Source organism: Calonectris borealis, chromosome 25 (assembly GCF_964195595.1).
Source record: "Calonectris borealis chromosome 25, bCalBor7.hap1.2, whole genome shotgun sequence".
In the NCBI taxonomy this organism is placed as follows: Eukaryota; Metazoa; Chordata; class Aves; order Procellariiformes; family Procellariidae; genus Calonectris; species Calonectris borealis.
Genome location: NC_134336.1, coordinates 7,490,235 through 7,559,369, shown reverse-complemented (window position 1 = coordinate 7,559,369; position 69,135 = coordinate 7,490,235). Strand labels below are relative to the sequence as shown.

General features: G+C 62.1%; 1 protein-coding gene across 1 annotated transcript; it reads left to right on the top strand.

Moving 5' to 3' along the window:
- Positions 1–12,037: 12,037 nt before the first annotated feature.
- Positions 12,038–51,462, top strand: FOXO6 (forkhead box O6). Its single transcript, XM_075173171.1, has 2 exons — positions 12,038–13,091; positions 47,463–51,462. Exons 1-2 carry the CDS (start codon positions 12,657–12,659, stop codon positions 48,873–48,875), a joined length of 1,848 nt encoding a protein of 615 aa, XP_075029272.1. The 5' UTR covers positions 12,038–12,656; the 3' UTR covers positions 48,876–51,462.
- The last annotated feature ends 17,673 nt before the right edge of the window (positions 51,463–69,135 follow it).

Genomic DNA, 69,135 nt, shown 5'->3' with positions numbered 1-69,135 from the left:
TGACACAGACTCCCTAGCTCATTGCCAAAGCCAGCCGAGCCCCTGATAGGCAAGAGGAGCGTTTTTAGGGAAGTGCAGCCTTTGCACTGAGCCTTGGGGAGAGGCAAACCTCAGGAACACAGCGTGTAAAGCCCAGTTGTCGAGGAATTCTGGGTTTCCGCCACTGCTTGGGGAAAAATAGGCACGAAATTACTCCCTCTGAATTCACTCACTACCCAGGAGAAGTAGCTGAGCTCCTCTGACACACAACACATCTCCAAGGGACACGTCCACAGTTGGCTGGGGGAGAAATGGGCTCCTGGATCCTAATTTACCTCCTTCACTGTCAAATGCCCGTGGCAAGTGGAAGAACAAGACATCTTCTGTGGTGGTGGTCTGGCCAGAGCTGATGGCACATCATGACCTAACCAGGGCAATTACTCCACCACCACCAGGAAGGGTTTCCCCATAGTTGCACCCCTGGCAAAGAGCCCCAGACCAGGCAGGACATGGTGCCCGTGTCACCCACTTTTCCTGGTCTTTGGCTGTAGCCCGTAACCCTAGCAGTAACTGGCCACCAGCCGTCTGCGTGGGAGAAGGATGGGTGGAGAGCAGAACGTGGGCTCAAATCCAATATGAAGGAGTCCCATCCGAGGCTGGCTGGAGGCGGCGCTTCCCAAAGGTTGGGTCAGGAAGCCTGGGCCATCCTGACCCTTCACTGGGCTATGAGATGCTCGACCCCCCCCCACGCTGCACCTCTCCCAGGCTGTTGCTGCCGTACATCTCCGTGTGCTTGGGTGCTGGGGGCATGCCAGGTTTTGCGAGGGGATTGCATGGGTTGGAGTTAGCATGTGTTGGTGCACGTGTGGAGTGAGGATGAGGTCTCAGAGATCCCTTCCTGCCCTTGTCCAGCCGCTTGCCTGTCACCCCTCTGTGCTGCAGCAGTGCCCATCTCATGCACCGCCCTTTGCACAGCACATCTCTTGCAAGCTACACCAGGGTTAGGGGAAACTAAGGCAGGCAGGAAAGGAGTGGGCTGGGGAAGGCAGAAGGTCTGCATTGCTGCAGGCTGGAAGCAAAAAGCAAGTGGCGTGAATTGACCCAGCTGTCCCCAAGGCAATCAGGGAGCAGGTGACCGCATCCATCAGGCTCCTCTGTGCAGGGTGGGACCTCCTGCGCCGGGACCCCAGGGCTAAGGCCGTGCTGTTTATTTGCAAAGCTGCTGGAGAGGAACTGGCGGGTGAGCACAGCCCTGGGTTTTGGGCCACGTGTCAGCCAGGGCGGGGGGGCCAGGCTTGCTGCCGGATGGGTTCGCCTTTTGGGATGTCTTGGGACGGGTGCCTTGTGCACTGCTGAGCAACTGGAGCAGGAGACGCGCCTTGCTTTGGGGCATCCCGGGAGCTGAGCTCTCCTCCGGCGCTCCTGGAAAGCCTGGCGTTTCTTCCTCCCCGTGGGCAGAGGCAGGGAACTGCACGTCCTCTCCCGGCCGACCTCTCCTGCCGGGTCAGCAGGTCCCCGCTGGCCCGAGCCACAGGAATGCTGGAGCACAGGCCGTTCGGATGCCGCACTGGTTAACTTCAGCCCGAGTGCTGTGCTTGTTTAAAAATATCCTCTGACAAATACCTGCACAAACAGGGGAAAAAAAAATCCCCACCTAACCCTTTAAAAAAAAAAGGCATCTGTAATTTTCCACAGGACGAAGACATATTGTTTGGCCTCCCTGTCCTGGGGCTGCTCCGAGTCCCTTGCCCAGCGCCGTGGGGTTTGCAGCCAGCGGGGCCCCTCCGCTGGTGCCTTTGCAAGCGGGGCTGAGCTGGGAGGCTGGAGCGGGAGGGAGCGTTGCCTACCCAGCGTGGCCCCGCAGGGTGAGGCTCGCAGAGATGCGAGCACCCGCCTAAGACTTCCCGGCAAGCCTCTGGCACGGCAGAGCAGGGAGCGGGTCCTGCGCTGACCCGCTCGGCCGCACCCTCCTCCCCGCCTCGCACCGGCTGTTTTCCACTCGGGGTTGTTCCCCGTGCTCCAGCCGGGCTGGCAATGCCTGCGCCGGCGCTCGGCATCTCGCCTCCCTCCCACACGGGTGCGGGTACCACCCCGCTGGCAGCCGTGCTTCTGTGGGAAAGGGCTTCGATGGGCTCCCAGCGGGAACGGGGTCCCTGACCCTGGTTGGGGCTTTGGCAGGTGAAGGATGTTCCCCGGCATGAGCCTCAATTCCAGGTGCGTGGTTTGGAGGTGAGAAATGCCTCTCAGCACCACTTCTGCCCACTAAAGCTCTGGCTGGGTTTCGTGGCACAGGGGGCTGTGGGTGAGAAACTCCCAAAGCATGAACAGGCTGCTCATCCAACTGGGAAAAGGAGGAAAAGCAGCGCCTCAGCACGAGGGGAGAGTGCAGCCCCAGGGAAAAGCCCGGTGGGGACGAGGCACGGGGTGCGGGTGGACTGGGACAAGGCTGGGGTGCCCAGGCTCTGGGTGCAGGACTCAGCCCCGTTTGGTGAGCTGCAGGCAGCCTGGGGACAACCCCGCTTTGTGGACACCCACCAGGCAGCCAGCCCCCGGGCTGCGAGCACCGGCTCGAGGGAAAGAGCCATAGGCTGCCTGGGGAGGGTGTGCGTGTCCCTGCCATAGGGCACAGCCCTCCACCTCACCCAGGCACGGCAGAGGGTCCCGAGGTACGGGAGACACCCAGCCCTCCAGCATCTGGCCCTCCTGTGCCTCCCCAGCTCAGCCCCGTCTCCTCTGCAGGCTTGCCTGGGGCTGTGGCATCACCGGCTGCACCTTTGCCTCTGGATGGGCTCTCCCATCCGTTCCCTGTCCTCCTAGGACCTCCTGCTCTCCCTGCACCCGAAGCAGGGCTGCCCAGGGCAGATGGGATCCTCAGCACCGGCTGGGGGTGTGTGCGGGAATGGACATGGATGTAAGGCTATTGCAGAGACCCAAGAGTGCAACGGCCCTGGCAAATCTCCCGTCTGGCTTCCCAAGGTCAGTGCAGTTCTGGTACGGCGATGCTCTCAGCTCCCTGCCACCTTGGGGATGCAGGATCCACCTGGGTCTGGTGCTGTGATGGGGCGAGACTCCCACGATCACTGTAAGAGCCAGGTTTGTGCCTTTGGTGGAGGTAACCTCCCTCTTGCAGCGTGGTCTTGGCAGCAAAGCCCAGCAAAGTGTCAGCTGGCCGTCCCAAGACATGCCCCGAGCGGGCCAGACGCTGACCCGTGCTCACACTTGTCCCCACGCCGTCCCCCCACACCTCGCGGCACACACTGATGGAAAACACGTTCCCCTGCCGCGGTGACCGGCAGTGCTGCCTCCTCCACCCCCCAGTTGCTGGCTCCCTGCCCCACGCACGCAAAGGATGCTTCATTCCTGGCTGATGACCGAGCCGCCTGCCCGGAGCGTTTGCTCTCCAAGGGGCAAAGGGAGATGGCTGGGCTGCGCGGCTGGCGTGGTGCGGGCACGTGGCCAGCACCGAGGAGCAGCAGGAGCCCAGAGCTCTCCTCCAGGGCTCTTCAGGAAAGCAACAGAGAGCCTTGGTCCTGTCTGAGTGGCACGGGGCTGGCTGTCCCCATGCAGTGGTCAGCATGGCTGGGAGAAGGTCCTGAGCACTGCAGCTGGGTGGTGGGTGCTGGATGCTGGGTGCTGGGTGCTGGATCCTGGTCTGTGCAATGTAGGAGAAGGCTGGGTGGCTGTGGAAGAGCATGGGAAGACCTGGAGCAAGGGGTCTTCAAGGGTCTTGGGGATCCTGGATCATTCCTGTCCTCCTCCTGGCTGCTGTGGGGACAAAGGGACTCGCTGGAGCCCATGGACACAAGGGCTCTGCTTCAAAAGGGGGCACAGCTCTGCTGCCAGAGCAGCGTGGCCCAGGTCAGCCAGAGCAACCCGGCTCGGGGACGGAGCCTGTCCCAGCTGGAAGAACCAGGGCCTCTGAGCAGGTGCATGTGTGTGCGTGCATGGTGCATGTGCATGCGTGTGTGTGTGCACGTGCATGGACATGTACATGAATGTGGGCACATGTGTATAAGTGCGTGTATGGATGTGTGCATGTGGCACGCATGTGTGTGCACATGAGATTGCACACACGGGTGTGTCAGCAAGTGTCTGTACGCGTATGTGTGTGCCCATGCTCCTACAGCCCTGTTTCTTTGCTCCGGGGTCCTGCCCACCTCCCCTTTCAACAGGCAGGGCATGCATAGCCCCCGGACCCTTCGTACAGGCATGTGCTCCTGCTCTTTCCCTTGGAAATGCAGGTATTTATAGTGAAAATATGGAAGCATGTTCAGTCCCTGCTCAGTGACCTTCAAAACCATCCAGCAAATTCAGCTTGGACCGTGAGCCCAGCCAGATGGCCCTTCTCAAACACGCTGGCCGTGCAAACTGGGGTTTTACTCTTGATTCCTGCTCCTGCTCCAAGGCAGGCTCGTGAAACAGCATATTCAGTATGTGCTCTGGGAAGGCAGCCACGCAGCCCTGCTCCGAGGAGGAGGCGGTAGGGAGAGTGCCAAGCCGGGGTGGGGAGGGACAACGCAGCCGCGGGCTGGCGGTCGAGAGGCTTTGGGGTTTGCAGTTGAAATGTGAAGCACAGAGTTAAGTTTGGGGCATCCAAAACTGGAGGGGAGGGGGCTGGGTGCGGGCGTCCGGGATTGCCAGTGCCGTCTCCAGCCGGGGCGGCTGCTGAGTGTGTGAGCAAGGTGGAGGGTGGTGGGAGACATCGCTGATGCTGAGGGGAGCCCGCAGGGGTGATTGGACCGCAGGGAGCTGCGCAGGTCGACGATGACTCCTGAAGCCTGGGAGAGGAAGGAGCAAACCAAAATAACATCACCTAACGGAAGGGAAGAGTTAAAAGACCTGTCAGAGCTGAGCCTCTCTGGAAACACAGGAGGCAGCTGGAAAAGATTTAAATAACCCTTTGCTGTGTGTCTGCAAGCCATGGGTGCCAGCGAAAGGTAGTCTTATTTCTGATAATATCTGGTCTGACACGCTCAATGTGTTTAACAGTTCTCGGTTCACTCAGGCAGATGAGACTAACTAGGAAGCAATCATGCAGGGATTCCTGGATGCTGCATTAGCATGCAACCTCCGAGAGGAATGTTTTCGCCTCTAAATGCAAATAGAGGTTGAAGCTATTGAAGAAGCTGTGACTGATCTCAGTCTGAGGAATCAATCTTGCAAATTCAGGGGTAACCAAGCCCCCGGCGCGGACGCCATCGTGCAGGGCGAAGCCCAACAGGGATGTTGGGGACCTCCTGGTGCGGTGCCTGGAGGGGTGCTGGGGCTGGGGTGCCTTTTTGCTCACCTCCACGCTGGCCACCGACAGCACCCGCAAGGAGAGACACTGCGGGAGGTGGCTGGTGCTGGAAATTTCCTCCAGGCCGGCAGGGCCCTGGCAGGGCACGGGACATGGCAGAGCCTGGGGACATGGGGCACGCTCCCCCGTAGGGACCTGGGAGGTGAAGGGGGCTCCCCGAAGGAGCTCAGCTGCCGGTAAATGCTTCCCATCGGGATTGGCACAGCCCTGCCGACGACCTCACGGGTGCTAATGGCATAGTGATTCATCCACACAAAAAATGAGTCTCTGGCAAGCTTTTCATGCCCTCACCTGTGGGACACCAGTGCTAGGAGCTGACCACATCCCGCTAAGGTCTCTTGCCAAAACGGTCCTCACTTAGATGATGGGGGACTCTGCCTGGGGAGACAGGGACTGGGACAAGTGACTGTGAGCTGTCAGGGTGACGCTGAGCCCAGAGGAGCTGACGCAGCCTTTTGGTGCGGAGACAGGGAATAGTGTGCTGGGCCGGAGGGATTTTACTGCCTTCGTGTTTGGCCAGGTAGCTATGCCAGAAGGTGAGATTAGAGGGTTCATGAACTTGTTGCATGACATACAGTGTTTTCTATTGAGTAAAGGTATATTTAATCACATGGAATTGCTACCAAGAATTAGCATTGAAAACTATTATTAAGCATTACTATTATTAAAGAACAGATTTTTCCCTAAATGCTGTTCTGGCGCAAAATTTAATACCAATAGCATACACCAAATGTTGGTCAGAAATTTTCCACCCCACTCGTATCACATAAAAAATGGAGCTATCAGCTACACGAGGCTATTCCTACAGTGTCTGCTTGGTTTTTCAGCAAAACTCCAGCCCTTCAATATGCAACGATTTCGGTTTTCAACTAAAAACATTTGTTCTTGAAATTTCCCCAAATAAAAGTATGAAAATTTAGTCCTGCTATGATGCACTTGGTTTGACATGATGTGAGCATGAACATGGATGTGAAGGAGGAGACAAACCCTGCTGCTGTTGGACTGCCTGTGCCCCTTTCGTGGACTAAGGGTTCAGCATCAGCCCTTACGAGACGCTGGAGAATCCAACCCCAAGGTGCGCAGGGGTGCGTCCATCCCTCCTCATCCCTCCCTTCCCAGGCAGGACGGAGGCAGCTTTCCCTCCCCGCTGCAGCTCCGGGAAATAACTCGGGTGTCTGGCAAGTAGGTGACCCAGGTCTCTCCTGGAAACCTGCTCTCTGAACAGGGCTGACGGAAAACGTTGTCTGGAACGGTTTTCCATCAGAAAACAGGGTTTTACTGAAATCAAATCTTTCCCTGGGAACTTGTCGATTTTGCTGCCATTTTCTCCAGGAGGAAGTCTAGCAGAATCACTTTGACTTTCTTGTTTCAGCAGTGTCAAAATGTTTATTCCGATCATGTCAAAACACCAAGCTCATTTCAGGAAAGTAAAAATATTTCAATTTGACTTTATCATTTCATTCGCTTAACTTCCACTTTATGTTCCGTGAAAGTATTTTTTAATATGTGCCGCTTGAGATCCTTTTGCGCCGCAACATCCAGGCGCTTTGCGAGGAGACGACGCTGGATCGTCACACGCGGCGTTTCAAAGGCCCGAATTAGCATTCGGGTGAATTGTCATTTCATAGGATGCGCTGCACGTGTGGCTTTCCCTCTCGGTGCAGAGCAGACGCCTTGAACGCTGCTGGGATTTTCTTGGTACTTTTCCCTCTGGCTCTCTGCGGACACCCGTGGGAAATCTTGTCTGCTGATTCCCGTCGGGAGTGGGGGGCTGGCGGGGTGGCCTGAGGTGAGGGTGACGGGCTGCGAGGTGAGATGGGCACCCAGAAGGTGCTCCCCTCTCCCCGGCTGCCCCTCGCTATCCTCTCACCCAGCCAGACCGCGGTGCCAGGGGAGCACCCTTGCAGCCGGGTACTCTGTGTTGTGATGCTGAAAGCTGGATTTTTCCTTGGCGGCGTGACAAATCGGTCACAAATGCAGTCCTTGGAGCCTGCTGGTGGTTTTTTGTGTGGGCAGATATCCCCACCTGCCTTCTAGCAGGGCACTGCCCAGCGCGGTTCCTCCTCAGCTCCTGTGCTGGCTCCCACAGCTCCATCAGCACCCGTGGGGCTGCTCTGGACCCTGGCGCTGCTGGGCACCCCCCAGCAGGGATGGTGAAGGAGATGGGAGCTTCAAAATAGCCCTCAGGTGTAAATCCCGGGGGGAAGGAAGGCAGAGGGGTTCTGCAAGGGATGTTGTGGGAATCATTCAGGTGGAAGAAAGACGGAGGTCCTGCTGGCCTGGTAGGAGAGGAGGTGATGCCAGCACCCGGCAACGACACCAAGCCTTGGCTCTGCCCAGAGCTGCAGGGGAGATGGTGGCGCAGGGGCTCAGGCTGCACTGCCATGCCGGGGATCTAGACAGTGAGGAGATGCCTGGAGCAGCAGACCTCCTCCTCCTCCTTCTCCTCTTGCTCCTCCTTCTCCTCCCACAACTGGCCACTCTCCCTTCATGCCTTCTGTCCGTGGGTCTGCCCCTGCCCCAGCTCTGCCCAAGCCCCACTGTCCCAGTTGCCCCATCACAAGGAGGGTTTGCCCTGGGGAGCAGATGCTGTGGGGCTCAGCATGGTGCACACTGGAGGTCCTCCTGTTCAGATCATTCTGAGACCATTCAGACCAGTTTTGCAGCTGACTTGCAGCAGCCAAGGCACTAGAGCATCCAGCAATCCCCAGGCACCGGAGCATCCATCCGCTGATGGTGGGCACAGATCTGGTGCTTCCTGGGGGGACAGTGCTGGGACAGGGCAGCTACAGCCCCCTCGCTGCCACCCCCACTTGCAAGGAGCAGCTCACACGTGTGTGGCAGGACATATCAGAGCTGGTCCTGCTCGCTCCATCCCCACTGAGCTCCTGTTTTCCCTTTCAGCCTCATTCTTCCCACCTTGGAGGTGCCAGGCACCTTACTGAAGCTGGACACACCTGTGTAAGGCACCCCTTCCCTCGCTCTCCCGAAGCGTGAGCTTCACATGATAAACCAAGGTGTTGAGTGGCATCATCATCATCATCAAGAGCAAAGTGGCTCCTGTCCCGGGGCCTGGGGGCCAGAGGAGCCCCGTTTCCCAGCCAGCTAGGAAGAGGGGAGGGGAGCACGGCACCCCACGGGACGCCTTTGCCCAGACGCTGCTGGAAGCGGCAGGGAAAGGACAGAGCAGGGGGTTGCACCAGGCGACGGCTGCGCTGGCTGTGGGAAGGATGAGTGCCCGGACCCTGCAGCCCCAACCACCCCCATCGCCCCCTTCCCTGCTGCTGCTGCCGCCCAGCCGGGCTCTGCTGTGCTTTTTCCCCCAAACCCGCTGCTCTGGTGCTCACCCCTGAAAGACAGGGCTGGAGGAGCAGGTGAGAGATGTGGGAGGGTTTTGACTAATAAAAATCAGCGCTTACCCCGCAGACCCCCCCCCTGCTTCCCCAGGCATGGCCATGCACTGTGGCGGGCGCCTGGCATCTGGGACGGGGCAGGCGGGACCAGGGGCCACCCCGGGGTGCGAGGGAGAGGTGAGGCAGCTCGGTGTGCCCCAGCTCTGCTCCCGAGACTGCCTCTTGCCATAAAGCGATGGATGAGCAGCACGGCCTGTTGCTTAACGGGGACGGTGGCAGTGTGCAGCTGGCTTAACAGAGACGCTCCTGCCTGGTGCCAGGCGGTTAAGTGACAATTAACCAGGTGCTCGGGAAGGTGATGCTGGAAGGCAGCCCCGCGCTGCTGCTGCGGGGTAGAGGGCTGAACATCCACCTCTGTGCACCCCAGACATATGGGTGCCTTGGTTGGGGCCACATGCACCCAGAAACGTGCTGCTCTGCACCCTTGGGGCCAAACGAGGGGGCCAGGGATGAGACCCTGGGTAAGCCAGGGATGGGAGTGCTGGGCAGCTTTGGTTGCTTTTAGGTGCAAGGAGCCATGAAGCCATCCAACACCCGCCTCTCACCTTCACCATGAGCAGCCATCCTTGTCTGCAAGGGTGAGTACTGCTTTACAAGTGGGGAAACTGAGGCAGCAGGGGAGCAAGACCAGCATGTTTCTGCAGCATGAGGTATTGATAAAGCACTGCAGTGACCTGGCAGCACGGGCAGGGAGGTCTGAACCCCATCACCCAAGGGGTGAGGTGGCTCAGGGCGATGGCAAGGAGATGCGCCCGCTGCAGCGGAGGCGGAGAAATGCTGCTGGAGAAACCAAGCGGCACCGTGGAGAAGAGGCACCCACGGGAGCAGCACGGGAAGGGTTGTGCAGGCTGGGACCCTCCCGCTCGGCTCGGCACTGGAGAGCTGAGCCTGGGCTGGAAAAACAAGGCTGGAAGAGCGGGTGAGAAATGTGGGAGGGTTTTGACTAATAAAGGCAAGACTGAGGGAAGAAACACTGCCGGCTCCAAGTGGGCAAAAGGCTGCCGAGAGAGGAGAGAACGATCCTGCCTCCAGGCCCTCGGGCTAGGGGAAGGAGACCGTGGGTGTAAACTGTAGCAAGGAAAGTTTGGGATAGATCCCAGGAGAAATGCTCTGGGGAGGAGGGAGGCACAGGGACATGCGGAGGCTGGCTCCACCCTGGGGTCTGGGTGGTTGGGGGGTTTGGGGTCAGGTCCATCCCAAGGGTGCTCTGGCACCGCACACCCCATGCGGCCGCAGCCAGGCTGGCCCCGGCACATCTGGTGCCAGCCTGGCTCAGCCCGCCTGGACCAGTAGATGTGGGGGTTGGCCAGCAGGTCCCCGTCTGCATGGCGGGGGGCTGGGGAATGCAACACCTCAGCCCCCAGCCAGCTGGGATGTGCCTCCAGGGACGGCTGGGGCACCTGCGGCCACCGCTACCGCTTGCAGGTGGTGTGAAACAGAGCGCTTGTCAAGTCCCTCCTGTATACTGCCTTATATTTATTGTATTATATTCTATTTATTAGATCATATTATACTTTATTATATTATTAGAGCTGTCAGGCCAAGAACTTCAAGGCTGGAACCGTCAGCTTCGTAGTTGCTTGGGTAACCTTAGTCCGTCCCCTTGGACAACGAGTGGGACTGCAGGAAAAGTATTGCGTGTGACTGTGGCATTAAAGAGGCTGTTACAGGCACAGCTGGCGGCAGCAAGGGTGACAAAGGCCCAGAGCGAGCCAGGGTGCTCGGTGACAGTGTCCCCAGGGCCAGCGAGGCACGGCGCGTGGGTCTGCAGTGGGGACGGTCAGTGTGGGGCAGGCGGGCGCCAGTCCCTGGGTGGATGGAGGGGAGGCAGGCTGTGTATGCGGTGGGTAGGGGCAAGGGTGGGGGGACACAACTGCTGCGGACACCCCTGTCCCCAGTGGGTGCAGGGGCAGGTGTGCGTCCCCAGTGGGTGCGTGAGGAGGGATGTGTCCTAGTGTGGTGCAGGCGGGGAGGTGGGTGCGGGCAGTGCTCGGCCATGCACTGTGGGTGCTGGAGCAGGCGCGTGTCCCCGGTGGGTGCGGGGTGAGAGATGCGTGTGCGCCCTCGTGGGTGCGAGGGGAGGCGCGCGGTGCAGGGGTGCGTGCAGAAAGGCAGGCGCCGACGCACCGAGCTGCCCTCCGGCCTCCGGCCTTGCCAGGCCCAGCACGGGGCAGAGGTCCGCAGGCATCGGCCCCAGCCCCGGGTGGGCTTCGCGCGTCTGACCTCACTGGCACCTCATACCCCTGCGGTGACATCACCGGGGAGTCACCGGCCCCGCCGGGAGCCCGGGCTGCTGGGACCGGGCGGGGAGCGGGCTGGGACCCCGAGCGGGGGCCGGGGCGCTGCGGGCGGGCGGGGCAGGGCCGACCCCACGGGGCGCCCTCCCCCACGCGGGCGCAGCCACCCCGGGGCGTGGGCGGCGGGGGCGGGGCTTGTGCGGAGGGAGGCGTGTCCTCCAGGCAGGGGGCGGGGCTGTGCGGCGTGGGGGCGGGGCCCGCTTGCGGGGGTCTCCCCCGACCGCGGCGGAGGGGCGTGGCCGCGGTGGGCGAGGGGGCGTGACCCGTAGTAAAGGGGCGTGTCCCGCCGCCCGGCGGCGGCGTTGCCCGGGGTGACGCGCGGATGCAGCCGGCACCCCTGACGTCACCCGCGGGGAGGGTCCGCTCCCCCCCCCCACTCCCCCTCCCCTCCGCGGAGCGTCCCGCCGGCGCCGAGCCAATAGGCGGGCGGGGGGGGCGTGTCCGCGGGGCTCCTCCCGCCAATGAGGCGGCGGCGGCGGCTCGGGGCAACAATGGGGGGCGCCCGGGGCGCACGTGGGGCCGCCGCCGCCGCCGGGGGTCCGCGGTGCCGGGGCGGGGAGCGCGGTGCCGGGGCGCTCCGCTCCGTCCCGCTCCGCTCCGCTCCGCTCCGTCCCGCCCCGCCGCTGCCCCGCGCGGCGCCGGGGCACTCCCCGCCCCCGCCCTCCTCCCGCCCCTCCGGGCCCTCCCCCTGTGTCACGGCGGCGCCCGCATTCGGGGCCGGGCACGGCGGAGGGAGGGAAGGAGCGAGCGAACGAGCGAGCGAACGGCGGCCGCCCCAGCATGTGGCCCGCCCGCGCCGTGGCGGCAGCGCGGCGGCGGCGGCGGCGGCGGGCAGGTGCGCGGCCGCTGAAACGGAGCGGGGGGGCGTAGGGGCGGGGAGCCGCCCGCCGCCGCCGCCGCCCTCGCCCGGCGCTGTCAGGTGCGTGCCGCCCGCCAGCATGGCTCCGCCGCGCCGCCGGACTTAGCGCCGGGCCGCCCGCCGCGGCCCCGAGCCGCCCGGGGGGAGGCTGCGCGCCCGCCGTGCCCGAGGCTCCCCCCGCCCCCATCCATCCCGCCTCTCCCCGCCCAGGTGCCCCGCCGCCCGGCTCCGGAGTACGCCGGTCCCCGGCCGAGGATGCCGCCCGCCGCCGGTCGCTCCGGTTCATCTGTTGCTGCCTGACCGCGCCGCCAGCCCGGTGCAGCCTCCGCCGATGGATGCGGCAGCCCCCGCGCCCTGCCCGCCCGCAGCCGCCCCGCTGCCTATTGTGCCGGGAACGACTCCGGAGCTCCGCGGCTGGTAAAAAAAAAAAACAAAAAACCAAAAAACCAAACCAAAAACCAACCCCCGTCTCGCCCGGGGCCGGAGAGGCGACCGATGAATATGCAGCATCCCCCCCGGCTCGTCTCTCCCGTTAGCCTCCCGTCTCCCGGCGTGGAGCCGGGCAGAGCCGCCTCCTAGAGCTCCGCCGGACTCCGGGCTGCACCCCGCCAGGACCCGGGCGCACGGAGCGGCTGCTCCTTCCCTTCTTCCCCTCCAGCCGAGCTTGGAGCCCTTCTTCGCACTCCTCTCCCTCTCGTGTTTTTGGGTTGTTTTTTTTTGTTGTTGTTGTTTGGTTTTTTTTTGGGTGGAAACCGACCGTAACTCCGGGGAGGGGGTTGTTGGGGGGGGGGGGCGGCGGGGAGGGGACCATGGAAGAAAAGCTCCAGGCGCATCAGGTGGAGATCGACCCGGATTTCGAGCCGCAGAGCCGGCCCCGGTCCTGCACTTGGCCTCTCCCCCACCCCGACTTCGCGGCGGAGGAGGAGGATGGGGGCGCGGCGGGAGGACCCCCGGCGCTGGCGGCCGGCGGCGGGGAGGGAGCCGAGAACGCGGCGGCCCCGGCGGAGCGCAGAGCCGCCGCCGCCTCCCTGCCGCCCCCCGGCGCGGACGTCGGGCAGCTCCGTAAGGCCAAGACCTCCCGGAGGAACGCCTGGGGCAACCTCTCCTACGCCGACCTCATCACCAAAGCCATCGAGAGCTCGCCGGAGAAGCGCCTCACCCTCTCGCAGATCTACGACTGGATGGTGCGATACGTCCCCTACTTTAAGGATAAAGGAGACAGCAACAGCTCTGCCGGCTGGAAGGTACCTGACCCCCCCTGACCCGAACCCCAGCACAACTTTCCCCCCTGCTCCCAAAGGCGCGCCGGACTCTGGATGCTTCCCCTGGGGCAGCCGGAGCTTGCCCCTGGCTGTGGGGCTGTGGGGGATCCCCGCTTTCCTCGTGGTTGGGGGGATAAGGGCTCGGTCAAGTTTTGGGGAGGGCTGGTGCCTCGTGGCGTTGCGCATTGGAGCCGGGGTGAGCTTGTCCCCGGTTCACCCGCTGGCCTCGGGCTGGGTGGCTCGGCAGAGCCGGAGCGCCGTGCCGCCATCCTCCCCGGGGAGGTCAGGGAGAGGGGGATGGCGGCGGGGAGGGTGGTCGCGACCCGCACTCCCACTGGCCTGCGAGCACCGGGGTACGGTGGATGACAATCCTGCCACCACGGCTCTGCCTGTCCCTGTCTGCGGGCACCCCAGCCGTGCCAGGTCCCTGAGTGCCGGCGATGTGCCTGGCAGGACAGCCGGAGGGAGGGCTGTCCCCAAACAGGTGTCTCCGGGCTGGCTTTTACCCAGTTCTGGGTAAAAAGATGCAGTTTTAGCCAGTGCATCTCCCCCGTCTCAGCCCCCGCCTTCCCCGGGGACGCATCCCCCTCCCGGGGGGCCACGCAGGCAGCACACGGCCCCCAAGGCTCCACGCTGGCTTTCCCCGGCTCTGCTCCCGGCTGGCACCATGGGCTTGTTAGAAATCCCTGGCACGGGCAGCAATCCCCGTCTTGCTCGGTGCCAGCTGGGGCTGCGTCGCACTGACCATCCCGGCACCGGGCGAGGGCACGGAGGGTGCTGGGTCCTGGGGGGGTCGCACCGGCCCCTGCCCCTCCGGCTGGCGCTCGCCCGGCTCCGTGCTGGGAAGGGGGAAGAGATTGCCCGTGTCCAGATGGTGTCAGTAAAAAGGAGACGGTTTCTCTTAAGCCCTCCCCTAAGCCCTGTCACCTCCAGTGTGATTAGTGTGTAATGAGGCTTCGGGGGCTCTAATACCAGCCTGCAGTCTTGGCACGGCGTGCCCTGGCTCCGTCGGAGGCGGCCGGACCCGGCCCGCCTGGGGGGGTCCTTCTTGGTCGCAAACAGGGCTCTTTTGGGGCAGAGAGGCTGGACTCTGTCTGTGGCACCTGCGGACGGGCTGTGGGAGCTGGTGTTGCGTGGTGTTGCTGCCTTGCCCTGCTCGTGATGGGTGGGCAGGGGGCAGCCGGTGTCCCCCTGGTGTGGAGATTCACCGGGGGAGGGTGTCAGGGGCTGCAGAGGTGGCAGTTGTGTGGGGGCCTCTCAAACCTCCACCTGGGGCGAGACCTGCATGGCCTTGGGCACTCGCTGGGGGAGAGGGATCTCCCCAAGGCTCGCACCCGTTGGGGACAGTGGGGGGCATGCACTGGTGGGATCTGGGGACACGGCAGGGGTGTTTGTTGGGGCTCTGGACTGGTGGCTGGGAGGGCTGTGATGGGGAGCAAAGGGATTCCCGGGCAGCCGTGTGTATCACCCTGGGGGTGTGGGACGCTTGGGGACCCCCCCGGCCGGGTGTCCCTGAAGGGCAGCCCAGGGGAGCGAGGGTGAGGGGACGGAGTCATGAGCAAGTTTGTGTGCCCGGCCATGGCCAGGCGGGAGCGGGGAAGGGGGATGCTCGTGTCTCCCGGTGCTGCCAGCGCCATCAAGCAAAGCCCTCCCCGGGTGGGATGGACCCCGGCTGGGGACGGCGGCGCCAGCTGTCCTTGTCACAGGCGAGTGCTGGGGTTTGCACGGGAGGGAGGAGTGACCTGTGTCCTCTCTGGGCGTGCCAGGGCTTGCACGGGGGACAGTGGCAACGCGCGGGTGTGTCTGTGCGGGTGTGCAAGGTGGCACAGGATTCCTGTCCCGCCTGTGCCGGCACGGGCTTTTGGCCCCTGGGCGAGGACAGGCTGTGACAGCAGCGTTGCCTGCCCGCATCAGTCCTGGCAGAGGCGACCCTCGAGGGCATCCTCCCGGGAAAGCAGCAGTGGCCTTTCACCGTGTCAGCTGTCATTGGGGGGTCCCCTGATGTGTCCCAGAGGCACGGGAGGGCCAACACCTTCTCCCGGCAAAGCCTCCACCAGGGAGCGTGTGGGAGCAACGCGGGTTGTTCAGCCCCGTCCCTTGCCCCCCACGCCCTTCTTGGTGCCCCTTGGGTAGCGATGGTGCCCACCCTGTGTCCCCGTACCGGCACTGCCCGGGGTGCCACCAATGGAGCCCCATCACCCGCTGTGGGGTTTGGTGGCTTTCTCCAAGGGGCTGCGTCCCCGGAGGCTTCATGGCGCGTGATGTGCAGGGGGGGAGGGACAGGCTCAGGGTCCAGCTGCTGTTGGGCACGAAGGGGCATTTGCAGGGGCTGCTCGCTCGAGTGGGCTCACCTGGGTGCACCCTGGGATGGGGTGCTCTCCACCTTCCTGGCCCATCTCTGGGTCGGAGTGGCTCCGCCGTGGCTCTGCCGATCTTCCCCTGGGCTGCGGGCAGGTGGCTCCGCTGCCTGGGCTGCACCGCGGCTGCCTGCTCCCCCCCGGCAGCCCCCTTTGCCCCCACGTTGGCACTGTGGCTTAAAGCTCCCAGTACAGCCCTCGGCCGGTCGCAGGGCAGATGGGAGGGCTGAGGGGACCAGCGAGACGCCCTGCCTGACCTGCCTGCACGCCGGGCTGGGCAGGGGACCCTCGGGCCTGTCCTGATGCAGGTGCCCCCTCCCCAGCTGGGGCAGGCAGCGTGAGGGCTGGCAACGGCCCGGGGAGAGGAGCGGCGTGCAGACCCCCTTTGCTTGGCAGTCTGTCGGACACCAGCGTGCCAGGGGTTAAACACCTTCCCCACAGCCTCGTGTCCCTCCCGGCTGTCCCCTGCCCCGGACCCCCTGGGTGCCCCTGCGCATCCCTCCCCGGGGCAGGCTGGCAGCTCGTGGTGCCGCGGGAGCACCCGGAGCGCTGGGCAGTCAATTTTGTAGTAACGAGCTGCTGGCGCCTTATTAAAGAGCCCCTGGAGATGCCACGTCCCTCCTGCCCCAGGCCTAGGAGAAGCATGGCGAATTTAAAGCGTTTCATTACCCAGCACAGCGGTGTCGGAGGGGGGTCTCGGGTAATGGGCTGCTTTAATTAGCTCCTTCGCAGCCTCCCTGCGCTGGGGAGAGTGGAACGACAGAGCTCTGGGAGCCCGGCCGAGGGCACGGCATCCCCACAGGTGCTGGCTGTGCTGCTGCTGGTCCTGCAGGACTTCTCCAAACCCTCCCGCCCTGCTCCGGCACTGGGGGGGACTTTCCCAGCAGGACCCCTTGCCGCATCCAGCCGGCGGTGGGGATGCTGCACCCGCGCCTGGCTATGGTGTCCGATGTGTCCGTCAGGGATGTGTTTCCCTAGGCTTGGAGGGGGAAGGATGCGGGCACAGGGTGCATTTTGTGGTCAGGCCTCTCCTTCCCCTCCAAGCTGCGGGTTGCATTACATGGTTTTATGGCAAGGTAAACTGAGGCACAGTATCTAAACATTTTGGCCGTGCTCAGCATTGGGACCAGGACCCAGCCCTGCCTAACGGGAAGGGGGGGGATGCTCTGGCCGCTGCCCCCCCCCGGGCTGTGCATTCCCCGGGGCTCCCCATGCCGCAGCGGGCTGGGCCGGCACGTTGGGCTCGTGCACTGGGAGCTGCTGCTGCTTCCTGATGCAGGGCAGCAGGCGCCTGTTGACTGACAGTTCTGCTTAATTAGGGAGTTGTTATTTTATCAATTCCAAAGCGCTTGAAGTTTTCTGCTCCAGCTCACGCTTTCCACTTGTTAATGGGAAACCAACACCCTCCGTCAAAAAGGCAGCGGCGCTGATGCATTTTAAAGGTTTCTGCTTGCTCCGGTTTGACATCCAAAATATAACAATCAAGCAATCAGCTGGTGGATGCCTGTTTGATGCAGCTCTGACAGCGCTGAAAACCTTAATTTCCCAGCCCTCCCCTACACCTCCTCCTCTTTTATATCCCTGTGTTGGTAGCGTGGCGGCTGCTTCTGGTGTAGGGGACTGGGGCTGTGGGGTCCTGCTGGCCCATGGGAGCCGGGAGCGCTGCATGCTCAGGGTGGGGGGCTGCCATGCAGAGACACCCCCCCATCCACCCAGGTGCCACCTTCCCCTTGCAGGGCAGGATGGAAACGAATTAGGGAGAAAAAAGGGGTGGAAAGGGTGTTTGGGTGGGAGCATGGTTTGAGTGCCCTGTGCTGCCTGCAGGGTCAGGGTGTACTGGGGTGCTTCACCTCCTCGCTGGGCTTGGAGACCCCCGAGGGATGTCCCTGTTGCTGTGCTAGCGAAGGGAGGCAGAGCCATGGCCTCGGCCCAGAGCACAACCCCACCAGGCACTGTATGGACATGGCAAGAGCATCCTTCAGGGGAGCTGCTCCCCGCTCTGTGTGCTCTGTCACGGATGCCACCCGCTGCCCGAGCCCCTGCCCTCCCCCTCTGGGATGGGGGCTAGTGCATCTGCCTGGGACGTTGCCCTGTGCGGCTGGAGAGGCTTGAAACCAGCGCCCGGGGCTAATGGGGACGACTTTCCCCTTGCAGAGGGCAGTTTGGGTGCCAGCGAGGGAGCGGGTGGTGCCATGGGGGGGGTGGCACGGTGGCGAAGAGGGGAGTTACAGGGAGGATGGAGTGACGCGGCTCTGGGGGTGACATGGCTCTGGGGGCGCACAGCGGGCTCACTCCCGTTTGCACTGGGATTAGCGGCGTGCGTGCCACCCGGCCCGGGGGGCTCGGCGGGGGGCACGGCCCCGGGGGCTGCCCGGTCAGGGCTCCCGTGGGGCGGCGTGGCTCAGCGCAGCTCAGCTCAGTATCCCCGTTCTCTCCATATATGGAGATTTTTCCAGCAGCAGGGAGAGCCCGATGCTCCCGGCCGCAGGCAGCTCTCCAGGGAGCAGAGCGGCCGGGAGAGCCCAGCCGTCCTGGGGGCCGAGCAGGGCCGGGAGGAGCTCCTTCACCTCAGGGGAACCCCTCTGCTTCATCCCCCAAACAGCCGCCGGATAAGCCCCCCGGATAAGCCGCCCCGGCTCTCTGATCCCCGCAGGTGCAATGCCCCTGCGTCCCCCCAACAGGAGGGGACCCCTCCACCCTTTCCTGCGGTACAGATGGGGACCCCCCAGGATGCTGGCCTGGGGTACCCCACGCTTCAGCATCCCAGGGCTGGAGCGGGGGACTCCTCGCCTGTCCCCAACTTCACACAGGGGTGGGGGAGCCCGCTCGCTTCCCCCCGAGCTGGCGTGACGTGCTCCAGTGCTGCCGGTGGCACGGCTGTGAGGAATCCCCCGGGCTCCTCTCCTCCTTCCCGCCTCATTTTTCTCTCTCCTTTTGGAGGTTTTCATCTTCCTTCTAATTTCCGCCCCCCCCCCCTTCTTCTGGAATCGCTTTTCGTGCAGCGCTAACTGCTGAAGTAACACAAACCTGCTAAATGGTCCGGCTTTATGATAGCATAAAAATGATACTACAGCAGTGAGTGGGGCTTTATTAAACCCAAGGGAAAGGCTCCAAATGAACAGCTTGCTCTGCTCTTAGCTTCCCCACCGCCCCCCCCCCCCCCTTTATTTTTAATAACCGCTGGAATATAAACTACAGTTAAGATCCTGCAGACTAGAAGAGTGCTCGCAGCCTGGTGTTATCTCTGTCTGTCCCCGCGTGCGGGTCCCTGTGTGCATCCCTCCCTCCCGCTGCCCAGTGCTGTGATGGGAGGACCAGCATCCTGGGCTGGGAAACGAATTGCCTGGTGCTTGGCTTTGTACTTACAAAGCCTCGTAAATATTTTGCGGGGATGCCGTGTCCCCAGTGGGTCGGGCCAGGCATGATGTGGGAGCGAGCTGGAGCTCCTCGGTCCAGCTTCCCATCCCAGTGGGATCCTCACTGGGATGCTGCTGGCAGTGGGAGGTCCCCTGGGCTTCAGGAGTGGGGTTGGAGCCCTGTCACCACCGTGTCCTCGCAGAGGGAGCACGCAGGAAGGGGATGTATCTCCCCTCCTCATCGCCACAGCGGGGTCCGGGCAGGGTCAGACCCCCAGCCCCAGGCTGACCCCTCCATCCCCGGGGTCCACCCCAAGCTGTGGTGTCACCGTGCCCTTGGGTCTCCCGTGGGGATGCTCTGGAGCTGGGTATAGGGTCTCCCCCTTGCCACCCCTCTGCACCCCAGCCGTGCCTGCGGGGAGGCAGCTGCCTTCCCCCCTGCCCTCCCGCACCCACCGGCGGTGGGCTCGCTGCTCCCCGATCGCATTACTTTTAATTAGCCCGACACTTCCCGTCAGCTCCTCTCTCCTGCTGAAGGTGCCTGATTAGTGCCGAGGTGAAAGGCACTTTGGGTTACGGAAGGACACGCGGAGAGGCTCGCCTGTCTGCCGCTGAAGCTCATTTTGGACAGCATCTGTTCATTATTATGTGGTGCCTTGGCCGGGCGCCAGCCAGGAGAACTGAAAGCCCAGGCACAAAGCTTGCTTTCACCCGCTGCGGGGAGGAGGAGGAGGAGGAGGCAGCCGGCACTGGGAGGGGGTGTGGGGACCCCCAAAGCAGGCTCTTCCCTTCCCTCCAGACACTGGAGCATCCTGAGCTGTCGCCTGCTACGGTTCTGGCTGTGGGGTGTCCAGCCCCCCGGGACCGCTGCGGGGGGCTGCCCTAGAGCGGTTAGCAGCAGGACGGGATGATGCTGGGGTCTGCATGGCTGGTATCTACTTTTTCAGGAGGGGGCTCATCCTTCCCCTCCCCAGCACCCCCGGCTGTGCCCCTCGTGGCTCTGCGCTGTGCCGGGGCTCGGCAGCTCCCGGGCTTTGCTGCCTGCTGCCCCTCTGGGTGCGGGTGCCAGGGTTGATGGCACTTTGTACCCACCGAGCCAGGGATGCAGCAGCGATGCAGCCCGGCTCGCTGCTCCCCTGGGGCTCGCGGGGCAGAGGAGGTTTCCCAAACAGCCTTGGGTGCTGGCAACGGGGGCATGTGGGGGGATGGCTCCGCCACCTGGATACCCTGGTGCGGGCAAACCCTTGCCTGCGCCTGCCCGTGGGGCTGGGCAGAGCACGGGGAGCTGCAGGCAGTGATGCTGCAGGGCATCCACCGCCTGTGCATGCACGTCTGAACTTGCACGTGTTCCCTCACACGCCTGTGTGTATGCATTCGGGGCGCGGCACGTGCACACACGGCGCACGTGCGCTGGGCTCGCCACATGCGCTCCCACGTGCGCTCACACCCGCACGTTGCAATCAGATGCACATCGGGTGTGCAAGGGCAGCGCGGGGAAGGACCCTCGAGCACGCCTCGGGCTGGCTCGCGCCGCTGCACGGCCCTCCTGGGAGCACGGGCTGGTGGCAGCGTCCCCCTGTCCTTGGGGACCAGGGGGGACAACATGGCCTTGCTGTGGGGCAGTGGGTACTGCAGGGGCTGGGTGCTTTTGAAGACGTGGCTGTGGCTCAGTGGGTGGGGGGGAGCCTGAGCAGGGGCGCCGAGCAGCCACCTTTGATTTGCTGGGAAGGGGGAGAAAAAAAACAACCCCAAAACCAAAAAACAAAGAAAAAAATCCAACCCCAAGAAAGAGAAGAAAGGCGAGGGTTGTTGGGAGCCGCCTGCCACCTGGCGCGGTGCCAGCCCGGGGACGCTCCGGAGCAGACATGCCAAGCTGTAATTGCAGACAGGCTCATTTCAAGAGACGAGACGGTTATTTTTAACTCGCGTTAAGGTAATGCACTGATCTTCTGCCTGCTGGTTCAAAAGTTCAAACACCTCCCCCCTCCCCAAAGCCCACTTTGCTCACCCACCCATGCCGGTGTCCCCCGGCCGGGCTCTGGGTGCCCCCCTGTAAGGCGCATCCCCTTCCCCGCGGCCCCGCGGTTGGGCAGCCTGGCTCTGCCAGACACCCTCGCCCTCCCCGGGGCACCCTTTGTGTCTCCCGGGGAGTCTGGCTCCTCTCCTGCGGGATTGGGAGGAGGCTGCGGCCGGGGCCAGCCCCGGGGTATGGAGGAGACGGGCGTTTGCGGGGCTGTGCCAGCTCCGTGCCCAGCCTTGGCGCTGCCGACGTCCCCGAGGGACAGTGTCGGGAATGGGCGCTGCGTGCTGGGGTGCCAGATCCTGCTCGGGTTCCAGTGGGAAAGCCTTGCAATGCTGTGAGTGGGGGCACCGCACATTCCCCGAGGTCCCCAAGCACTTTCCAGTCACAGCCCCATGTGCTGGTGGCCGTGCCGCCCCGGGGACCGCTGGCATCTCCTCCAGCAGCCAGGCTGGCAGGGACGGCAGGGTGGTGCAGGGGTGGTGGGGTGCGGGTTCCCCCCTCCTCGGGCTCGCTGGGCATCCCCGCGGTGGAGGGCTGAGCCTCTGGGCCACCCGTCCGCTTGGACCAGCTGCTGAGCCCAATGTTCCCCGTGCCGCTTCTCGGTCCACGCCGAGGACCGTGCAGCCACCTCGTCCCTGCTGTTGGCAGCGGGAGAGCCCAAAAGCCAGGTGCAGGGATATATCAACTTTTTCCCTTAAAACATATTTCAAAGTGCCAGGAGGGCCTGTCTCTGGGTGCCCTCTGCTCCTGGGGGAGCGGCTTTGCTCCCTTGACTGGGGAGACGGGATGTCACCAGCCACGCGGGTCCCAAGTGGTGTCAAGCCAGGGAGTGTGGGGACGAGCCTGGCGCCTGTTCCCGACCCTCCGCCCAACTATCCAAAGTGAAAGCGGAGCAGAAACGCTCCACAACACCTCAGGTTTGGACCTGTAATAGCTGTAATTAATCCTTTGCCCCCCCAGTCAGCCTCCCCCAGGAGCTCGGCTGCTTGGAGCTGGCGGGAACGAAGCCCCGGGGCGCTCCGGAGCAGGAGCAGCGTGTCCGTCCCCCTGTCCCCAAATGCCCTCTCGCCCTGGTTCGTGGCGTCAGCAGTTTGCCAGGCGGCCGGGAACTCCCTGCGTGGCTGAGATGTCTTTTGTCCTCGGTCGTCGCCTGGCCGGGACTGCCGGCTGCAGGTGCTTCGCTGCTCCCCCTTCCCGCTGCCATGGTTCGGCATTTCCCTCCCATTGGATGTAGCTGCTCGTGGCAGGAGCGGCTGAGGTTCGGGGCTTGGGGGGTCCCGAGGGGAGCTGAGACCCACATTTTGTGGTGTTTCGCTGCTTGTCCGGCCTCGTCGCTGGCCCCCGTGGCAGCGCATCATCCGCCGGAGCTGATAAATCGGGGGAATAGCCCGGCTGTGTCAGCGGTGAATTGTGGGGCCGTTATCTGTAACGAGTTCAACAAGGATGGCACGGCACGAGCCGCGGGGGGAGCCTTACCGGGGTTATTCCTGGGCTGTGACCCCGGCAAAGCAGGGGGCATCTCCTAGCCCAGCGGGGCAGCCGGCTCCGTGGGGGGGTTACGTGGCCACGTGCTTCGCTGCTCCGCCTGGGCTGCCTGCCACCCCTCTGCCCGCGGGGATGGGGGGTGGAGGGGGACCGGGGGGCCGTGTGGCTACCGTCGGCCACATCCTGGCGTCCACCGATGCTCGGAGCGAGTGCCGCACCAGTGTGCACTGATGTTTGGAGCGTCCCTGGAGCCTGCCCAGGCTCTCGGATGTGTTTGGTAGTGCGGGACTGGAAATGCCCAGTGCAACCCCCAGGGATGGGAGAGCTTGGGAGACCACGACTGGGACCGTGCTTGAGGCTGTGCTCGCTTGGGACCACGCTTGTGACCTCCTTTAGCAGTGGCTCCGCTGGCTCCTTCCCCCTGCGGGTGCAGGGCACCGGGAACCACCCCGTCCCGCTGCACAGCCGGTCGGAGCTGCTGGGAGCCGACGGCTGTGGGGAGCGGGTTTAAGCAGGATGAAGAAGGGCAAAGTCCCCGGCTCTGCAACGCCTCGCCGGCGGGTTCAGGCAGCCAGGATGCCACCTCCTGCCTGCAACTTGCCCGGCTGGCAGCTGGCCCTCGCGCCCTGCCTGCCCCAGGTGGAGGGCGCATGCGGAGATGAAGGGAAGGAATTAACAAGCTTGCGGAGCGACAGGCTCATAAATTTCGGCTTTTTTTTTTGAGACTGTCAAACCTATGCCTGTCCCAGGGATGTAAGACAGCATTTTATTGCTGCCTGCTTGATGGTTGTTCCCTTCTCCTCTGTGGCTGTGATTTATCTCTGCACTTTGCACTGATTGGATTAGAAGTTTAAATGCTAAGGGTGCATAACAATATATTTTTCTTATTAATATTAAAAAATCATTATTGGATTTTTTATAGTTCTGTTTTGAATTGAATCCCCTTGCTTGATTTATTCTCTCTCCCAGAGTAGAATTTAATGCTAATAGGAACAATCATTGCTTTGTTTTGAATCTTTGACTGTTTGGAAAACTTTCCCTGCAAAGGGAAATTACAGCATTATTAAGAGTCCATTAAAAGAGGGTTTGCCCATTCCTGGCTATTACCTGTGAGCTGGAGAGAAAACAAGAAAGCAAAGACAAAGAGTCTCTTTTGCAGGGCTTTCTGCTTACACCCTTCCCTAGGTGTAACACAATTATCATGCCAATTATTGTAATCAGCTCTATTCTATCGCAGGTATTAATTGCAGGTCCCGCCGGTTCGATTTCTTGCAGGACGCCGGGCGGTGAGCGCATGTGCATGGCAGCGGAGCGCGACCCGTCCGCGCTCACCTATGCACGGGCGAAAGGCAGCGGCTTGGCTGCCCGCGACGGGAAGCGATGGGGACCACGGGGCTGCTCTGCTTCCCGCTGGATTTCGTATTTTTATGAGCCCGCAGGGCTCCAGCAGGCAACGGGGCCGGGCAGATGCCCCACGGGCAGCCCTGGAGAGCAGAGGCAGGAGGGAATGGGGTAGGGGCCGGGGGGATGATGCCAGGCAGCTGGAGACGTGCCTGGGCTCCACGCACGGCGCTGGGACGGGTGCAGCGGCGACGGGGAGCTGCGCCAGGCTTGGCACGTGGGCGGCACGGTTGGCAGGGGGAGCGCAGCCTGCCCGGGCACGGCTGGGGCAGGCCTGGTCAGCCGCGGCCCCGAGGAGCGCCGGGGCGGCGCGGGGAGGCTGGGGTGTGGGGTGGCTGCTGGGCGTAGGTGGGAGCGGCAGGAATGTCAGCCCGAGGCACGCAGGGTCCCGCGTCGGCGTGAACCTCCCTGCAGCACTGCAGCGTGCCAGGCCACCACCCTGCACTCTGCACCCCAAAACCTGCACCCCTCACGCTGCTCCCCAAACCCTGCACCCCATACCCCACACCCTGCACCCCGCACTCTGCTCCCCAAAGCCTGCACCCTGCTCCCCGTACCCTGCACCCTGTACTCTGCTCCCCATACCCTGCACCCCATACCCTACACCTTGCACCCCGCACTCTGCTCCCCAAAACCTGCACCCTGCTCCCCGTACCCTGCACCCTGTACTCTGCTCCCCATACCCTGCACCCCATACTCTACAACCTGCACCCCGCACTCTGCTCCCCAAAGCCTGCACCCTGCTCCCCGTACCCTGCACCCTGTACTCTGCTCCCCATACCCTGCACCCCATACCCTACACCTTGCACCCCACATTCTGCTCCCCAAAGCCTGCACCCTGCACTCTGCGCCCCATACCCTGCACCCCATACTTATCCTCCTCAAACCCTGCACTCTGCACCCCAGAACCTGCACCCTCCACCCTCCACCCTGCACCCTGCATTGTGCTCCCCAAACTGTGCTCCCTGTGTCCTGCACCCCAAACCCTGCACCCGAAAACCTGCACCCCACACCCTGCATCCCAAACCTTGCACCCTGCATCCCCAAACCTGCACACTGTACCCTGCATCCTGCACCACCTCACACCCTGCACCCCACCTGCCCAGACTCCCACCCAGACATTGCTTATTGCAAACCTGTGCCCACTGCCCCTGTGCACCCCCTTCCTTGAATGGGGGGGATTCAAGGCACAGGGTGTGCGGGTACAAGTTTCTGGGTGTGTGGGTTCAGGGTATGGGGTACATGGCGGAGGGTGCACCCACCTGTGCTTGCTGGACACCCCATACCCGCACCCCACCTCCCTCCTACCCCCACGCCATAGCTGGAGCTCACCTACCCACCGTGCCCTCCCTGCTAACCTGGGGCTGCTGGGCTGGGAGGAGGTGCGGGCAGGGGGGCTGCGGGCAGGAGGGTGCCCTCACACACTGCGCCATGGGCTTGGCTTTCCCCAGAGCTGCCGGCCCCCCCCCATCTCGTCCTCGGTGAGGTCCGCACCTTGGAGTCACGGCTTGGGCACTGCCACCTGCCCTTCGGTGGGATTCCCAGTTGGCCCAGTGCACCCTGGGCACTGGGAAGCTCCATCCTCCTGGGCCACTGTGCATGGGTGACAATGCCCACGAGCCCCGGTGTGCTTGGCGCTGCCTCCCTGTCCCCTCCGTGCTCTGTGGGTTATGGGGTGTCGCTGCAAAGTGCATCAGCTGGGGGGGACACCCCTGTCCCCTCTTGCCCTGTCGCATGCCAGCGCGAGCAGGCAGTTGGGATGTGCACCCCTGTGGGTCTGGGGGTGCAGTGCCGACCCTTGGGGACCACCCTCTGCTGTGATGGGGTGGGAGGTCCCCAGCACACCTCTGCCGCCTGGCCCACACCGGTGTGATGGGCGTTGGGAGAGCGCTCCCGCTCACCCCGCTTTCCCACCGCGCGCTGCCAAGCCTGCAAAATAGGTTTTTTTCCACCACTGACAACGCTGTGGCAAAGGCACGCAGCGAAACAGCAGCCCTCAGTGTGATGAGAAAATGCCAGACGGGTGCGTCAGATGCCGGGCTGAGGGGAGCTAACCCAGCCACCCCGGGGATGGGGCGAGGAGGTGCCACCTCAGACCCCTCTGGAGCTGCGGGATGGGCCCCTCCTTGCATGCCGTGCCGGGAAGATGCTTGCTCAGCGGTGGTCCAGCCACCTCCCTGTGCTGCCGGGACAGCACTACGGGGCACACGTGTGCCCCCCCACCCTGCACTGGCGGGTGGCATCGGGCACGGCCGGGGCTGCCGGTACCCGCAGAGCATCCCTGGCTTCCAAGCAGCGTGTCCTTAGGTGTCCTCCCACGCGCCGGGACCGTCTGGCCGAGGTTTCCTGCACCCCGTTCACGGCCAGGCAGCACTGAGATCCCGGCGGTAGGATTCGCTCACCCTCCGTGCGATTTTTTGGCTGACCCCCTCTTGTTTTTCCTCCATCCCAGAGCCTGAGCACGCCAGCCAAGGAGCGGCTGTGCGGGGAGGCTGCCTGCCAGGCCCCCGAGCCGGCTGCGAGGCCGTAGGATTTAGGGCAGCAGCAGCCCCGCGCTGGGCTCGCGGTGGCGGCAGCGGAGGGGGCCTGGCGTGGGGGGACGTGGGGGGTACCCCCCCCCGGGGTGCTTGATGGGGTATGGCAGGTACCTCAGTGCCCGTCCTGCTGCCCATCCCCGGGAGGCAGGGACACGTCTCCATGCCCGTGTGGGGCTCAGGGGGGTGACCCCACCAGTGGGGTTTGGGGAGCGAGATGGGGAGATGTGGGGTACAGTGCTGTGGAAAGGCGGGTGTGGTGCTGGGAGATTTGGGGTACGGGACTATGCAACGTGGGGTGCAGGGCTGGGAAGTGTGGGGTGCTGCAGCCGCCACGGGGCAGCAAGGGGAGACACTGGGTGGGCAGTGCTGGCAGTGGGACCAGCCTGGCTCCCCAAAGCTCCCAGTTTAACCAGCAGGGCCCCAGCAAGGTACCCAGCTGCGGGGCCCCACAGGTGGCTCCTCAGCAGGGGGGCAGGATGCCCGGGGTCCCCTCCTGCCTCGCTGGGGCACCCCCTTGGTGGCACGGCCCCAGGGAGATGGGGCCGGTGGTGGCCTTGTTCCCTGGGACCCTCCCTGTCCCCAAGCCCTCCCCGCGGCACGAATCCTGCTCCTGCCTGCAGAGAGCGAGCAGAACCGGGGGGCTCCTATAATTATCATCACGCTCTGAATAATTCATAGCCGCATTACTCCAACAAAGCCTCTCCCTGCCCCGGCTCCCTGCCACGCCGCCTGGCAAGCTCTGGCCGGCTTTGGGGGTGCCATAAAAGGGGGGGAGGGGCAGGCTGGCCGGGGCGGTGGGGTGGGACAGAGGGGTGTCACCTGCTGCCCGCTGCCAGGGGTTGGGGGGCGGCGCGGGCAAGGGCTGGAGGAGGGGGTCTTCCATCCTCCCCGCTGCTCCCCCACGCCACGTGCCTCAGTTTCCTCCTTGTCACGGTGCCAGGGATGCTGGGGTGGGTAGAACCTGCAAGCGGGTTGTTTCTCTGCCTGGCCCAGGACACCCCGGCTTTTGGGGGGGGTCTCTGCACAAGCACAACAAGCACACAGCACCGCGATCCCTCCAGCCATTCCTGCAGGGCTGGATTTGCCCCAGGGGGGGTCGAGACCCCATCCAGCCAGGGTCCGGCTGCGGGGCTGGGAGCTCCCGCACCCAAGCGCCTGCGAGGCTGGGAGCAGTGAGGGGTTAAACGCAATAAAACCGGTGTGAAACTTTTGGCTAGGGACCTGCAGGCAGAAAGTGCATTTGTAGCCGCAAGTGGCTGCCTTGAAGACGATCCAGATCTGTCTGGGAGCCGTCTGCTGCTAAAACCCTTTGATCCACTTACTTCTCCCCGGGGAGCTCCCTGCAGCTCTGGTGCTAATGCCCCCGTGGCGACAGGGGCTTAGCTGCCAGACGGATGCAGGAAAGACCCCCCCTCCTGCTGCCAGGGAGGAAAGCAGCCGCAAAAAAAAGAGGGGGGCAAAAAAAGAGGGGCTTTGGGACACAGGAGCGATGCCACCAGGCTTAAGCCGCGGGGTCCTGGGGGTGCCTGGGGGTGGGGGCAGGTTTGTGAGGGATGGAGGGATGGAGGGAGCGTCGCGGGGGGATTGCCGGGATGCCGGGGCGTGGGGGGGCGGTGGTGCTGTCACAGGGAGGGTTTGCATCGCTGGTGGCTCCCCAGGGCTGCAGGTCTGGGGGCTCCCAGCCCTATGGCCGACTGCCCCGCTGCAGGGCTACGGTGGCTCGGCATGGGGCCACATCCATGGCTCGGCGTGGGGCCGCGTGCACGGCTTGGTGCAAGGACGTACCAAGCCAGACCCGTTGGTGATTTTGGGGGTGATCAGGGCCTGGAGCGGCTCTGCTCGGGCAAGTGTGTCCTTCTGCCTCCCTGCCAAGCCCTGGGAGCAGGACACAGCCCTCCCAGGGCTGGGGGGGCGTGTGGGGATGCTCTTGGGGGTGCGGTTGCTATTCATCCTCACCCTTTATGGCCCCACAGCCTGGGTTTGTGGGGTGGGAGGTCCGGCCTCGTGCCCAGCTGTACCTGAGCGTTTGGGGTTTATCCCGATGTGTATTTGTATCCCTGCGGCATTGGGATCACTGTGCCAGCTGTGCTGTGCCAAGCCAGTGGGCGTGAGGATGGCTCTTGGGGTCAGCGAAGGTTTGGGGTGTGGGAAGCTGGGTTTCGAGTCAGTTGGGCAGTGTTTGTTGGTGGGGTAGTTTGTTCCATAAAGGAAAAGCAAATTTGGGGCAACCACCCCAGATAGCAAACTGGCTGAAAGCAGAAGCCAGGAAAACCAGCAGCGCTGGGCAGCCAGGAGCCAGCTCCCACGGGGTTAAACAACATATCGGCAGTTTTGGTTCATAGCGATTATTTTGCTTTTATTATAGGAAATGTTTAAAGACCAGGAAGCTGAAATAAGCTGCTATACTGGACCTTGAATACCCATTTTCCAGTGGGTGTCAGGACTTGAAGGATGCGCTCAGCTCTGTGTCCTGCCCTGCCCGGATCCCCGTCGCAGATGGGTTTCACCCCTGCGGTAGCGGGGACGGGTGTCCCCGGGGGTCCCGGGAGGGGAGCAGTGCTGTACAGCCGGCACAGCATCCGCGTGGGGAGTGATGGGGCTGGCACGGTGCTGAGCCCTGCAAGGGGGAGACGTTCATGGGGGCTGTACCCTGCACCCCACATAAACACAGGGGCGAGTTATGGATGCACCCGTTAACCACGGGCTGCAAGTCTGAGTGCGGAGCAGGATGAGGCCGTGGGCAGGAGAAGGGGCACAATGTCGTACTCCCTCCTGGGGGGTGGTGTTGGGAGCCGGTGCTCTGGCAGGTACCTGATGCTGCCTGCGGTTTTGGAGATGCTGGGCTGCCCTGTCAGCAGGACGGCATCGCCTCCGCCGCTGCCAGCAGCCCCGGCCGTGCTCGCAGGGAAGGAAAACGCCATCGAGGTGGTGACGGAGCTGCGGGAGAGGCCAGGGGACGGTCACAGCCGGGCACGGTCACGGCTGGGTGCGGAGGGTGCATGGAGGGGCCGATGGGGTGGGACGGAGGTGTGAAGGGAGGCGAGCGGGGAGCGAACAAAAGCTGCATTGAATGACAGCGGCCGGCCGCCCCGCCGCCAGCAGAGCAGGAGCCTGGCCAGGAAAAACAGGGCCTGGAGCGGGGAGCACATCGTGTCCCTGGCTGGGGCCGCCGGGGCCCTCGGTACATTCTGTAGCGGAGGAAGCTGGCGCGGGGACGGGCTGGCTCGCCGGCCGCCGCGGCGCAGCTGACCCTGGCGGGGAGAGGCGCGGGGGGCTCCCCCCTCCGGGTGCTGCACCCTCCGACCGCATCGTTGGCCGGGGCTAATCGTCTGCGTAACGAGTCCCGCTGAGACCGGCCGGGCCCCCCTCTCCCACCCGCTCGAGGTGGGTCGGAGCCTCCTCGGTTCTGGGTCAGCGCTGGGGGAGGAGGCGATGGGGTTGGGGGTGGGACGGGGACCGGCTTGCAGACAGCGAGCGGGCGCCGTGCCCAGGAATTCGAGGATGGTTTGCAGGCTGCGCTGCCCAGGCAGCAGCGTCTAATTCAATTAAAGCTCAGTGTCACGAAGCCGGGAGGCCGGCAGCGCGTGGGAGCCGGGTGGGGGCCCCCGCGGGGAAGGCGGCCGTCTGAAGGGCTGCCAGGTCCCCTGGGAAACAGCCCGGACGTCAGCGGGCTGGGGGTGTCCCGTCCCCCCCGCCAAATCTGCCGGGAGACCTGGTATGCCAGGCATGGGGTTGTACCCAGGCTGGCAGCGCTGGCAGGTACCCACGGCCGGGGGACCCCATGGAGCTGCTGGGGTGTTAGGAGACTTCGAGGCACGACCCCAGGCTCTTGGACCCTTCGGGATGGGCTTGCAGGTGATAAGAGCTGGGAGCAGCTGCCTTTCTGGTGTGGCTTCCCATTGCTTCCACATCTCCTCCCCGTGCCCCAGCATCCTCCATCCCCCTCCTCAGCACCCTCCGTCCCCTGTACGCCACCCCACCTTCCCAGCCCCACACCCCCCTCCATGTCTCCCCACCCCACTCCTGCCACAGTCCCCATCCCCTAACCGCCCCTCCCCCCCCCGGAAAAACCTAAAAATTAGCGACCGGGAGGGCTGTGGATGGGGTTCAAACCCCTGCGGTTCAGGCGCAGGGCATCCTCTCCCTGCAGTCCAGGGCTGATTTGTTCCGGGTGGTCCGGACACCGGTTCTTGCTGCCCCTCTTTGGACGTTTTGTGACCCCACCCCTCCAGACACCGTTTTTTGGTGGCTTTGTTTCCAAGTGTCTGATTCCTCCAGCTGAAAGACAAGACCCTGCTGGCAGCATGGACCCAAGGAGGGTCCCGGGTCCATGAGCACCTGGGTCCATGAGCAGCTGAGCCCGGCAGCCCGTGGCATCGCTGCTGGTTTGCAGGCAGGGCAGGTTTTCAGGGTCTCTTGCTCCAGAGAGACCCATCAGCACTGAAAACAGCCCCGAGGATGCTGCGTGGCCTGACCTGGAGCATCTCCACCCACCTCCCGGTCCCGCTGGCGAGAGGGGAGCCGGCCCCCTCGCAGCGCCCATCGCTCAGGGTCAGGGTGGCCCCATGGGGCTGTGGCAGCGCTGGGGTGGATCCGGCTCCTCCCTCGAGCGGCACCGGGACCGGCTGCTCCGGCAGGCTCTGGCTGATGTAATTTTTGCCATTACAGATAAAACTGCTCCACCTCAGGTGGCCAAACTCCTCTGAGACGGGCAGGAGGGGGATTGTTGTGTTCCTGTTGCTTTGCAGCATCCTACAGGGAGCCCTGCTGCCTCCCCAGGTGTGTCTGGCTCCTGCTCGGGCTGCGTGCGGTTGCTGGCTCATTTTCGGAGCTGTGCTGCAGGGCCAGAGGCTGCACCGTGCATTTCCCCCCGCTGACAGCCCCCGTTGTGGCTCCGCTGACTTGTTACCCCTGGTCCTGCTGGTTTTATACCTGGTCTGGAAGCATCCCCCCAGCCCGCTGCCTGCCCGTTGCCTGCCCGTTGCCTACAGCTGGTGCGTGTGCAAGCGCAGCCCAGAGACCACCATGGTGGGCTGTGGCTGTGGCTTTCCTGCCACCCTGTCTGATCAAATAGGGCTCGCAGAGGGGGGACACCCTGCCCGGGGTAATGGAGCATCCCCGGTGGGGGCAAGCAGCTGAGATTTACAGCTGGGAAAGTTTGGGGCATCGGGGGAAATCTTGGGGCGTCCCTGGTGCTTCTGAGCCCTTGGAGGGAAAAGCAGAGACTGTGATTAATCCAAAGGCAGCCCGGGAGTGCTGTTGGGGGAGCAAAGCTCCCCCTCCCTGGGGTGGGATCGCTGCCAGCCCCCCGGCAGAGCACTGAAGGATGGGCTGATGCTGGGGAGCTGCAGCAGGGGAACGTGTCCCTGGGCATCGCTTCGGGGAGACAAAGCGGGCGGGCAGCGGCGGGGGGGTAGCAGGCAGCAAAGCACTCGCACGGCGCCGGGGTGCAGCGGCTCCTCTCTCTGCCACCAGCCCAGCAGAGCAGCCCCAGGCGAGGTGGCAATGTCCCCAAGGGGCAAGCCCCACCAGTGCCCCGGAGGTGACCCTAATGGGACCCCCAGGGCACGTGCCCGTCCGGCGCAGGGCAGGGACCCCCTTGCAGGAGGAGAAGGCAGACAAAGCTGGGGTGCATCGCCGGACCCCCCGCTTCGCCACCCTCTCTTACCTGCGGGATGTCACCCGCCGTTTCCCTGGCAACGGCGATGGCATCCCGAACACCTCGGGCAGAGTTTCCCTGCCTCCCCTGCGATGTCATCCGCCGTTTCCCGGGTAACCCAGCATCCGGGAGCTGGCTCTGGCAGGCAGGTAGATGAGGACCTCAGCCCACCCACTGCCTTCTGCGGTGCCCAGCCGTTCGCCACCCGAAAGCAGAGCACCGGTGGAAGGGCTGTGCCTGTGCGGTGGCCCGCAGCGGCCTTGGGTGGCTGTGGCCGAGCGGTGGGGCCAGGCTGGCAGGGATGGGCAGATATGGCAAATGGCCCGGCAGCCTCGGGGGAGCAGGCAGCCCTGCCTGTCAGACACAAAGCCCTGTCCATGCTCTGCTCCCTGAAGGTGCCTCATGGCTCTGCCTGGCGTTGAGCAGCCCAGTGAATGGGCAGCTTTGGGGGGTGGGAGGAGAGGCACAGCTCGGCGACTCGGCGCCCACCCTACGTCCCACCCCATGTCCCACCTCATCCCTGCACAAAGGGCTGTGGCTGGGCTCGTGGGGAGTCGGTGTTCCCAAGGGGAGAAAAGCCAAGGGAGGTTGGAGAGTGTCTGGGTCAACTGGTAATTCCCTGTCCTGGTCACCTTTGAGCAACTGGTCGTGGCAGGAGGTGTTAACCTCCTGGAGGGCGCTGGTGAGGCGTGTTGAGCATCCCGCTCTGTGCTGGTCCTGGGGCCGTTTTCCTCCAGGCGATGCCCTTCATGCCGTGAGCCCGTCCTGGGATGAACACACTGAGCAGAAAGTGTCCTGGCAGCTGGCATTGCCCACCCTCCTCTATAAACAGCTTTGCTGCTCGTCCCCAACAGCTTCGCTCCATCCCATCCCAAGTGGCAAATCCCCCTGCTCCCAAGGCAAGTCTCCGAGAGACCAGAAGCCCTGCTAAATCCCGCTGCAGCAGGGTTAAGCCCTGGGTTCCAGGGCAGGGGGGGTCTGGAGCACCCCGGCACGGTGGCAGCCCCAGGTGCTTTCTCCACCGGTGGATCAGGAGCCTGGAAAGTCCCCTGCTGGTGCAGCAGTCCTCAGCCCTGCCCGGGCCGGCTGTGGGGGCCCCAGCCCAGGCGCCGAGGCGGGGGGATTGTGTTTGGATGAAATCGGAGCCTGCTGCACGGCAGTCGCCAGGATTTCCCCGTGGATCCTGTGCTCTGCCCCATGCACTGGGGCCAGGGGTGTGAGCGCAGGCAGGGGCTGTCTGCTGGGAGTTTTTGGGGGGGAACCACGGCCCTGCTGGCAGCCAGCCCCTCTCCCGCGTGACCCCCGCTTTGGGTGCATCGCCTCGGGCAGGGGCTGGCTCGCTGTGCCTGTGCTGCCTGCGCCGAGGGGATCCAGCAGCCCTATCCTGCCGAGCCCCCAAGGCAGGGGGATGTCCCGGAGGGGGTCCCCCCTTTCCAAACCCACTGGTGGGGCTGTGCTCACAGCACCAGCCCCACAGGGTGCAAGCACATCAGTGCAACCCTGCATGTGAGAGCAAGTGTGTCGGTGTGGGTGACACCCGGCTTCCGTAGGCTGCCCTGTGCCTTGCTCCGCTGCGGTGGCCGGAGTCACGGGCAGGGCTGTGCAGGAAGCCCAGTGACCCGAAAAGAGCTCAGTGGGCACCCGGAGGCCACAGAGTGCCAGCGGTGCCCACGCACCCGTAGATGGGGAGGATCAGGGTGTGGGAGCCTCCTGCCCTGGAGGGTTTTACCCTGCCCTGCAATAAATGGCACAAGCCCCCACGGGGTGGGGGTTGCAAGCCCACCCGGCTCGGCCGGGCAGCTGATGGTGTGTGCGGGGGAGGCCTCCCCTCCTCCCGCTCCCTGCGCCGTGAGTAAGCGCAGGCTGGCGAGACCCCGGCACGAGGAGCTGCGGGGGCGGCGGGGGGGGGCCCATAATTAGCAGGTGCAAAGCAAGCTGCTGCCGGTCGGGTCAGCTGAGTCACCGCGCAGCCGGCGTGCGTGCCGGGGCGTGCGCCTGTGCAAGCAGGCGTGGGCGATGTGGGGCACGGGGGGTGGGTGCTGGGGACGGGGCGCTGCAGGCTGGGGTGCAGGGGGTTGTGGGCATCATGGGGAGGTGTTGGCGGGTGTGCTGGAGGTGCACGTGTGCGGGGTGGGTGCGTGCTGTGCCCCTGCGTGTGTGACCGGGAGAGGTGTGTGATGCCCCGCTGCAGGCTGGTGCCATCCCGGGTAGGGCTCAGGCTCCTCCAGCCCTGGGCCGGTGGCTGCTCTTTCAACCCCCCTGGGAAAATGGAGCTTTTTCCATCTCCCCTCCGAGAGCGCATTTGCTTTTGGTTCCTGTCCAGCATCAAGTGGGGGCTGGGAGCCGGCTGCCACCATGAGGCACTGCGATGGGTGCTCCTCAGGGCTACGCGGGGCAGAGCAGGGATGGACCCCCCGTCCCTCTGCTGCTCATGAGCCACCTCCAGCCGTGAGCCCCTCGCCCCGCACGCTGTGGCACTTAGTCACCCCTAAGAGCATCCCCCTCGGGGAGACCCCCAGGGTAGCATCACCCACCCCCACGGGTCCTGCAAGCTGTGAGCAGGCAGCAGGGCACACTGTCTGGGGAGGGCTGGGCTGGCCCTGGGGCACGGGCTGGGGCTCTGGGACGTGGCAGATGGCAGATGGCTGGGCAGAGCTGACTCCTGGAGCAATGGCTGTGGAGTAGCTCTGCCAGCGACTCCCTCTGCCACAGTCCCCTCTGTGCCTCAGTTTCCCTTGACCGCAGGCAGCCCCGGGCTGTGTGGGTGGGGGCAGCATCCCTCCTTCCCGCAGCTGACGGGGCTGGCACTGCAGAAACAGCCACCGGGCCCTGCGGTGACCTCGCTCCGCTTGCGTGACTTTGGCTTGCCGAGCGTGTGCTGGGGGGGCTTCAAGACACGATGAGCGTATCAGGGCATGCTCCGGGCAAGGGAGCTCCGGTTGCCCCCCCCGGTGTCTCGCCGTCTCTCCCAACAAGGTCTGCGTGCGGCTGGGGACCGCGTGGTGCAGCCCCGGGCACAGACTGAGACTTTTCGGCTGCCTGAGCGACATTAAAGGCATGGCGGGCTCAGCCTTGCTGGGAGCTCCCGTCCCAACGCGTCTCGCCCCAGGGTCCGCGTGTGCGCGCGTGAGTGTGAGCACACAGCGCAGGCAGCTGAGCCTCCTGCCTGCGTGGGACGAGCAGGCAGCAATTCGCCCGCTGTTGTCACCAGCGCCTGCCTGCTCTGCGTGGCCTGAGGGACAGGGCTGCTTTCCAGGGGCTGTTTTGGAGGTGCTTGACATCCCCCGGGTCCCTGTGGCAGAGGTACCACACTTGGTGGGATCTCAGCCGGCATCTCTGCGTTGCCTTTCCCTTGGCGGGGACGTGGCGCACAGATCAGGACCCCGGCGCCTTTGGGCTTGCCTGGCCCAGGAGGGACATCAGCGTGAGGCCATTTCCCACGGTGCTTCTGGCCATGCAGGGACATGGTGACAGCCGTGACCGTGGCTCACACCACTGCATCCCTGTCCCCATCCTTGTGGGATGCCGGCTCCTGGTGTGGTGCGTGTGCCCCTGCCAGACGGGCGACCACGGGGGTCTCTGCTTCCCGCAGCGGCTGGTGCCTGCCTGTCCCAGGTGGGCTGCGCCGGCGACCCGGGGCTTTGTGGCCTCCGTGTCCCATGCACACACAAAAAAAGGAAGCTGGAAATGGAAAAAAGGGAGTTGCATGGGTTTTGGAGGGTTTCTGTGCCGCAGCGTGTGCTGGCATGGGGTGCTCTGGCTGAAAGGGCTGGTGTGGGGCCAGCTGGCACTGGTGGAGAGGATGGGGCTGGATCCAGCCCCCAGCCAGCCCGGATGATGCCGGGGGATGCGACATCTCACAAGGCTGAGCTAGGTGGGGTGGCTGGATCCGGCCCACGGCGGGCGTTGCTGTGGGCTGAGGTGTGGAGCAGTGTCCTGCGAGGGGGGCAGCAGCGTGGGGACAGCAGGGATCGCGCGGGAGCCCGCCAGGACAGGCAGGGGTGCCACGGGCTTGACCAGAGCAGGGGGACCCGATGCTGCCATTGGCTGGAAACTGCTCATTATTTTCACAGACATTTTCAAAATAGTGCTGCCTTGCAACATTTCTGCGTTGCACAGCAGGTCCCCATGACAAATATTTTCTCCTCTCACTAAACCCTCCCCTGCCCCACCTTTGGGGCCTAAAACCTGCAAACTCGTACAAATATTTGTTTTCTTGAACAACCGGGATTTCTTTATTGGAATAGAACTGTTCCGTGAAACATCTTTCAGCCAAGAGTGTTTGGAGGCAGGGATACCCCCGCTGTCCTGGTCCCCATCCACCTTGGGACTGAGAGCCCTGGTGCTCCCAAGCATTTGCCATCTGTGCTTGCTGGTGGCAGGATGAAATCTCCTGCAGATATTTGAGAAGCAAAAGGCACCTTTCTGTGCGTGGCCAAACCAGCCCCTCATCTCCAAGGGCTGCCCTGAGATGCATCTCCATGCGTCTGCCCAGGGTTTGTTGCCTTTGCCAGGGAGCTTGCAGAGCACGGGGAGCCCGTCCCTGCTCTAGCAGCCAGCACAAACCTGCTGGGGTCCTGGGTGGACATCTGGGACACAGCGTATCAGAAAGGGTTTGGCTTTGTTCCATGGGCCCCTGGAAAGACCCATGGCTGGAGCTGGAGGGCACAGCGCAGAGGGACTCACTGCTCCTCCGAGCATCCCCGCGGCGCTGGTCCCCAGGCGTGGCACGGGGCCATGGGGCAGGCGGGGAAGACCTGGAGCAGAGCAAGTGTTCGGGGCACACGTGTGCCCCAGTGCATGGCTCCGTGCCCAGTTTTCCATGCTTTTTTGGGTACAGTCCAGCTCTGATGTAGATCTCAGGCTGAAAAGCAGGGCAACGTTGACCGAACAAGACAGGGGAGAGGATGGTGCTGGATGCAAAACTCACCAGGGTTTGGGGTCTCTGCTGCTGCTCAGGTCAGCGTGGTGCTGCACGTGGTCAGCGCATTCGGGCAGGACAGCAGTACAAGGGTGACGTGTGGCCGGGACCCGCGGCTTCTCCCAGGTGACCAAGTGACCCAGAGATGGCGTTTCATGGCACCCCACACATGGTCATCAGCATCGTTGCGTAAAGCGGGATGTTGCAGGCTGAGCCCCACTGCTTCCCTCGTCTTCCTCCTGTGGGCTGCAGGTGATGAAGAGGAGGCAGGTTGTTTCCCCCCTGGGAACAGCCAGCTCCTCTGACTGGTGGGGTTTGGACCCCCCACAGGGGCTCAGCATCCTGCTTGGGGTGCCTTCTGCATCCCTTGTGGGTGCTGGGTCTCCCCAGGGTCTCTCAGCATGGTTTGATCTGACTTGCCTTTGGATCCGGAGCATTTGCTCTGGGCGTACTCAGCCTGGGTACAGGCAGGGCTGTCTGTACACGTCCCCAGCCAGCCACAGCCCCGGTACCGGGCAGCGGGGGGGCAGCCAGCGGGGAGTTAAAACGGTACCCGAGGAAAAGGGAGTGCTGCTGCTTTAATTATTTGGCTGCGGTGAGAACTTGGTGTGGAGGAAATTGAACCCAGGGGAAAACATACTGTAATTTCATGCAAAAATTACATGGCAGCTCCGAGTGATTTACTGCAGCTATTTTGGTGGCCAGCTCTGGGGTGTAATTAGAGTATTACTGGATAAGTGGCTGATGGTGGAGAGGGTCTTTCCAAGGCGTCTCACCTGGTCTCCTGTGTTGGAGAGGGGTCCAGGCAGGCTGGGACCGGGGTGCTGGGAGGGGGCTTGTTTTGTCCCCAAAGGCAGCAGGACTTGATGTGTCTCAGCTGGAGGTAGGCACCTTGCAGAGCGTCCCTGGCTGTGCTGGCACCTTGTGGCTTGCCAGCACCCATGGGACCCTCGAGGGAGGCTGTAGGTCTTACCCAGCTCTGGGGTGGCTTGTGTGGGTCTCTCAGGGAAGGGGGTGCGCGGGCTCAGCCTCGTCGGGGAGCTGTGCTGGGGGGATTTCTCACCACATTGGCTTGGTGCCACGGCATTTTCTGGGGAGCTGGGAGAGGATGTGGTTTCCAGCCGTGAGACTTGGCGTGTCGCTGTCTGGGATGCTGGGGCTGGCTGGGCGCCGTGCGGGGCCAGGAGGGCAGGGGCTGCCTGGGGCTCTCCTAGGGTGCTGCAAAGGGGGCAGGGGCCGACCCCACGCTCGCCCCGTGCGTGACAATCCCCTGCTACTGCCAGCCCCCCAGCCCATCCTCGGCATCACCGCGGGGCTGGATATAAGCAGGGCGAGCAGCAGGGTCTGGCACAGGTCCCCCGAGCAGTGCCATGCCTGGCAGCACCGCGAGGTCCCCCTGCCATCTGGCCAGGGCAGGTGGCCCAGAAGCCTCCGGCTCTGCCGCAGCCCGAAGGCGAGCGGGCAGCCGTGCCAGGGCCAGCGGGCTCGGAGATGCACGACACAAGGACACAGCTTGTCTGGTACCTAACCCCCCTTCCCTCTTTTGGCATTGTATTACAGGGCAGGGATACGGGACATGTGTGTGGCTGGAGGCAGGCAGGGCGGGCAGGAGGTGGGCAGAGGCTCCTGGCTGTCCCCTGCCTCCTGCCAGCCCTGCACTGGCACCGGTGTGCAGCCTGCAGGCGGGGACCCCGTAGCCAGGGAGTGTGTGGAGCCAGCCCATCACCTTGGCATTGGGGCACGCTGCAGCACCAGCCCGGCTCTGCCTGGGCCGTGTTTCTCGGTGGCACCTGGTGCCGAGGCGAGCCTGCAGCAGGGCTCCGTGCACCGCTGCGTGATTGCACCCATGCAATTCCTGCCTGCTTGCAGGGCCGGGCCCCCCCAAAACGTCCCTCGCCGGGCTCAGCCCTGGGCTCTGCACGCCAAAAGTGCAGCCCGTGCCTTTAGCAAGGGGGACTGTGGGGACGGTGACACCATATCGGGGCCAGGCCACCGCCTGCTAAGCCCCCGGGCTCCCACAGGATGGTCCCCGAGCTCCCCGGCCCTGCCTGCTCTCTGCCTGCTCTCTGCCCGCTCTCTGCCCACTTCCCCGGGAGGCGAGCGCTCCTGCTCGTTATCTGCAGCCACCCTGGTGTGATCTAATGAGCCCTTTGGGGAGCAGTGGGGCAGGCCAGGCGGTGCTGGGGGATTCACGGAGGCGGCAGTTCTGCCGGGGACGCAGAGGGATTCCCGCGTTACACATCGCACCCAGGGCTCCTCTGACCCCGCGCTCCCCCCGGCAAAGCTCGGCAGCGCCGAGGACGGACGGTCCCAGCTGGGAAGGCTGCATGGTCCCCGCGGGGTGGTGGTTGGGGCTGCCTGGCAGGACAGGGCTTGGGACAGACACCGTGGGGTGAAGGGACCTCTCCCCTGCCAGTCACACTGGGGACCGGCTCTTCTGTCCCCTCTGTCCTGGACCAGCTTGGGAACGGCCATGGCTGGAGGAGGAGGTGTCATGCAGAGCCCCAGCAAAGTCACAGCGGGTTTGGGGGCTGTGCTGGCCCCATCAGGAGAAGCCCAAGGCTTTGGCCAAGGGAGGAGCAAACTGGAGCGGGGAGTGGTTTTGAGCAGGCTGTGGGGGCTGAATTTACCATCCAGGTGTCCCTCCAGCACTGAAATCACCCGGTGCCAGTCCTGATGCTGTCCCCATGCATCCATCCCTTGCCCCCTGGGCTCTGGGGACCCATCCCCTGAGCCCCCTCACTGGGACCTGGTGGCTGAGCTGGTGTGAGCCCCACTGGCCGTGGTGGGAAGTGGGGAAGACGCTGGTGCTGTGTTTGTCCCCTCCGGACAGCGGGGAAAGGCTGTCCCATGGGATGGGCGCTGTGGGTGCTCCCCGGGCTCTCAGCGAGGTGCCCGGGGATGGGGACAAGGCAGGACCCGGAGGGGCAGGGAGGATGCTCCTGGTTTTGAAGGGGACATGGAGTGATGGCAGCTGGCTAAAATAAACCGGCTGCCATGGAAACGGCAACACTCCCATTGCAGAACGTGGTAGCAACCAGCTGTTTGGCAGCAGTGGTAACCAGGGCCGGGAGAGGGATGCTCGGCTGCGCCTGCCACCTCTGCTTCAGTGGCACTGCTGCCACCGCAGGGATGGTTCAGCCTGGGCATGAGGAGTCCCCTGATGTGGCCAGCCTGTCCTCTGCCAGCTCCATCCTGGCCGGGAGGTGTGCAGGGGGTCTCACCCCACTGTGCAGCCCCAGCGTGCAGAAAAGGCTGAGCCAAGCGCCCACCCATGGCTTGGCACCCACCCTGGGGCCAGGGTGTGTGGAGGCTGCAGTGGGGATGCCCAAGTGGGCGTCCCCGGCCAAGTGGAGCAAGTGCTGGGCATGGGGGAGCTGCCCAGGGGCGGGCATGGGGAGCGGTGCGTGGTTTGATTTGTGTCAGTCACTTCTCCGGTGGGTTTGGGAATCGCTTGCAGAGCTCGTGGTCAGGAGGGGGAGGGAGGCACCGAGCCAACTGCGAAACACAAACTCAGCTGCCAAGTCCACAGGGGCGGCGAGGGGGAGTGCTGTGCCAGGGCGCGCAGCCCGGGCTGCTCCCGGGGGGGCTGCACCGGGGGTCAGACCCTCTGTGAGCCATGAGGTGCATGGCAAAGGTGGGCCAGGACCGGCACGGGACCAGGCAGGGGATGGGCTTCGCCTTGGGGACCCATCCAGCCGCCACAGCACCCGTCTGTCCTCAAACCTGGTCTGGAGCCCAGGCAGCCACAGCGAGGCTTGGGATGGGGCTGGTGAGTCCTGGCAGTGGGTTGGGGTCACGCTGGCGGTTCCCACCCAGACCTTCTCCTTCAGGAGAGGTTGGTGTGCGGCACGCCATCACCCAGCCCCAGGCAGAGGGACATGGCCAGGGGGCCGGGCAAGCATCTGGCACAGCCTGGCTCCACAGCACAGGTTCCCAGCTCCACTGCTACACCCCAGAGCATGGGGCTTGCCTGGAGCCATGCTCTGCCCCATGGATCTATGGGGCAGGGCAAGGCTGGACCCCCCTGCCCGGTCCCTGCCAGGCTCTGCCCCTGCTCTGCCCCGGGGGGTGGCACGGAGAGGGGCCGTGGGGGGGGCTATGCAGGGAGGGGTCTGCAGCATGGGGTCCCCCGTAAGCCCAAGCTGCCCCTCTCCCCCCGCCCCAGCGCACGCCTAGGGGTTGATTAGCAGCTCCTAATGAGATGCCGGCTGGGCTTCAAGCTGGCCGTGATGCGTGAGGAGGCGGGAGATGCTCTGGCCCGGCCATGCTGAACAGCCTTCAGGCTCCTTGCGTGTCAGCCACCTGCGACGCAGAGCCCGGGATGGACACGGCCCGTCACGCCTCTAATGGGCATTTGGTTCAATTAGCAGCACGTCAGACCGGCTCTGCTCAGGCGACGCACTGACCCGAATACGCTCGCCTCCGCTCGGCAGCCGCTGGCGAGACCCCCGCGGCGGGGAGGCGGGCGCCCTCCCTCTGCCCCCGCCGTGCCCTTTCCGGGGGCACCGGGCAGCCCGTGTGGTCCCCCCTGCCCAGCTCCAGCAGCAATGCCCCAGGGAAGGACATGCTGGGGGCGGGGGGGACAGCCCTGACTCCCCAAGGGGGAGATGTCAGACAGGACCTGGGCACCAGCTGGGGGGCAGCGAGCTGGCTGCGGGGTGCCCGAGAGAGTGCGAGGCGCTGGGGGGGCTTATGGGGCATTGCAGGGGGGTGGCTGTAGGATGTTATAGGGCACTGCAGAGAGCTGATGGAGCAGTGCAGTTTGCTGTAGATGCTATAGGGCGCTGCAGAGAAGCGGCTGTGGGACACTATGGGGCACAGCATGGGATGCTGTGGGGCGTTGCAGAGAGCTGGTTTTGGGGTCCTCGTGGGGCGGTGCAGGGGGGCTGGCTGTGGGGCAGCTGCATGGCTACAGGGCACTGCAGAGGGCTGCCTGGGGTAGGGGGGTGTGGGGGGTGCTATGGGGCAGTGCAGAGCACAGGCTGCAGTTTTGGAGCAGAGGAGATCCCACGTACATGGCAGCTTCTCAAAACTGCCTCGACAAGCCCTGCGCCAGGGGCTGCTCCTTCCCGGCAAGCCGGCACGTGCTGCCCCAGCCCCGGGGGCAGCGGGGAGATGGGGAGATCACCGGGGCTGCTCACAGCAGAGAGGCCAGCAAGGACTCACAGCCTTCCTGAGCCCGGCATGCTGCCAGTGCCAGGCTGCGTCCCATCCTTGGGGAGTTGGAGGAACCTTGTCAGGCGTTAGGCTGGATTTACAGCCACCCGGCTGCCCTCTCCCCAGCTTTCTCTTCTGTGCCTCTTCCCCTGCCTGAAGCCGGTGCGGGGTTCACCCACCCGTGCAAGGAGGGCTGCCGTGGAGCAGGCTGATGTGCCTGCAGCCACCAGAGGTGACGGGGGTCTCATCCCGCTCCTCGGGCACGGCACGGGGGTCCGGCTGCCATCAGCATGGGGCATCCGTCCCGGTTGTGAGCATCTGGGGTGCTTGGCATCCCTCTGGCGTGCTGGGCGTGCTGCCGCGGCGTGCCAGCTGCCATCTGCTCACCAGGCAGGCGTGGGCCGTGCTCAGGATGCAGCGCTTCGGTGCCAGGGCTGGTGGACTGCGCACAGCCACCAGCCGCTTGGGGCAGGACGGAGGGGACAGGCCCACGCTGGGGTGGTGAGTGGCACGGTGACACCAATGGCACGGGGAGTAGGGCTGGCCATCCCCAGGGGTGGTGCCAAGAGGCCATGGTGCTGGTGCCCATGGGCAGTGCTGTTTCTTGGGCGAATATGACGTCTTTGGAGGTGTCACTGGTGACTGTCCCATGCCACCGCCACCCCTGGACGACATCCCCCGGGATGAGGCACCATCACGGCTGTCAGCAGCCTCTGACCCCTGGAATATTTCTTCCAATGCTGGCAATTTTTGTGTGCGAGAAGTAAATAAGCATCAATTAACCCCTGGAGCCATGCTCGTGCTGCCGGAAAGCAGCCGGCAGAGCGCTCGTTAGTGGCCCTGTCGCTGCTTCCTCCTGTTAACCAGCGTGTGAATCTCTGCCAGGTAACAGGCTCATTAGCTGGATGGACCAGCAGCCTGGACAGACGTACAGACCCCGGCCACGGGGCTGGGGCTCGCTGGGAGCACGCGGGGTCTCCGTGAGCACGACCGGGCTGTGCTGCCATTGGGAGGGGTAGGATGTGTGGGCAGGAGGCTGGGGTTTGGGATTTTGGGGTTTTGTGGTTTTGCCCAGAAAAACCCCGGGTGACGTGGGGACAGCAGGGAGGGGTGGCAGCCCAGGGACAGTGGCGGGGACAGCGGACGGGTGCAGGGGAAGTGGCAGGGACAGGGGCAGGTCAATGGGGTCCCCTCATTTGCTCTCCCCAGCTCTGGCCCGGACCAGGGCTTGTGCAATCCTGCTCTCACTTGAATTGCACTTGTTTCCCCCACCCCGTGCTCTCCTTGGGGCAGGCAGGAGGATGTCCAGCCCCCCTTGCACCCCGAGACCCGTGGGCACCCCAAAGCTGGAGGAGTGACCCCCGGGACGTGCTGGAGGTGGGGATCGGCAAGGTGCTCGGGATCCTGCAAAGGGCACCTTTGTGCCTGGCATCGATGCCCATCTCAGGGGTCTACCAGCACCCCGCCGCTGTGCCGGGCACAGCCTCGCCAGACAGCGTCTGTCCGGTCAAAAGGACACGGGGGAAAGGCTCCCACCACAGCAGCAGCATCATCATCGCTGCCAGATGCAAATTGATAGTCAAGTCACTCATCCAAACAATAGGGTCCGGCTAATCCTTTTACAATGGGACTAATTGCTAATCAGACCGATTTCACACTGGTTGTTCCCCTGACAATGAGGCTCCGTGGAGAAGGGCTCCTGGGGGGGCAAGAAGGCTCCGTAGGTGCCCATGGCTCCCACCAGCCCCTCCATCCCCATGCCGGCCCTGCAGGAGGGCCAGCCCCTGGCAGACGGGCACCGGGATGGCACTGGGGTCTTCCAGGTTGTCAAAGCCTCCAGCAGCTGGTGGCCAGGGGCTGGCACGAGCTCCAGCCTCATCCTCCCTTGGTGTCAACCGGGGCTGAGCGGGGCTTGGGTCCACCTGCAACACCTGGCAGCCTTGGTGCCACCTCCAGCCCTCGCCTCCGCTGCCCAGAGCATCTTCTGCCCCTCCACAGAGCTACAGGGGCGAGGGCTGGTGCCTGAAACGGTGGGTGTCATCCCCCGGCAGGAGCCCTGGCACGGTCTAGACACACGCTGGGCACCGATGCTCTTTGCCCTGCACCGTTTGGGTACCGCGGGGCTGCGGTGCCACGTGGGGCCAGGATGCCGGCAGGGTCTCTCTGCTTTGGTGAGGGGCCTGAGCCATTGGAGCGGGGCGAGCAGGGAGGGGGTGCCATGGGGGCAGACGGGGACGGGGAGGGAGACACAGCCAGGGTGCAGGGCATGGCCAGCCCTGCAAAGGTGCAGGTTGCTGCGAGAAGTGGTGCAGGACTTTGGGTCACAGGGCAGAGAGGGGCAGAGCAGTATCAGAAGTGTCGTGGGGACCCTGGGACTGGTACCAGCCTTTGCCTGCTCCCCTTGCACCCTGCCAAAATGTGCCAGACCTTGGTGCACACCCCCGCCAAGGCAGCTGCTGTCAGGGAGCTTTTGCCAGCCCTGAGGTCCCCTGCACATCACCGCACTGCCAGGGGCTGGCTGGGAGCTGAGCCCCACATTTCGGGGCTTGTGATCATCGCTGCTCCCTGCCAGCCCGGGGCTGGGTGCTGTGGGACGCCGGGTGCTCGTGGGGCTGCCGGGGCAGTGGCGGGTGAAGCAGGTCCCTGCCTGCATGGTGTTAATAAGCTCCTGGCCCGCCTCTGAGCAGCCCGCTGCCCTGCGCTGTGCACCCCGAGCCACGGCCAGCCGAGCGCGTCGGGGTGCTAATGAGGAGCGAGCCGGGCTCGCCGCGCCTTGCACTTAATTGCTGCTGTCTTTTGGCTCTTAATGAAGCTCCGCTGCAGAAGAGGCAGCAGCCTCCCCTCTCCTCCCCTCCCTCGGGCAGCCTGACCCCCCCAGCCTCCCCCCACCAGCCCTGTCCCCTGCCCAGCGCCGGCCTGGCCCTGGGTTCGTGGGTGGTGCTGGGCGCCTGGGTGCCTTGCGCTGGAGCTGCGAAGCGGGAGGGAGGCAGTAGCAGAGGAGGAGGTTAGCACCGTGCTGAATGTCACCTCTGTCCAGCCGTGGTGTTCCCAAACGCCCCAAACGCCGTCCCCTCTCTCCGTGCTCTGCACGGCAGCTCAGTCCCAGCCGCGGAGGGCTGCAGCATCTCCTGCCTCCTGGGCTGAGCAGACCTGGGGAGCACCAGCAGGGAGGGACCGGGGCCATGCAGGGGGACCCCACTCCTGCAAGGGGCCCAGCAGCAGCCAGGCATCACCCCAGCAAGCCCTGCTCAGGCATCCCCAGCCCGCCGGGTGTCTGTGTCTGGGTGCAAGGTGGCACCACGGGGCTGAGCTGGCTGGTGGCTCCGGCTCTGCAAACACGGTGACAGCCATGTGCTCTGCTTCTGTCCCCTGCTGCTTGCACTGCGGCTTGGTCACATGGAGGGGAGCTTGGGTCATCCTGTGGCTGAAGGGAGAGGTGTTTGGGGGGGTCAGGGAGAGCTCTCCCTGCCAGGCAGGCTGGCCCAGGGCTCAGTTTGCTCCAGCTGAAGGCAACGAGCATCGACACGGGCAGCCGCCACCGCGGAGGGCAGCGCGTATCCCAACCTGTTCCCTGAGCCATGCCAGCCATGGCCTGCCCCCTCCCCAGCTGTGCACGCGGCCGTGCAGGAAGGGGTTAATGGTTAGCCCATACCTGCAGTTGCATTTTAAAGATGTGAAATTAAAGCCCGTAATTTATTCTCCCCACACACGAAGGAGCAATTAGTTCTAAACACGGCTTAATCAGTCAGCGCGAGATTGATTTCTGTAGACTTGGATTTGGTGGCTGCTGGCGAGGAGCCAGCCTGGGAGCAATCTCCAAATAAATGAAGTGCAGAGAAGTAAGCCATTACATAATATGATAGATGAGGCTGGAGCTCACTCGCCTCTTCATTAGTATTCCACTGTACGCCGGCAACGGCACCAAACTTTCTCCCCAGCACCTTGGTTTCTTCCCCCTCCTCATCCCTCCGCCCCCGCTGCAGCTCAGCAGGGGCAGGAGGAGCTGTCTGCCTGCCTTCGGCAGCCCCTGCCGAGCCCCGAGCCCGCGGGCAGTGCTGGAGCAATGGTCTCTACACCGTGGACTGATGCCTCTTTAGGATGCTCTTCCCCGGGCTCTGTGTCTTGCCTCTCCCCTCTGGACCCTGGGGAAACCGAGGCACAGGGAGCTGGAGTGGCATCCCATGAGCTGCAGAAGATCAGCAGCAAGAGGCAGATGTCCTCGTCCCCTCTCCTCCCCTGGCCAGAGCTTTGAAGGCATCTCCCCAGGGTCACCCCAGCCCGTCACCCCATGGGGCAGCGGCAGCTGGGCACCCTTGCATTGGGACATGGCCCCTGGTGCAAGCTCCCTGCCTCCTCCTGCCTTCTGCAAGGGCATCCCCGCTCCTGCCAGCGAGCTGCTCAGAGCCGCAGCAGCAGGCAAGAGCGAGAACAGAGTATTGCTCTCCATAGGAGAACCCCTTGAGGTGCTGGGTGTGGACGCAGGGAGCCAGAAGTGTCTGGGGAGAAAGCACTCCCCAACCAGCCCTTGTCTGGGCAATGGGGGCTGTAGCTGGGTTTGCAAACCCCCCCCGTGCTGTGGTGCCCGAGCTTCTCGGGCAGGGTGCGTGCCTTCTGTCCCTGCCGCCGGGCCCAGCCTGCAGACACGCAGAGAACCAGACCCTTCCCACCTGCGTCCCCAGCCCTGCTCGCAGGGGGTGACAGGCCTTTCAGGGACAAGATCTCGCCTACATGGTGCTGATGTGTCGCTTTGGGCTGTGGCGGTGACAGCGCGCTGCGCGCTGCGTGCTTCTCTCTCCCTGGTGATGAGGGAGGAGGGGAGCACATCGCAAAATGATGCCGGGCAGGGAAAGTGGTTTGGAGCCAGCTCCAGAGGGTCGGTGCCCGGCGGTGTGTGGGCAAAGGGGGTCCCTCTGCCCCTAGCGCTGGTGGGGTGCCTGGCTGTGGGCAGAGTGGGACCTCTGCAGAGGTGCGTGTGGGCAAGGCTGTGTTCGGAGCATCCCGATGGGCTCTGCTTGGACCGTGGGTGGCCAGGGCTGGGAGGGACGGAGAAGACCTGGACATGGTGCAGGGGCTGACTCTGCCCCTGTTTTCGTTGCCTCCTCATCTTGTCCCTCCCCTGGCTCCTGCCAGGGAAGAAGAGTCTCCTGAGACGTGGCCCTGCCTGGTGCAGGGCTGGTGCAGGTCCCCAGGGCATGTGCTAAAGACCCCCCCCACTCCCTGCCATGACAGTAATTGCACTAACGATAGAGAGCCGATAGATGCAGCAAAGGGCCATGACCCATGGGCTCCCGGAGGTGAAATGCCCAGCAGTGCCGTGGGAGAGACCCACTGAGCCCCAACCCTCCAGGTCCCCCATGACGCCCCGTGCCCCCCCCAGCCCTGCGGTCATCCCCCTCCTGCCCGTGGTGCTGGAGCCACTGCTGACCATCCCCTCTGTCCTTGCTGTCTCCGCAGAACTCCATCCGGCACAACCTCTCCCTGCACACCCGCTTCATCCGCGTGCAGAACGAGGGCACCGGCAAGAGCTCCTGGTGGATGCTGAACCCCGAGGGCGGCAAGACGGGGAAGACGCCCCGCCGGCGGGCGGTCTCCATGGACAACAACAGCAAGTTCCTGCGGATCAAGGGAAAGGCCAGCAAGAAGAAGCAGCTGCAGGTGACGCAGGAGCGTGGGGAGGACAGCCCTTCCTCCCAGCAAGCCAAGTGGTCGGAGAGCCCCGCGTCCCATGCCAGCGACGAGTACGACGCCTGGGCGGACTTCAGGACGCGGGCCAACTCCACGGCCAGCACGCTGAGCGGGCGCCTCTCGCCCATCATGTCCAACCATGAGCCGGACGAGCTGGAGGAGGACGACGGTACCCCCTCCTCTCCGCTGATGTACCCCAGCCCCTCCAGCACCATGTCTCCTTCCCTCAACGCCCGCTGCTCCGTGGAGCTGCCCCGGCTGACCGACCTGACTGGCACCATCAGCCTGAACGAGAGCCTGGGGGAGAGCATGCTGGAGGACCTACAGGACGGCTACACCATGAGCCCTTCGCAGCAGCTCCCCCCGGCCGCCCTGCGGCAGCGGAGCTCCAGTTTCACCTTCAACTCCAAGTGCTCCACCATGGGGGCTGCCACCAACACCTACTGCGGGACTATCTACAGCCAGCCGGCCATGAGCCTCATGCGCCGCCTGCCCATGCAGACCATCCAGGAGAACAAGCAAGCCACCTTCTCGCCCGTCAGCTCCTACAGGAACGCCTCGCTGCAGGACCTGCTCTCCTCCATCTCCTACGCGCACAAGGAGAGCATGGTCCCGGGGGACCTGCCCCTGCCGCAGGCCAGCCCCATGGTGCCGGCCCGTGGCCACAGACACAACCCGCTGCTGTGCGGGAGCGGGGAGCAGGGTTTGTCCTCCTACCCGTCCCACTCGGGCTCTCTCATGAAGAGCAACGCTTTGTACCACCCGTCACCAGCCGGTCACCACCCTGCGGTCAACACCAGTGCCTTAGCTAATCCTGTCAGCCTTATGAGCTTGCCCAGTGACACGTGCAGCATGACAGCCATGCCGCACCACGGGCATCTGCATTCCTACGCTAATAACCAAGGGGCACACATGAGCTTGCTGGATTCGCTGCAGGGCCCCTACCCGGGGGCTGTCCACCCCCCGGTGTTGGGCCAAGACAGGTTCCCAGCAGACCTGGACCTGGACATGTTCAACGGGAGCCTGGAGTGCGATGTGGAGTCGATCATCCTGAATGACTTTATGGACAGCGACGAGATGGACTTCAACTTCGACTCGGCTCTCCCGCCGCAGAACGGGCTCAACGTGCCCGCGCTGCCCGGGGGTCCGCAGCCCACGAACCAGAGCTGGGTGCCCGGGTGACGCCCGCCCCGGGGAGGGGGGCTCGCCACCGAGAAGCCACGAGGGGAACATTGAGACTAACTTTTTTTTTTTCCTTTCTCTTCTGCCTTTGTTTGTTAAGATGGGCTAGAGCCATCGGTCTGAGCTTGAGGTCGAACGTGAAACACAAACCGTAGGGTCAAATATTGAGACGGGGGAGGGCCCCAGCCCCCAGCCCACACGCGTGCCCGATCTGCTGGGTCCTCCCGTGAGCATCCTCCGGAGGACGCAGGGCAGGCGGGCAGGAGAGGCAGCCGGAGCCAGGCGGGTCCGGGGGGGAGCAGGAAGGGAAAGCCTTTCCGGACGGTCCCAGTGCCCCGCTGCGACGGTGCCGGTTTGATTTGTCCTTGGGCTGGGTGACGGAGTGGTGACGGCTGATGGCGCGGGAACACCCTGCGTGGGCATCCCTTTCTGGAAAGGGACCCTTTTCTCTCAGCCGCCTCGGGAAACGAGTCCTCCAAGTAGAAGTGTAAGGAGCGGAGATCCTGCCCCAGGGCAAGGGGGGAGCTCATCACTTCTAAATCCCGGTGGAGATCTGAGCTCTGCCAAGCCCACACGCCCAGGCCACCTCCACTGCGGGTCTCCTTGTGTGGCTCCAGGCAGGTTTTCTTACCAAGCATTGAGAAGGGGGGTTGGTGATGGAAGGCAGGGTGCGCAATCTGCAGCCCTGGGGACAGCATCTCGGCAGCCCATGCGTCCACGGATGGCTGGGGGTGCCACGGTCACGCCTGCCAGTGGGAAAGCTGCGGTACCCTGCCCGGAGCAGGCGTGGGCACACTCCTGTGCGTGGTGCACAGCCCTGCACGGGGTGGTCCTGCTGGGAGTGATGTGCTGCTGGCCTGGGTCCCCCGTGCCGGAGGCTCAGGGGGAGCTCACAGGGTTGGGGAGGGGGGCGTATTTATTTGATTTCATGCACGCTTTTGCCATTGAGTTTTTGCATTGGAAGGAAGAAAGGGGCGAGCTTAAGGAGAGGAGGAGAGAGGCTGTGGGCAACGCTGAGGGCTGCGCCCCATTGCACGTCTTGTCTTGGCTTGGCCATGGCTTTGGGAGTTGGATGACGGGGTGGAAGCTGGGGGGCTGTGATGTGGGTCATCCTTGAGAAAGGGGTGTGTGCATGTGAGAAGGGGAGGGATGCGGTGGCCAGGCCTCCGGAGGCAGCGTGGGGTCCACCCTGCCCCAAGCCTAGGTGACCCACGCTGCTTCCCCCGCGTGCCAAGCTCAGGGAGGTGCCACCGGGCTCACAGCCGGGGCTGTGGGGCTCCTGCGGGGTCACTCCTGGTTTCAGGAGTGACTCCAGCCAGCAGCCAGCGTGCCTGTCCCGGAGGGCTCCCTGCCCATCCCCAGGCTGCCAGGAGAGCTGGTCCGGGGAGATGGCAGCAGGAGGGGTCAGCCCTGGTGCGCCCATCTGCCAGGGGCTGGTGCTCCGTGGGGATGGGGACCACGATTCACGTGTGGTCCTGCTGTGCGTCAGGAGCCCAAACCGGCCCCACTGCTCTGCGGGGCAGGGGTGGGCCAGGGACCCACTGCCACCCTGCACAGCGGGGGCGAGGGCTGCCCGCTGCGGGGCAGCTCAGCCCTTGGTGCAACAGGGTTTTTGGAGTGGGGCAGCCAGGCAGGCTGATGGGCAGCTGGAGCGGCTGGTCCGGAGGAGATGGAGGGGCTGGGAGGAGAGGCTGTGGGAGCTGCTGCTCTGTACCACGGGGCTCTCTGCACAGCCCGTCTTCCTCCTGGGCACCACAGGCTTTAAAGCCCCTGTCCCTGGGTTGCAGCGAGGGTTAGTCCACTGAACCAGCACATTTTCCTGGCCCAGCTCTTCCCTTCTTGCTCCAGCACCACCTCCTCTACCACGGTGCAGGTGCTGGGTCCCACCGAGCCATAGGGGAAGCGCGGCTGCTCGGAGCCGGGGCAGGGTGGGACCCATGGGTGGGCACCTCCTACTCCTCTCCTGACCCACGTGTCTGTGGCAAAGCGTGACAGAGGAGCCCCATGTGCCACCCTTCACCTTCACCCTGGGCACACGGCTGGCATAGTCTCTAAAGACATTCTTACAGGTTAATTAATTATGTTTACATTATTTGATCATGTACAGAATTTAATATATTCTATTATATATAATCTTTCTTGAATGCTTTTTTAAAAAGGATTATTCTTTGGTCAGGATCATTACCACATTAGTTTTATACACCACCTCTCGTTTCAGGCATATTTAAAATCGTTGGAAACCGATTGCAAATGGCTATTTAATACCCGGCACCCCAGCTCTGCACATGGGGTGTGAAGGACTGCTAGCGAGGAGAGGCAGGGAGGGCAGCTGGGGCTGCCACGGGAGGAAGGGGGGCTCTGCCGGGGGAAAGGGAAGGGGTCCTGGCTCTTCCAGGCATCCCATCTCCAGGCACACATCCAGCAGCACACCAGCACGCCGGGCAGCGCAGGCCAGCTGGGGCTCATGCCGTCAGTCGGACATTTGCAGATGGGATGCTCAGGCACAGGGACCCCCCCAAAAACCCCTTCGGTGTTGCAGATATGGGCTGACCATCGTCGCAGAGGGGAAGCCGCACCAGCAGGAAAAGAAAAGTCCCCCCTTGTCCTGCGCCTGCCCCACTCCCCCCCGCTCGCCTCCCCCTGCCCCGCCGCGTGGTGCCCCCGGGCATCCACCCCCGGGGCACGTCCCATTGCGAAGCTGTCTTTGTGGTTCGTGACCGTGGGGTTGTCGTGTGTGCGGTGGAGTCGTGTTGGTAAGCGTCGTGTGTACAGTCGTCGTGCGGTGCGAGGGACGGCAGGCAGCGGGAGGCGGGCACAGAGACCCCCCAAAGTGGCTGGGACCCTGGGAAAGGGGGGGTGGCTGGAGGGGGAGGCGAGACGGGCTGGCCCCGCCGCGGCGGAGGGGAGCGGAGCCGAGGGGCTGGGGGATGCCAGGACCACGGTGCCTGGGTGGGGTGGTGGTGATGGCAGGGGTGTGACGGGGCCGTGCTTCGTGCCCGTGGGGCAGGCAGTCCTGGGGGTGGCCAGCGCGGCCGTGCCCCCCGCGGCTCCCACCGCCCCGCTGCCGGCACTGCTGCGAGCGCAGGGAAGGGGAAACCAGGGCTTTGTTTCGCTGTCCGGCGGTGGCAGAGGCTCCGGGTTCCCTCTCTGAGCACAGGGCACCTCACGTCCCACCTCGCTCGGCTTCAGCCTCCCCGCTCCATCACCCCCTCTCCCTCCCGGCCCCCCCTGCCCTGCTGCCGCCCATCCCCAGCCCTGCCCGGAGCGAGGAGCCGGCGTCGCGGGGACGCCGAAGGGGCCCCACCAGTTTGCTTCATACGGCGGTTTTCGGTCCGTCCTTTCCCTCGTATTTATAACTGTACAGACTGGGGGGGAGGGTCTCTGACAGGCGTCATCTCTCACCACGCATCTATCGTAGGCAATGGTAACTTTCTTGATCGTGCTATTAGAGTTTGTGTATGTGGCAATGTAAAGAACTGTGTATAGTGCATTGTACAGCATATTTTCATGAATAAAATTGTTTTAAATATTACGAGGCAGCAGCCCTGCCTTTAATGCTTGTGTGTGTCTGGGCTGAGACAGGAGGGACAGTGCTGGACCAGTGAAGCTGGGGGGTGCTGGGGAGAGCCAGCAAGGAGAAGATGTGATGTTTGGTGAAACTGAGCTCGCACCCAGATTGGGGATGGTTGGCTGTGCAGGTATCCATACAGTTCCACCTGGACACAGACTCTGGACATCATTCTTGGCAGTCTATAAATATACGTATTTACTGACTTTTACCAATAATATTTTCTGAAACTGATGGCCTGCCTCAGTGGTGGGTGACAATGTCCAGCTCGTGGAGGTGCTTATGCCCTGCGCCCACTGCCCCAAGCCCCTTCGCTCCCCAGCCAGGCTCCCTGGGTGCAGCCCCCAGCCTGGAAATCCCCTTTTTTAGCACTGTTGGAGCGGTTTGGACTGAAACTTCCCCTTTTGCAGGTGAATTTATTTCCCACCCTGCAAAAAAATACCAAAGTGACTGGAGGCTGTGGCTCCTATTTTGGGTGTTGATTTAGGGTCTTGGGGCAGAGTGGGTTGGGAAAACACCTCTGTGGTTCAGGGCTCAGGTTCAGGGATGGGTGTGTGCCCTAAGACCCCTCAGTCAGCCCCAAAAAGGGGACTCGGCCACCCAAGGGGCTTCCCAGTGCCTGTTAAAGCAGGCTGGAGAAGCTGAAGCCCCTCTGAGGTGCTCTCGGGCACAGAAGGTTGAGTATTGCCCTGCTGCCAGGCACCAAACGGGCTGAGGGCACGGGTCGCCTCTGAAACCCCTGTGCCCACCCCAGCAGTGCAGGCAGCCGGTCTCTCCTCCTCATCCTCCCTCTCCTCGGAGAGATTTTCGGATGGCTTCTCTGAGGGCTCTGCAGGGAGGGCAGGACTCGTCCCAGACCACTTAGGGAGGACTTGAACTCAACTTCTCCCTTGATAAACAGCTAAAACACAGGTGGGGAAGCTGAGATAGCCTCCAAAACCTATTTCAAAATATCCCCACCATCTCCCCACCTACGTGGTGCCTGTGGCTGCGATTTGCAGGAGTCTGTGCATGCCACGCACAGCATCTGAATGATATGCCTCCATATAATTGTGGCCAAGCACCCCAGTGTCACCAGTTCAGCCACCTCCACTTGCTGGTGTTGCAGGTCGAGCATCTTTCTGCTCTTGTGGATTCGGCATTGTCCCCCGTGTCACTGCCACGTAGCAAAGATGGGGAGTCCTGGTGAGGAGGCTTGAGACACCTCTCTGGTGTCTTCTGGTAACTTGGAGAAAAAGTCATTAGCATGGCAGGGCGGTCACGTCTGAGGTGCTCCCAAAGGCCTGGCACGTCCCCGTAAGTTGGTCCCTATAGGTCAGTCCCGGACAAAATGGTGAAGAGGAGGAGGGATTTCAACTCCTAAAGACTTCCCTATCAGAGAATTCAATTAGTGCAGAATCTAATTGCTGTGGCTCAGTGGAGGAGGGGGTTTCAGCCCCTGACCCAGCAGTGAGCCCGGCTGGGTGCAGGAGGGCACTGTGGTTCGCACCGTGCTGTCACGGGGCACGCGGGGACCTGGCACGGCGGTGCTGTGGTGTGTCTTGTGCAGCTACTTCAGAGCCAACACGTTCACGCTGGGTGGGGAGTGTGGGGTCTGTCTCTGTGGGGCTGGAGGAGGGGTGCTGCAGGGGGACCCCTCTGCCCGGCCGGAGGGAAGCAGAGGGGTCCCTCTTTGGTGGCTGAGCTCCCTGGGACAGGAGGGTGTCATGGGACGGGATGTGGCGTTTGTGTCCTGAGTGGGCAAGAGGTGGGAGCAGCCTGAATGTGCCACGGGCGAGCTGCAAGGGCCCAACGGGATGTCACCGCGGTCGTCACATGGGGCTCAAAGGCCAGGGGCAGAGGAGCATAACCAGGGTGTTAACTGGGGGAGGACACTGGGATCCAGGTGTTTCTCGTGGGTTTCCACAGGGATTTGTGCTTGACATGACCTCGCTGTAAGGAAACCTGCAACGTAACACGGGAGCCCCACTGGCAGCATCTGCAGAGGTTACAGGGCTGGCAAAACCACGGTGATCACAGCAAGCCATCGGGTGCTGGTCATGGCTCTGGCATGGGTTTAGCTCAGCATTTTGTAGGAGAAAGGGGCAGAACTGAGGCCGGTGCGATCAGAGCTGGAGCAAAAGAGACACCAGGAAGGGTTTGGGGGCTTGAATACCATTGCATGAGCTCCGACTGCAAGGCAGGGCAGGAGACAGCGGCTGCAAACGGGGCCCGGAGGAACAGGGACCCCCTTAGCACACAGCACAGGGACGGACGCGTCGTACAGGCTGGATTGATGGCCGAGGCCAATGTATGAGGTTCAACAAGGCCAAGTGCCGGGTCCTGCACTTGGGCCACAACAACCCCAGCAACGCTGCAGGCTTGGGGAAGAGTGGCTGGAAAGTGCCCGGAGGAAAAGGACCTGGGGTGCTGGTCGACAGCGGCTGAACATGAGCCGGCCGTGTGCCCAGGTGGCCAAGGAGGCCAACGGCATCCTGGCCTGTATCAGCAATGGTGTGGCCAGCAGGAGCAGGGAGGTGACCGTGCCCCTGCACTGGGCACTGGTGAGGCCGCACCTCGAATCCTGTGTTCAGTTCTGGGCCCCTCACCACAAGAAGGACATGGAGGTGCTGGAGCGTGTCCAGAGGAGGGCAACGAAGCTGGGGAAGGGCCTGGAGCACAAGTCTGATGGGGAGCGGCTGAGGGAACTGGGGTTGTTCAGCCTGGAGGAGAGGAGGTGAGGGGAGACCTCATCGCTCTACAACTACCTGAAAGGAGGTTGTAGTGAGGTGGGGGTTGGTCTCTTCTCCCAAGTAACAGCGATAGGACGAGAGGAAATGGCCTCAAGTTGCGCCAAGGGAGGTTTAGATTGGACATTAGGAGAAATTTCTTTACTGGAAGAGTGGTCAGGCCTTGGAACAGGCTGCCCGGGGAAGTGGTGGAGTCCCCATCCCTGGAGGTATTTAAAAGACGTGTAGATGAGGCGCTTAGGGACATGGTGTGGTGGGCATGGTGTGTTGGGCTGACGGCTGGACACGATGATCTTAGAGGTCTTTTCCAACCTGTATGATTCTATGATTCTAAATACTAATCTAGTACAGCTTTCCCAGATAGCGGGGCCAGGAAGCACGCGGGGCCGTGCAGCCTCTCGCTCCTCCGTGTCGTCTGTGCCATGCAGGCTCCTGTCGCAGCAGAGGCATGAAGCCAGGATGTGCTTTTACCAACAGCAGGACCTTCCGTCTTTGGCTGTGTCCTCCAGGGTCCCTGCCCAGATTTTACACCATCCAGCACAAGACATGGGTGCTGGAGAAGCAACTCCAGAGAGCACCAACAGAGGAAACATAACTTTTATTCACGTTATCCCTTTCCACCGGCATTATTAGTCCTTTCCCTGGCAGTCTGGTGCCCAGCCCTCCCCACTCTGCAAATCACCCCCAATGTGCGCCCCAGCCCCAGCAGTGACTTCCCAGCAGGACGTCCCTCCTCACAGTGAGCACTGCTGGGATGCAGACAGCCCAGCGCATCCTCCCCATCGCTGGTCAGACCAGCCGGGGAGAAGAATCCCCTGCAGAGCCCTGCAACGGCAGTTTGTGCCCGCTGCTGTGCAGCCAAGCCCATGACCTCCTAAATGTGGTCTTAAACATTGTGGGGGTTTGGGTTTTCCTATTTTTGTAAGAAATCATCACATGGTGCCCAGGTGACCCGTTGCTGTTCTCCGTGTCCTCAGCGAACCCAACTACCTCGCTGGGGAAACTTGTAATCCTGGTTTTAAAGAAAAAAGAAAATAAAAAAAACAGGAAGAAAGACGTCAAGTTGGTTTGACAGGATCTATTTTCCATAAATCCCTGTTGATTGGCATTAATTATATCACCCTTTCTGATTCTTTATTCATTGCATTCCATATCAACCGTTCCATTATTTTGCCTGGGATCAATGTCAGGCTGACAGACTGGTAATTACCCACGTCGTCCTGTTTCCCCTTTTAAAATATTAGGCCAACCTCCACTTTTCTCCCAGGGCCCCGGAAATTCCCGTGTGCTCTGCACCATACCGAAACTCAACAGCAGCGGTCCAGGACGTGCTTCAGCCAAGTCTCCTGGCCGGTGGTTGTCCTCCCTGGAAGACTGCAAACCCCCAACACTGGACATCTCCCGTCAGCTCCTGAGCAGAGCCCGTTTCTTTGCTCCCCATGGTTGTCCTCCTTCCAGGCTCTCAGCAGAGCTGTGTGCTGACAGATTCTGCTCTGCACACACTGACCTTCTCCCAGTGCCATCTCCTAATGCCACCACTGCCAGCAGGAGCCCGGCAGGCTCAGCCTTCACACCGCTCTCGGTGCGGCGACAGCCCTCATGCAAGTGCAAGTTGCAGCCAGCTGCGGGGGTGGGATCTGACGTTGTGACAAGAGGTTAGACAGGATGGGTCAGTGGTTGTTATGGTCTGAAATGTCCCAACCTGGCTCGCTTCCCACCCAACTCTGCTCCTGCTCCAGTGACATTCTCACCCCCTCTGCAGCAGCACCCTTCCCAAGGAGCAGGTTGCTCTCCTGCAGTCATTTCAGCCCAAACTTCACCTTTCCCAGCTTTCCTTGACCCTGTTGCTCAGCCCCGCTCTTGTCCTCAACTCCATCTGCTCCCTGTGCTCTCACACTCCCAGGTCTGCCCAGAGCTGGCCTCCACCTCGAGCTCTCTGCTCCCTGGCAGCTCTCGGGTCCTTCTGCTCTTCCCTGCGGTCCTCCCTTCTGCCGCTTTCTCAGCCTCACGGCACCAGATGGGAAATGAGCATCACAACATCAGGGTAAAGAATTGGATCGCACCAGTACCTCTGCCATGGTACATGGATGCCCTGGTTGTGACCAGCCCATCATGCAGATTTAGGAAGCCAGGGTGTCGGTGATGCCCTGACATCCTGGTCTTTGGATATGCCTTCCCAGCCATGAGCTCAAAGCCACCCTGCAAACGGACAGGCCAACAACCAGATGTACTTCCCAGTGTGACTCTCAGACTATGGACGATTTCCATCTGACTGTAAAGATGGACTGCTCTGCACATGTCCCACCCTCTGTCCTGCTCTGGGGACCGGGAGGAAATGGTGGAGCAGGACCACGCAGCAGCTGCGCGGTCTTGAGCCAGGAACAGCTGCACGCAAGGTGCTGGCAGCGCCCCGCTCCCGCAGCCATCGCAACAGAGATGCTGTGCTCGCAGTCCTGGTGACTACCGCTCTGTCAGCTCTCCTTGTGTCCCAGTCTGCAAGAATCCACTGTGGAGGTCCTCAGCTAGGATGGGCATCAGCTGGAGGTGAAGAGGATACCAGATTGCAGTGAGCTGGGCAGACACCTGGGCTCAAATTCAGCTCAGGTCTCAAAGAGGAAAGCTCTGGGGATGTGGAACAAGGCTGAGAGATCAAGAGCTAATCCACCAGCTGATTTGTCCAGTTCACACAGGACTGCCCTGACTGGCCAAGGAACCCTTCAAGAAGTTGCACAAAGCCCAGGGTCCATGAGAACCTTTCCTTCCCATCCCACCCCTCAAAGTGAGCTGATGAAGTCAGCAGGGCTGAGGAAGGCGGCTGGCTTGGCCCATGCCTGTGCAGCCTGGAAGCCATTAATTTATATCACTGGGACGGGGATGCTCTTTAGAGAGCGTTGCCCAAGACCTGTCCTCCAAAGGACGGCCGAAACATCCCAGCGAGGAGGCATGCCAAAAGAGCATCCAAGGAGATACGTGTGGACCCCTGAGCACCCATGCAGAGCTGAGGGGAGGAGTGCAGGAAGGTGGGCGGTGTTGGGGGGGAGCAGAAGGAGGCAATGGACTGCATAGGGACAGAGGGGGTTTGGTAGAGTCCCTGGTGACCTCCTCAGGAGAGAAATGTTCTGGCACGGGGAGCTCTGGGATGTGAGGAGCCAGGGGGCCCAAGGCAGCCCAGTGAGGAGGTCCTGGCTCCCATTGACCCCACAGCCTTGATCCTGCCCACAGAAAGGCCTTCACTGGGCCTGCCCTAGGTGTGCAAGGTGAAGGGCAGAGAAAGCCCTGCAGCCACCACCTTCATGCCCAGCTGCAAGCCACTGTTGCCCTGTCCCATTCCCACAGCGCCAGTCCATCCCAGCGGCACGAGGGAGGAAAGAGGGTTTTTGAGCCGAGGAAAGCTGAGACCGTTCAAGCAAAGCATGGTGAAGGATCTGCATGCTGGTGGGAGGAGGGGAGCGGGGGCAGCCCCATGGGTTCAGCGCCTGGCTGAAACCTGCTGCTGCTGAGCAGGAGGAGGGACGGGCTCATCCCGCCGGCCCCGCAGCAAAGCTGAGCTGCCCCAGGCACTGCCCGTGTCCCTTCCCACCCGCCCCAGAGCATGCAGGGGGAGAAAAGAGAGATCGGCTTCCCCAAGACCCAGGGAATTGGGAGAGGCGGAAATCCAGCATCTCTCCTGCTGTCCCCGCTCTCCCACCCCACGCCAGCTCCGCTCTGCCTGCTGCCTTCGCCTGCCTGCGAGGCAGGGACGTCCCCGTGGGGCGAAGGGGCACATCTGGAGCTGCGCAGGCTTTGGCCGGGAAAGCGGGAGGGTCTCCAGCAGCTGGGGCTGTGCCTTGGACCCTTCCCATCCCATCCTGCCTCGACAGAGCCGGGGCTGGTTTCATCTCGCTGGTGTTGGTTGCAGGCTAGTCCTGAGAGGATACTTTGACATATTTTGCTGTTACATGAGATAACTGGCACATGAGAGGCTTAATTGGAGAGCTGCAAAAGTGTGTTGCTTTCTACTCCTTTGAAGACAGCAATCCCTGTGTGGCCATGAGTACTGTCTCTGCTGCACCAGTGGCCTCCCCATTGCCCCTGTGTTTCGTTAACTCAGCTCCTCAAAGCTCCTGGATCAGCCGGAGGGATCCAGCCCGTAGGCACATCGCTACTTTATCCCTGGAGCTGAAGGTCAGGTCCTGGGGAGGGGACAGGAGCTCCCGCGGGTGCCGGCGGGACGGGAGCCAAGCCGGGGCACAGCATCCCCCTCCCCACGATCCCACGGGCAGATGTATCCACAGACGACCTTGGAGCATGCGGAAGAGGATGAGGACAGAAGGCTATAGACAAATAAGGAGGAAAGCCTTCAGGAGCATGTGTCTGTCATAAGATATTCCCTTGCAGAAATCTTGGAAACCTTAGAAAGAGTTTTTGCTCAATGTTATTAATTAAGGCAAAAGAATCCCCATATGGAAAGAGAAACAGTCAAGTTATATTTTTGCTAAATACGCGGCACCATATGGTAACATACAGAAAATTGGCCACATAGGCAGCCTAGAATATATGTTACCATATGTTCATATGTACTTTATAATTTCTTTGTTTTTGAAAGAGGGCATTGTCTTATGGGGCAAAAATGAGCAGCCCACCCCAGGGAGAAGGAGAAACATCACAAGCTGCTTTTGCTGAATGAAGCCCAAGGAAGCAACCCAACCACCTGGCCTGAGGGCTGCCTGCGCAGGCAGGACGAATAAGACAGCACGAGGGCAGTGTGAGCTTCTTCCCCGCTCCGCATCCTCCACCGTACCTCCTCGGCAGGGGCTGCACTGCCGATAACCTGCATGTGCACGCTGGGGAGACCCGGAGGAGGAGGAGGAGGAGTGAAGAGCCTCCTGTTTGTGCTGTCCCCAGGAAACCTTAATTTCCCTGCAGCAAAAGCAAGAGGGGAGAGAGGGAAGGATCTGCTGGGAAAGCAGCGGGGACCTTGGGAAAACACGAAGAGCACCCGTCCGCAGCCCGCGAGGGCAGCACAGGACCCTGTGTGTGTGTGCGAGGGCCGGGGTGCTGCTGGGGCGTGTGAGGCGTGTTGCAGGAGCACGGATTGTGCAAACGCCTGTTTCCCTGGGGAGGTGGCTGCGGGAGGAGGGGTGTACATTTTGCACGGGGTGAGGGTGAGTGTCCACCCAGATGTACACACCCCGGATACTTTCGCATCAGCTGTGTTGCATCTCACAGCCCCCCAAGGGGGTTTTGCTGAGCAGCCGGGTCAGGAGGCAGCTCAAAGTGAATCAAGCTCCAGCCGGAGCCTGTTGGCACCTGGGTGCTGGTTACTGTGTGTGCCACAGCCACAGCGGTGTGCACTGGGGTGGCTTCGGGGCTGTGCCCACGAGCGCTGAGCTCTCACTGGGCTTGTCCCCCAAAACAACTGGAGAGGATGTCTGAACAGCGTGTGCGTGCACTTGAGGTGCACAGGCATGTGCATGCACGGGGAGGTGTCATTTACCCCACGGGGAGGTTGTCACAGTGGGAGACAGCCCATGGCATGGCATAATGTCCCCAGAGACCAGGTCCCCAGAGACCAGAGACTCAGGTGTCCCCCCGGGAGGTGCAGTGCTGCCTCCCCAGTCTCCCTCCAAGGGGACAGAGCTGTGCCCCTACAGCAGACCACCGGCACAGAGCTTTGCTGTGCAAAGGTGCCCCAGCATTTGGCCCTGCTCAGCACAGCCCTAATCACTTTACTATCTGTGTTTTTTTTTCTGCTCCATTTTCCCCTCCATCTACCCTTAATCCTCCTCCAAGGACAGGCTGGAGTTTTGCTTTTCCAGGCTGCTGCAGCCGGCGTTGCACAGCGCTGACCTCCGGGCCCCGAGCCCAACCCCAGCCCCAGCAGCACCCGTCGACTTTGGAGAGCCCGCGCCCTGCAGCTCCTCACGAAGCCATAATTTAATCCACAGCCCCGAGAGCAGGGTTTCAGGGCTTGTGTCAGGCTGATTAATAGTCAGTGAGTCTGCGGGCTCCTGGCCTTCCTGACTGCCCTGCGCTGCTGCCGCTGCAGAGGTTTTAATGCGGAGCTGCAGAGAGCACTGCCTGGCTGGGACTGCGGAGAGCGGTGTAGGCAATGCTCTCCGAGCCGTGGCAATGCATTGCCGTTCCCAAACCCACCAGCACCCTGGACTGGACCCTCAAAAATCCTGCCTGGGGGGCATCGTGGGGCCACAGCCAGGTGGGCAAGGCAGAGGTCTCTTCTAGCAGGCACCTTTGCTCCTGTTACCGCTGGATGTTTGGTCCCAGGTCTGTTTGCGACTCTGCTGCACAACCCACGGCTCAGCTCCCTGCTACAAATACACCTGGCAGCTGCTAAACACTTGCTGTAAATGCAAACCTCCTCTCCACCTCGAGCACCGGCCCCTCTTGCTGGAGGTTGCTTGGCTCTGCTTGTGCCGCCTGCCCTGCCCTGTGCATGGAAAGGACTTGATGGCAAATATGTCCCTTGGTCCCAGGAAAGTGAAGACTGCAGTGAAACTGTGTGTCCCGATGGGGAATAAGGGCTGCTCCTGTCTGAGTGCAAGCTGAGGGGGTGACACCTGGTGTTGCCATCCCATCCAGCATCCTGGGGGCTGTACCCACTCCCCACTGTGTTGCTTTCCTCTGGGCAGGGGGCAGGACCAGTGCTGGAGAGTCCCTCTGTCCAGGAGCTGTACGGTCTCTGGCACCTGGTGCTGCAGGTCAGGAGATGGTCAGGAGATGATCAGGAGATGTGGGAGGCCTGGAGGCTGTCTGCCCAACCCAAAAGTGCTTCATGGGTTATGACAGGCTTGGTTTGTGCAGGGGAGCATGCTGGTTGTGGGCTGAGACCCTGGACCTTGTCTGCAACCACCGTCCTGCAGGAGATCCACAGGGTGTCTGGGGTGGACGTGAATCCCAACCTCCTTGCATGATGCAGGGTGCGTACGGGCAGGGGTTCCTACGCCTGCACCCACATGGGAAGTGTTTTTAAGGGAATGAGCTTTTCCTCACCAGCTTCTCACAAGCAGGAGGGTAGGCTGTGCCTGGAGGAGGGAGGCTGCAGCCGGCAGAGCCCAGCACCCTGAGCTGGGATGGGGTGCAGGGCGCTGTGCACGGGGACTCTGACCCCGTGATGCTCGGACCACGCGTGCCCTGCAAGGCCGCCTCCAAATCTGCAGCCGTGCCATGACATGGTCCCTCTGGGTGGATGGGCCGGGACATCTCCAGCTGGATGAGGGTGCTGGGAAGGACTCTTTGCAAGGGGGCTGGCTGGGTATTCACCTCCCCAGAGAGGAGAGAGCCATCGGGGGGGAAAAAGCAGGGCGCAGAAGTAGCCGGGGCTGAGCAGAGGCCCCGTGCCCGCGCCGAACCCTCATCTCAGACCGCAGTCAGGGGGAGGCAGACCTCCCCCCTGCCTTCACGCCTGCCTCCAAGGCCAGCAGGACCTCCCTCTCTGCCGGGGCAGCCTCTCCCCAGCACGCAGCGCAGCTGCGAGCCCTTTGTGCCGAGGTCTGGGTGGCTACCGCCGCCCAGCCAGCCCTCCCCACTGCCTGCGGCGAGTCGGACTCCACACACGCAAAGGCAGGGCTTGCTTCCAGCCCCACTTCTAAGCCCCCCCTCGGCTTTGGAGGAGCTTCATTAAAAGGAAACACAAACCAGAAGCAGAAGGAAGCACTTTTAAGTTGCTGGCAGCTTTGCCTGTCTATGAGTTATGAGGTCTTGCTTTATTCATGGGGCAGAAAAAAATGCTTATCTCCTCAGAGTCCATTATGTTTCATTTGGAGCCCGGGTGCAATCGGTGCTTTGGCAGAAATATCCCCCTTGCCCCGCTCACCCGCCCGAAACTTTATCTCCCTATTTCATTACTGGGAGTTGTGCTCACTCCGGTTTATCAGCGGTGATGGAGTGGATTGCTGACTTCTCTGCTGTCCTAGCAAAAATGAGGATGGAGACATTCTGCTCCAGGTTCCTGCTATTTTCAGAGACCTTGGCTGCATGATTTATTCATAAAAAAGCCATTATTTATGCCAAAGAAAGAAGACAGAATGGGTTAGCTTTTTAAGTGCTTATAATGCATTATATGGTACCTTAGCCTGCCAGACATCATTTATAATTGTAGAATCCCTTAACCTCCTTTTTCTCTTTTTCCTACCCTTCACATCAGTGCGGAGGGTGATAGCAAACTCGGTAATTAGCAGAAGTTGACAGATGTGGCAAGGAGAGGTAAGGTGAAATATCATCGAAGGAGACGTTTCTCCAGCACCTAAGTGAAGAAAGACCCTCCCTCCTCCCAGCCTTGATCTCCCAGCACAGGCAGCGCAGGGAATTGAACGCCGCCACGAAGGCATTAGCTCCCGGGGTCTGACGCTGGTATCCGTCCAAGCCTCCAGCTCCCAGCCTCTGTCTTACCTGACGGCCTGCAGGTATCCCAGCTGGTTCCCGTCTTGAAAAGGGTCCTGAGAAACCCATCCCTGCTCTCACTGGGAGCCAGCATTCGTGGGTGCTCCAGGTCCCCGCTGCTGCCACGAGCACCCCAGCCACTGGGGCTCCTGGTGGAGGTTGGCCCAGCCCTGGGACACCCCGGGAACCTGCTGTGTCACAGACATTGTGAGGACCTATCAACTGCTCACCCTCACTGCAGTCCTGGGGGGACTTCAGGCTCCAAGCCCCTCTTCCTTAGCTCTCGTACAATGAAAACAAATGTCAGAACAGCATCAGCCAAAAAAAACCACCCCAAAAGAGCGGGGAGGCTGTGGGCTGAGGCTGGGCAGAGCTCGGGGCTGGTGCAGCAGCTCAGCCATCTTCCACTAACACCATAGCAGCTGCCGGTGCCACAATTTCTCACCAACGAGAGCTCTTGGGGTTTTACTCCAGCAGCCCAGAGCACGTTGGACCCTGTTGCCTGAGCTCGGTTGGACAGGTCCCTTCCAGCCAAAATGCTCCTTCTTCACTATTTCTACCATCAGCCCCAGCCACACAGTGAGAAGCGCCGACCCGGGCAGCACCAGCACGACCTTCTGTCTCCAGAGCCGAGTCGTCTCATGCAAAACAAGGCACTAAGGAGGATTTTAAACATCTCCATGTTTCCTAGGTCTGCTGGTCTCATGTAGCCTGTGTCCTCACATCACTGCTGAGGCTGAAAGCAGCAGGAAAGGAGATTATATCCTGGGTCTTGGAGGAGACCACAGCATTCCCAGTATAACCCATTCTGGGGTGGGCGCAGCGGTATTTTAAGAAGCAACTTTAATTCACAGGTACTGAATCTACTGTGTGTTTGGTACCGGCCTGAGCAGCTGCCCTGTGCCTGGATCCAGCCTTTCCAAGGACAAAAGGAGGGGAGATGGCTGTCCCAGCAGTGTGGGCAGTGCCGGGGAGGGAAGGGGCTCTTTCCCCAGGCTGTGGAGGCAGGGAGGGCTGCCCGGTGCCTTCCCCATGGGATGCAACATGATGGCCAAGGGGACAGAACGCCCCACTAGCTCACCCCAAATCAGGGCAGGGGCCATGCTGTGCACGTTCCCACCTGGCACGAGGCGCCCACGCTCTGGACTGCGAGACGAAACACAAGAAAAACAATTAGCTACTTGGAGGTGAGAGGCAGCCTTCCCCTCCGGCTTCTCGTCTAAGCTGGTTTCAAGTAGGAGAAAATCCCCATTAAAAGGCAGTGCCATTTCCAAGATCCTTGAGTTCAAAAGCAGAGACAGAAATCTCAGCTCTGATTTTGCTTTTTAAGCCTAAGATAAATAAAAATGTAAGAGACGGGAAATAATGTAATGTAATCATCAAGGAGAAGAGAAACCAAAGGCTCAACTCTCACACACACACGCAAATATAAACACACACGCAGAACACATTTTAAAACCAATTAAAATCCCTTTGCAGAGAAAGCTCTTTCACCCACTCTCCGGGATACAGGCTATCTGCTTCCTTGGCGCGCTGTATATGAATAATTAAAAGCTAAACATATGTTAAAAAATGCAAACAGTACATGATCCTGGAAACTTCCCCCCCTTATTATTATTTCCACAAGAAAGCTGTTAAATGGTTATAAAACTCGTGAAATACGCCAACCTTGGCATCTCGTGCGATTCCCTGCTTTGGCTAGGGAAGAGTTAAAACCATTTGGCAGAGACTAACCCATTAGGCCTAATAATTATGAAATTATAGAGGTACTCAGGTGACTGTTAATTTCACACATACTGTTCAGCTCTGTGGCTAATGAGAGCCTGAAGAACTCAAGTGCCTCATCTTTCTTGTTGAATGGTGACCTGCAATTAATGAGCTTCTGCAAGAAAAGGCAGCATTTTGCACTTGGGGCTAATAAGATGGCTTTTGTGCAGCAGCATTGTGATACCAGGAGCTTTCGAATGAAGATTAAGAACTTTTCCCCTTATTTATTTATGAGTGCTACGCAGTCCAAGAGACCACACATGCAGAGAAGCGGCCCTGGTGTGAGTCTTGGAAGAAACTTAAGAGCACAGTTGCTCCGAGGCAATGGCAAAAATCCTCCATCGCCTGCGCTGGGTAGTAATAAGTCGGAGATAGCAGGGAAACAACTGCAGAGCGATCATCCGTGATGGGGAGGAACAGGGCAGGTGTGGTTCCAGGAAAAAAAAGCAGACCAAGACCCCCCTTTGCCCCCATCGGTGCACACATGCACACACCCCCTCACCCATCCCTGCAAGAAAGACCCCAAAATAAGCTCCTCACAGCCAGGAGTGACCAAGCAGAACTCATGCCTTCATGGCAATCTCCAGTTCAGGACCTGCACTGAGACCCTGAAATGAATCCCAGAGGCTTCCAGAGACGCCGACACAATTTCTGCCTGTTTCCAGCCTTGCGTAAGTGCTGTGAAAATTGGATGGCTGCGATGTGCGTGCACGAATCCCCAGGACTACAGCTGCTGGGCAGCAGCAGCCCAGTTACCCGGCCAGTCCCAGCCTAAACCCATCGGCCGGCTGCAGCTCTCCAAGCACACACATATGTTAGAAACCGGGATCTCCCTGCCCTTGCTCTGTCAGTGTTGGTATAGTTATTCTTGGTGGCAGCATTATCATAATCATTATTATTAACACCAATTTTATCTTTAAATGCCTGCTTGCATTGACATTTGCTTTATACACACACATATGAAGTAATAAACCCCTACCAGCTGAAGCCAATGAGCCTTTTCAGGGTGTTGACTCAATCACCCGTATTTGCACAGCTCAGAAATACCTCCTTCAACAGACCTGACCATTTTCTCCTCCTTCAAGTAACCGTCCGAGTCTTGACCTCACTCCAAGCTCAGGCGTTAGCAGAAAGAAGAGAAGCTGGCCCAGGACATAGGTATGCAGAGCAGCAAGCTGTGATCCAGGAGACCAGGGCTGCCTCCTGGTCCTTGTTCACTGGCCATGCATGGGCTGGGAGCCCATCCTGCGGAGGTCCAGTGGTGCCTGGCTCTGGTTTGTGCTCCTGCAGTTCCCTGTCATTAAAGCCTGTGGCCTCTCCAACCTTCTGGAGACTCCAGCTGATCTGCCAAGAGTTTCCCAGACAAAAGTCTTATGGAGAAGATTGCTGAACATTTTCCTCAGCAAGGTCTGTCCTCTCTTGTTGGGTAGGTACTGGTTCTCCATGGCCACGTTCTTCTCATGCTGTTTTGCCAGGATGAGATGAGGATGGTGAGTCCAAAATGCTTCTTAGGCCTTGACTCTGCACAATAGGCTGTGAAAGCTCTTGGCCTGGGCAATGTGTTATTTGAGGGGAGCGCTCCTTGCTCTGGCAGCTCTCTGAAGATGCTGGCTGTTGTCTCTGTGCCTTCAGAAGGTGGTTACTGCACCACGGGGGTCCTTCAGGATAGTCACCCCTGCTTGACACCCCAGTGCCATGGCTCATGTAGGAGCAGAATAAAGAATGGTTTAGGGAGAAGCTGTTGACCCCACTCCAGCACATCCAAACTTTTCTTTAAAAGCTGCTGTGAATAGCTGCTCCTTCATTTGCCTCAGTTTCTTTGAGGCTGCAAACAGGGCACACAGGTCTCTGCCTGGTAGGTGTCTGGTAGGTGTCTCCTCACAGCAATTGCTCTGCTATTGTTTCTACAGTCTAATCTGCAAGTGCTTGAGACAAGAATGAACCTCTGCCCATGGCACAGAAAACCCCATGGGGCCCTGTGCTGGCCAGACCTGTGGGGTGGCCAGGGATGACCATCCAGAAGATCCTGCAGCCAAAGCAAGACCTCTTCTCTGCAGACAGCAGGCACAGGTCCTCCCTGTTCCTGCAGAAGCTTCTCCTCATCCAGCAATATTGCCCATGTCCTGCTCTAGTTGGATACTGGATGCTCATCCTGGCCTGGGTGAGACACCAGGAACTCGGCTGCTCCGAAGTCACCCCACAAGCACCAGTTGCTCCAGCAAACTGCAAGGAGAAGGGCTGTTTGCGGTGGTCAGGGACATCCCCAGGGCAAGAGGCCTGCTGCTGTGTCCAGCGTGCCTGCCTGAGTCCTCCAGGTCCACTGGATGAGGTGACTGGCTGGGCAGAGGCACTTTGCTGTCCAGGGGCTGTTGGTATCAGCAGATGTAAGTTCAGAGATGCCCATCAGCTCCTGTTTCTCTGTTCTCTGTGAAAACCATCACACCCGTGCCCAGTGGGGACACCTACGCAGTGCCACAGCGCGCAGGCAGTACGACACCGCACAGAGACGCTCTCGTAATGACTATCTGGCCCCATGTTCCCCATGGCTTTCTCCTGTCACTGTGAGTGTGACCTTGGTCTTATGGGCAACCAGCCACGTACCACGGCTGTGCCACTGTGGCCCAGGGGCAGAGTTAAGGTCACCCCATGGGTTTGAAGGAAACGGTCTTCCTTTCCAGGAGCAGTGGATTTCACTGTCGATATATCCTGACTTCCCACTGCTTCTCCATCCCCATGCTTCAACCTCCAGCATCACCAAACGTGAAAATCCCCGCTAGCTCCCCTCCCAGCGTGTTGCCCTCACTGCATTTCTTCCTGGCAGGCTGCAGCGCCTGGGATGCTCATACAGGAGATACCCACGCTCCCTCAACTCGCATCCTTCCTTCTCTCCCCTGTGTGACAGCAGCGCACACTCTCATGTCTCCATCAGAGGTGGCACGTCCCCAGCCACCCATCAAAAGCCGAGACGCTGGTGCACACTCTCCTCAGGGGCATGCTACCCTTCGCTGCGGTTTGGAAGCAGCCAGCCTGATCCAGCGAGATGCTCATCTGCAAAGCAGCAACCTGGGGCGGCACAAACTCGTTTGCATCCCGGTCCCCCCCACCAACCCCGTCGGGGACCTTGGCGAGACGACTTCCGCCAGCTGACAGAGAAAGACAAGTGTCATGTCAGGGGGAGCCGTGCCGTGCCGATGAGCTGGGAGGAGGATGTGCGTGCTGTCAGGAGCTGGCGTGCGGCTTTCCATGGGTGGCCTTTGGTTGTTTTGCCTTCTTATATTTAAAGTCAATCATGCGGCCGCGTGCAGGGCACCCTTCACCGGAACGGGGAGGAAGAGAGGCACTGAAATGTATCTGACAAGGTGGGTGATGGCTGCCCTCCCACAGAGCCTTCGACGAGCCGGGGGAGGGAATGAGGAGCCGCGGAGGAGGTCTGCTCCCTTAGCCCTCTTGGACGGGGAGGGCTCTGGGGCGGCTGCCTCCTCCCAGCCCTGTCCAGCATCTGCTGCTCTCCTCCCAGGTCTGGCCAGCATCCCCTCCTTCAGCCCTCCGTCATTGCCTGTTCCTTTTCCCAGGCTTGTAGCTGGCAGAGATGGATGCTCCCTGGCTGGTGAGTCTCTCCCTCCCCCATGAAAACCGTATTCAAGCATTTTGCTCATTGGTGCAATGACAAAATAAGAACACGCATTTGAGTCTCTAAAAACGTCGTCTTTTCTCTGTGGAAGAGCTGGAAGTCCAATGCTCATAACACTATGATGGGGTAGAGATGCACCCGCAGTTTAAAAATGAAGGTGTTCGGGTGGAGAAAAATGCTATTTTA

Coding starts and splice junctions, on each gene's coding strand:
- FOXO6 (XM_075173171.1), top strand. CDS start 12,657: ATGGAAGAAAAGCTCCAGGCGCATCAGGTGGAGATCGACCCGGATTTC. Junction 13,092..47,462: donor ACAGCTCTGCCGGCTGGAAG/GTACCTGACCCC, acceptor CTGTCTCCGCAG/AACTCCATCCGGCACAACCT.